The 72,089-nt window shown below is 41.7% G+C and overlaps 2 protein-coding genes across 2 annotated transcripts; both read left to right on the forward strand.

Moving 5' to 3' along the window:
• The first annotated feature begins 7,088 nt into the window (after positions 1-7,088).
• On the forward strand, positions 7,089-10,100 carry stmn1b (stathmin 1b). The gene is made up of 5 exons (XM_077217493.1): positions 7,089-7,186; positions 8,909-8,954; positions 9,068-9,240; positions 9,324-9,515; positions 9,634-10,100. The coding sequence occupies exons 2-5, from the start codon at positions 8,939-8,941 to the stop codon at positions 9,697-9,699; spliced, it is 447 nt and encodes a 148-aa protein (XP_077073608.1). The 5' UTR covers positions 7,089-7,186; positions 8,909-8,938; the 3' UTR covers positions 9,700-10,100.
• Positions 10,101-11,769: 1,669 nt separating this feature from the next.
• paqr7b (progestin and adipoQ receptor family member VII, b) lies at positions 11,770-18,506 on the forward strand. The gene is made up of 2 exons (XM_077217507.1): positions 11,770-11,955; positions 13,357-18,506. The coding sequence occupies exon 2, from the start codon at positions 13,393-13,395 to the stop codon at positions 14,455-14,457; it is 1,065 nt and encodes a 354-aa protein (XP_077073622.1). The 5' UTR covers positions 11,770-11,955; positions 13,357-13,392; the 3' UTR covers positions 14,458-18,506.
• The last annotated feature ends 53,583 nt before the right edge of the window (positions 18,507-72,089 follow it).

Consider the following 72,089-nt stretch of genomic DNA (forward strand, 5'->3'; position numbering starts at 1 on the left):
AACCAGTCAGTAAATTCAAAGATTTTAAATCTCACGTTTAGTTGTAAATGTAGGGTAGGCCTATGTGTTTTATTCACGAAACAGAATCGACTCAATTAGGGTAATTCATTCGTGAATCAGACTGCCCCGATTGCTTTTTGTTTTTGATATTCTAAAAAGAACCGGCTTACAGGGGTCATACGTTTAAGAATTGGACACTGATTGGCCTGTAACTGTAATTAAAAAGGTAACTATAAGAACAAGTTAATTGCTGCCGTAAGTTCTGTTATACAGCACTTATTCCCTGGTCGGTTTACAATGCGTTTGGTGTCATTCATTGGGATAACAGACTAGGAAACAGATTCAACTGAATTTAACCCCTCCCACCTTGTGACCGACTAGGCGGCTATTCAGCTCACCCGCTTTCTGACCGTTATAATCTGATCTTTTGTTGAAATGTTGGCGGGCCGTTCTGGGCCGGAGAAAACTAGGCAGCTGATATCTGCCTCTCCATTGTGCATTTTGATCGAGGCGGCTACCAGCATTACAACTTTATACTGGAGCAACCGTCAGCACTCCCTCCCAGGAGACACTGGTATTTTTCCATTTGGACACCATTGGGAGAGACACCAAAGGAAATGTGCCAAGGAGAACAGTTTAGATTGTGTAGAGACTACAGTCTCATTGTTGGGTGTAATGTCATCTATTCCTGGAACAGTGTGCTCTATGAGAAAAATCATCTGTAATGATTATGCTTAGCAAGGGATGAATATTGTCAACAATAGGCTATAGTCAAACATCAGTTGATACATTTAGTTGAAAGGCTAGGCTACAGAGGAACTGCATGCAGTTATGAAAGCCAGTTTCGGCCACGGAATAAAACAATTAAAATGTTAATTGCAAATTTTTGTCTCACAATTTTGTTCCTCTCAGAATTCTGAGTTTATCTTAAAGGGTTAGATCACCCAAAATTACTCAATAATTCAGCAAATCAGTAGTTACTCACCCTCATGTTGTTCCAAGCCCGTAAGACTTTCATCTTCGGAACACAAAATAAGATATTTTTGATGAAATCTGCTGGCTTACTTCTTCATGGGCTGCAAGGTAATTGCATCTGCCGGCCCAGAAAAGTTAGTAAAGACATCGTTAAAATAGTCCAAGTGACTACAGTGGCTCAACCTTACGTTTATCAAGCAACGTGAATTATTTTTGTGCACAAAAAAACACAAAAATAATGACTTTATTCAACTATTAACAAGAGAACTGTTCACGAAAGCGCCACGACACATGCACGAGATCTGAGAAGATTACGCAGATGGGTCTCGATGTAGTGTTTAACATGGTTCTAAAGTGTGCATTTCCAGGATGTCCGAATCGTGAGAAACCAATGAGACTCACCCATAGACAGTAAAAGAAATGGACACAGCGACCCCCTTGATTTCAACAGATGAAGCTCATTAGAAGCACTCACCTCCTGATGGCTGAGCACACTGCGCAGGCTCAAACTGAGCTTGACGACGTAGATGTGACATGAGCAACCGGTCTGACAGTTGTAAATCTTCTAGTAGCTGTGCCACAAACCAAATTATTTCGAATTCCTCAAAAACGTTGTTGAAATATTTTGTCCCGTTGATTTTATGGACTCTATCGATGGGCTTCTCCCTTGACTTTATGCCTCCATGTCCCCCCGATTGTCTCATAGACAGTAAAAAATTGCTGCGAGCTTCTCCTCCTGTCTATACGGTAATTTCTCTACTGTGTGACAGAGAGTCTCGTGGTTATGATGCAATCGTTAGCCTATTTTTACAAAAACGGCTTCTACGGGACCATAACGTAAGATACAGAGTAATGGAGCCTTTTATACAGTGTCGTGTTTCTTTAGAAATAAATAATGGACAAATGAAGTCTTTGGATGCCTCCGATGTAAAGTTATTCGCTGTCAAAGTGACGCCAAAATGAATGGGAGTCAATGGAATTCTAACAGCAGGTGATCGTCTGCTACAATGGCGGCCCCGAGGGAGGCTTCAGTTTCCAGTTTTCCTGGCCTCACCAATGCCCCAAAATGAATGGCTTACCTTTCACACTTCCTCATCAAATGATCGTGAGCGTCATCTTCTCAACTTCTCACGAAAAGCGCATGCGTTGTGGCGCTCTCGTGAACTTACATCAGAGGCCAACGTAAGAAAATGAATAGTTGAATAAAGTCGTTATTTTTGTTTGTTTTTTGCTTTCAAACATTATTCTCGTTGCTTGAACTTAAAGCTTAAACGTAAGGTAGTCACTAGGACTATTTTAACGATGTCTTTACTAACTGTTCTAAGCCGGCAGATGCAATTACCTAGCAGCCTAGGTGTGAGGCTGCTTTAAGATTTCATCAAAAATATCTTAATTTGTATTCCGAAGATGAACCAGAGTCTTACTGGCTTGAAACAACATGAGGTGGTGAGTAATTACTGACAGAATTAAAATTTTGGGTGAACTAACCCTTCAAAGTCGTCATGAAATGGAAGTCTTTTCGTTCCTATTGTAACGTATATCTGAGTAAAAAAGGCTTCTCGAACAAGAACTTGATTTTACCCATCGGAAATTGATTGGATCTTTGTCGTTTGCTATAGCTACAATTTCATATGAGCGACGTTGTCCTGCCGAAAAATACATCATCAGAGAACTAAGAGAAGATGGCTGCATTTCCATTTTTTTTCCATTTTCCAAAAGTCCGTTTTTTATATATTTCCCTGGCCAACTTCCCTCTGTGTCGTTCACTCAGATGTACGCCATTGTTTACGTTGCACGAGTGCCCACTACTGGCTGAACCCTTGCAATGGGTTTAAATGGAACGCCCTTGATCTTGGAATCCGCTATGGAGCTGATTTATCATTTACCTTTTTTGTTCCTTATGAATTTGTTTTATGCACCATTCTATAGGCCTGTATGTATGTTTGGGCTGCTGGAAAAATATTTTTAAAAATACACAAATGGATATGTACAGTTATAACAGTCAGCTTAAGGTAAAAAGTATGCGGTTAAAAACAATATAACTCCAATATCATACTGTACACTAGAGTTGTGTGGGGTGGGGGTAAGCGTGACCTGCTGTGACATCACAATTGTGTTGCATTGTGGTCTATAGATCTGCCTGAAGTGTACAAGTTTGTGTACAAGTGTACAAGTGTAAAATTCCTGGGGGTTCACGTGGCTGACAACCTTTCCTGGGACCTACACACCTCCTCCCTCATCAAAAAGGCACACCAGCATCTGGGACTCACATAGCACTTTCTACAGGGGCACCCTTGAAAGTGTTCTGACCAGCAACATTTCTCTCTGGTTTGAGAACTGTAAAGCTACAGAGAGAAAGGCGCTGAGCAGAGTGGTGAGGATAGCTGAGCGGACTATTGGGACATCAAGGACCCCACTCACCCTGGCCAAACTGTTTTCCCACCTCCCCTCTGGCAGGAGGTAGAACAAGGACTGAGAACAAGGACTGCTAGGTTCAAAAACAGCTTCTTCCCGACTGCTGTCTGACTATTGAACACAAATATCCACTAAAACATACCAATCAATGTGAATTCTACATTTACATAATTATCGGTTCTGACTGTACCTTATTCTCAACTGCACTATTTTAAATATGGATATTTATACTCCCAACTGTAAATATGTAGATACTTATATTTTACCGTTTTTTAGACGTTGTATATTTATATTATCACTCTACATGCTCTGCACTCCCATATAAGCATTTAATGTATTTTTATTCATGTAGTTAATATCTCGTTTTTCTACGGTGTTTTTAATTGTTTCTGTGCTATATTTTTAAGCTGTGAACTTTGCACGTAATTTCGTACAACAGTGTACTGTGAAATGACAATAAAGAAATCTTGAATCTGGAACATATTGGCTGCATCCGAAAACATAGGCAGCTGACTTGTTGCCTCACTGCCTTATCAGGCAATGACTTTGCAGGCAGCGTTCGCGCACGAAGGTACCTCACGAAATTGATTTCGGACAGACTTCTGAGGCAGTGTTACGATTTAATGACAACAATAGTAATTTATTGCTTGAAATGACATGAAGTGGAAAACATTGATCAAAAATGTACATACAAACTGATGACCAGCCGCAAATTTCAGAAGCCATATTTATTTTTCTAGCTCAACTGTCACAGAACGGAAAGAACAGGATTGTGGGATAACAAAGGCAGCAAAAGATTAATCTTTGCTGCCTTCAAAAATCGATCAGATGAAAGTATCTCAGGAGATGTGCCTTGATGCCTTCTGACCTTGGAAAGTGTCCTCCGAAGGCAGCATTTATCAGTTTTTGGATGCTGCCATTGAGTAGACTCGCTCCCTCTGTCAAAAATGAGGCGTCGAGGGTATGTCCAAGTAAATTTAAGCAGTTGAATGCACTTCAAAATGGTGGCAGGGATTCCCCCCAAGGGGAAGTGCTTAGAGAAGTTTCCCAGTGTATGGCTGTATCCGAAAACTTATGCAGCTGACTTGTTGCCTCGCTGCCTTATCAGGCAATGACTTTGCAGGCAGGGTTTGAAGGTACCTCACAAAACTTGAATCTGATTTCGGACTTCCGAGGCAGCATAACGGTTTAATGATCTAGAGCAAAATAGAACGAGCTTTGATGATACTTGGAGGTGGGGGGTATACTGTTGGGCCATCATGCATGTATGATTACCTTTTACATAAGCATCAACATGTACAATGTCAGGTTCTCTTAGGTCACAGGGGCAAAATAATAAAATAATAATAAAATAAATTCTGGAATGGGGCTGGCTGGACATCCCAACACAGACATGAGTGCTTCATTAATCTGTAATTCATCACCAGCTTATTCACCCCCTAATGGAGGCAGCACAGAACACATGTTAAACTTGGATCCTATGATGTAATGGCAAACAAATGCTCTATTAACTGCTTAATATATTAGTGATGAATTACCATGATAAAGCCAGTCAATGACAGGCCCTCACATACTAATTTTTAAATACTGTATATATTTTCTATTTGTTTAAATTCTCTGAGGGGCTTTAGGAGACAGAGCAGAACGACACTGGGAGGGGATGTGTTTGTGTGAAAAAAGCATGTGCAACCAGTATGTTATTGTGGTTTGGGTATGGGAGGGGCATCACTCTTATTGAATCTAACATCCCCCACTCTGTCCAAAGAGGAGGAACATTACATAACCCCATGGCATTACGTTTCATGACATCATCCAAATATCCAACTAAAAAATTGATGACTTCAGCCTAGGCACTGGAGAAAAAAAAACTCTGTCTCAAAAAAGCAAACATTGCATATTAGAAGCAGACCAGCATTCAAGTAGAAGTGTTTTTTTGTTCTGTTTTTTGCTGTACCTATTTAGGCTAGTGTGTATTCAGTGGTCCATTAGAGAGAGAGAGAGAGAGAGAGAGAGAGAGTCTCTCTGTCGCTCAGTGGTTCTGCAAACTGGGTCACTGTCAGCGGTGGGAAATTAAACGCACATTATCTATCTGTCTGTCTGCCTGCAGACATAGTGATCCTCAATCCTGCCAATAGATGTTCCAATGCAGTTATCAGAATGTATTTTGGCATTAATCTATGGACACGTCAGTCAAAGTGCATATCCGGCTGTGGATAGACTGGCTTTTAAAAACATTTTAACTGATCAAGTACCAGTTTTTAGGTTTACAGCCCAATTATAATAAGTTTGACACATAACGAGGGAAGATTAATAGGACGTGGTGTTTTTCATCGTGATCAATTTGTATTGACAATTTTATTCTGTATACTAAAAGACTTAAACCTTAAAACCATCGTTGGACTGTTTTGGTGTCTGAATGTTTTTTTTATATATATATATATATATATATATATATTAGATTGGATAGGTAGTTTTGATAAATACTTACATGATGCATTCAAACACTAGCGTTCCTTTAAAATGCCAATCAGCAACATGTGTGATAAGCAACACTTGTAGCAAGTGTGTCTCTGAAAGGCCTGCTGATGAATTGAATTTAAAATGCTAAAATAGCTTTTATGATAGCCTTTGACCCCAGTAATACCAGCCCAAAAGTTTCCATGGCAGGTTTTTTTTTTTCAGCTTTCTTTGTGTCTTTGTGTAAGACACCAGAGACCCAGACAGGGCGAGGCATCTAAGCACCATCTGCTCCCCCTTTTCCCTGGGCAGCTTACTAAATGTATCCCCCCTTATACAGGATGAATGAGATCCAGGGTGGGGCAGGAGGAGACTGGCAGAGCATGATACAAGCACTTTTGGACAGAGATAAGGCCTACAAGGAAAATATTAGAGAGATATTTAACTGAGGAGAAAAAAAATGTAGAAAAGTGTTGTATTTTTCCTTTGGATAAGAGCATCTGCTATTAAGTTATTATTTGCAATGTAATATTTATGCATATAGAATAGTCATAACAAGTAACTGACTCCAAACATGTGCCTTTCTCAGGCAGAGACCAAGACCAGTCAGTGACACAGAAACAAACACCAGCCACAAGACAGTAAAAACAAGTCAGCTTGAAACGCAGTGCTGAGACTATCAGCTCTGCCATTTAGCTAAAGTTCATGCAATGACAGAGGATTCACTGAGGCATCGGAAGGAACAGAAGCAAAACAATCACTAATGCCAAGTGAACTGTTAATTGCCAGATTGCTTTGCTTTAAAAACAATTTGTAAAGTAGGTCACATGCTGCTGCTTTGTTCTATAAATGTATTGGGCTGTATATCTCTGCATGACTAAGACTATGGGTGAGGTCAGTTATAATAGCCTAAAGCCTCGTCTCATATTGCCTTGAAGTTACTTTTTAAGGAAAATAAATTTGCTAATCTCAAGTTGTCATCTTCTATTCCTCTAAATTAAGCTACAGTAGGCCTATAGGCTACCAGTGCTCTGTAATTACCATTTATAATTTATGACTACATTTCTTTTAATAAATAAGCATGATACTGTAAATGTGAAGGCGGCAGTCATATATGCCGATCATTTAAAAGTAAATTACGACTACGATTTTATTACGCAGTTGAAATTATAGCGTAGGTCTACTACATATCCCAGAATTCTCTACTCGACAGTCATTGGTCACATCGAAATATGACGTAACACATTTTGGTCCTCTTTTGCGCGAACGGTTGATGCTGAGGCAGAGAGGAATCTGCGCGCGCGGTCAACGCTGGCTCTGATTTCCACTTCATCTAAAGGTGTGTGCTTTTTGTTTTCAAATATTCATATTTTTGCAATGTATCCCATCCGTTCCTCACGTGACAGGCAATGTAAGTATCAAAACTGTAAACATTACAGGCTTACAATTTTTTTTAAGTAACACCATTATTTACATCACTCTTTGGGGAGGGGAGGTAGATACTAGACAAGGGCATCGAGAATATTGTGAATGATTAGATATTTACCGTAACAAAGAAAGTCCACGAATTTAAAAATAACGTTAGCCATCGCAGCTGCTCTTCGTCGCGTGACCATTAAGATTTTGTGTTTAACGTTACCATCGTTTAATATGGAGGAGTTGTGCAAATGCTCGAGGTGCAGCTCAACATTAGCCCATATGGCTATTATTAGTTTATTTTGGAATGTTTATTTTGCCGTTTTGCTGTTGCTGACACAGACTTGAACTGTTTTTTATTTTACCTCAAATTTAAACAACAAGCCCGCCATATAACGTTAGTCTAAAATACGTGACAAATGATCTTAGGGTCTCGACGTCTTTTGTCTTCGTTGTTTGTTCATTCACCAACTAATCCGGACAAATTATTTTATTTATCTTAGCATGCATCAATAACATCGATAAATGAACATATAGCAATATGCATTTTGCATGTCAGCACTGAGATTATTCTTTTCAGTGGGCAGTGCAGTAACATTAGTGTCTGGTGTGAAATGGGAGAGATTTGGGTGTGATCTTGTTTGGTGGAAACGGGTCATAAATTCATACCATTATTTGTAAAGGTTGCATTTAATATTAGCATGTTCCTTGAACATTATTAGGCCATCATCATTGTTATTTAATATGGTATAGTATGTAATATTATGGATTTTTGCATGATGTTAAAAATGGGGGTTCAGGGTGTATCTCGGCCATCTATTGTCTCCAGATGAGATCCTGCATCCCATCGGACAAGCACTAGTGCTGGATGTTTATTTTCAGCCATCGAGTCATGATTTGTTGTCAGGTCATATTTAAGATGTCAAGTGTGTCTAGTACTTAATATGCGACGAATTTGTACGAATACGAACGAACTAGCTCGAGGATCACTGCCCTGTTTGTCTTTGTTCGTATCTTACACACTATCCCCTTTGTTCCTCTCAATGACCAGTTCGATCACATCACATTACAAAAAGACATGGTTTGTTTTCTCTACATTTCACCCGAGTGGACACCCTGTATTGCAGATTATAATTAAACTTTGATGACAGCACGTCTGAATAGATGGATCCGGTGGTTATTGTGCTGGCAGCGACTCGTCCTTTTCTTGGCTTTCAGCAAAAAGAAGGATATATTTCCACTTAATGGGCAGGACATTTTTCAATTTTAACTAGAGTTTTGTCTTGCTTGTCCTTCCTATAATATCATTCACTTAGTAAATTATGCATGACTATTGTGGCGACGCCACTCCCTAAAGTAGTGTGCTATTTATAGTTATTTATATATGTTTTTTTCTTGTATATCGCAGCAAATACTGTTTCCACTCAAATGGATTTTTCATGAATAGCTTACCTTGACCATGATAGAAAGGCTGTTGTATAGCTCAGGCTTGTTTACAATATATGTATGTTATTACTTGTTTACAATATGTGACAGTATACAGATGATTAAGAGAAAAGATTGTGTAAGCATAAGTTGCATCAATGTTAGTAGCAAAATATTTATGTTATATCGGATATTATTATTATATGCTTTCATTTGGCAGGTGTGCGAAACCTTCGAGGTTAGAAGTGCAATGGCGTCCTCTGGAGGTAAGATGGGATTTCTAAATCAATATGCTTCACTATAACCATAATCTAAATTAAGTCATTCTGCAAAGAAAATGGAGCGTGGATTATTAAATGCAATGCTGTATCATTCATAGACTTTCAGGTTAAGGAACTGGACAAGCGTGCCTCAGGACAGGCTTTTGAAGTCATCCTGAGTCCCACGGCTCCAGATGCCAAGGGAGAATTCCCACTTTCTACCCCCAAGAAGAAGGAGGTATCTCTGGATGAGATCCAGAAAAAGCTGGATGCAGCAGAGGAGAGGCGCAAGGTAAGTGGTTGTTTAGAAATGAATTGCATACTGATCCTGCATTCTGTTCCTCATTTTTTTTCTTCATTTGTTCCTAATGTTAGAACCATGAGGCAGAGGTCCTGAAGCATTTGGCTGAGAAACGAGAGCATGAGAAGGAGGTCCTTCAGAAAGCAATGGAGGAGAACAACAACTTCAGCAAGATGGCAGAGGAGAAGCTTAACCAGAAAATGGAAGCCAACAAAGAAAACCGCACAGCACGCATGGCAGCTATGAACGAGAAATTCAAAGAGAAGGTGTGTGTGTGTGTTTTTATAGATGAATACATACAGTATGCATTGTGTATTTCTCCATAAAACTTTAGTTTTATTGAATAATACATTATTTTAATGGACATTTGTTTCTTTATTTTAGGACAAGAAGCTTGAAGAGGTACGAAAGAACAAAGAAACAAAAGAGGGGGGCGAGGATGAAAACTAAGTTTCCTCTCTCATTTTCCTTTTCATTTAGGGTATAGTGTTGGGTTTTTTTAATGTATCCAAATATTTATTTTTTGTTCCATTAAATGGCCTGTTTTCCATGTTTGGATCCATGTACTTGCCACTTTTTTATTAAGGGGTTTTGGGGGAAAGCTGGTGCACAACATTTCATCACTGTGTGTATTCAGTTGTGTCTTTCATCATCCCCTCTAACCTGTAGATTTGTCTAGTTGCAGCTCTATAGCATTTAAAATGAGCAGTGTTTTACTGATAGGGATGCATGCCTGTGTTATGCATAGGTCTAATATATACTTGTTATATTGCATTGTGCACCTGTTCCTTTGTATGTCAGTACTGCCATCCTTTGAGCTTAATAAAGTTGCACAGTTGTTTATTATGGTACCAGTTTTGCCACTGCCTCTTTGTTGATCTGCAGTCAGTGTAATGTGGAGTAAAATAACTTGTTCAAATTTGTACATTATGGAGATGAATGGCAGTTTCTGTAATTCTATATAGAAAAAAAGATTTGCCAAAATGATAATTTAATCTTTGGGGACACTTTTTGATGTACTCTCTAATCTGCATGAGATTTTTCGTGTTAATACTAAACATTATCCACAAGCATTTCCTTTTCTAGATCATACTTTTAGTAAATCATACCTAATATTCGCTAATGAAAAATAATAATAAATGCAAGTACTTGGGGGAAAAAATCACTTTACAATAAGGTTTCATTAGTTATAATGAACTTATAATGAATGGCACTTCTACAGCATTTATTAACCTACTTATACATTATTAAAACCAAAAGTTGTATTTGTTAACATTAGTTAATGCACTGTACATTAACATGAACAAACAATGAAGCAGTTAACAAAGATGAACAAATACAGTAAATAATGTATTGCTCTTGTTATTTCATGGTCCGTCTAATGTTAACAAATGAAACCTTATTGTAGTGTTACCAGAAAATCGACTAAAATACATCGCTTGAGACTGTATTTGAACTATACTGGCATCTAGTGGTTTAAGTTTGTCAAACAGGTATTGGAAAAAGTTTTAGTGAAAAATCTCAAAATGATTTCAGAGGGGGGGGGGGGGGGGGGGGGGGGGGGCATTGACATAATCAACTATTATGGATTGATCCTTTTTTGCCAAAATAGAATTACATGCATGAAAATGTATTGCTTTGCAGTGATGAATGGCTTGTCCACATGCTGACACGTTATTATGTGTTAGGAAGTAGTGCAACAATCTTTTCTAAAATTAATTATACCTTATTTCCAAATTCTGAACTCCCTTAGTAGACCAATCAAAAAAAAGAAAGAATAAAGATCATGCCCAGTTATGTTGTTTGATTAAATGTTTTTTTTTTTTAAATTGAATAAAATAAAAATTAAATCATGTGCTTGTCTCTGTGTAGGTTTATGAAGGTCTAGGAAGGTTTATGAAGGTCAAATGTCCAAATTTCTTCCAGTCATCCACATGCTGTTATGACCCAGCCTGAATTATTCAGTCACTGAATAATTCTAAATTCACAATGTGGATCTTTGTTTCCACTGTGAAAGGACACATTGTCAGCCAGAGTGCCTGTGTGGGTGATGAGATAAGCCTTCACAAGAAGAGAAAACAGTACATTCACAATGCGTACAATTAGACATATTAGACAATGTGTACAATTAAAATAACCTTTAAATTTTAATTAATTGCAATTACAGGACAATAAAAATGTGGTGTTTAAATATGTATACATGTGGCTTTGCCAAATCTGTGCTGTTAACTCTGACTGTAGGGGAATTTGCTTCTTTACACATACAGTAGCACAAATATATGGGCACATATATGAGAAATGTTTGTCGGTGTGATACCTCAGTGGCTCTCACATCGCCTTCTATTAAAGAGGGCATGTAGGCGGTATTAATAAAAAGAGGGTAGTTGCACATTTCACAGCCCATACATCTGACAGGGTGTTGCCACCTCAAAGGGTGTTTCCCATTGGCGAGTTACTCTAGAGACGAAGGCGGGGACAATGCTCTTCGGTCTTTCTCATTGGACAGTTTACATGCCCATCAGAAATCTTTAGATTTCGTCCATCTGACAGCAGTACTGCAGGGAGCTGACAGGAGCCTCTCCCGCTCAACAAATTTTTACGTAATTTTTAATAATGAAATTTTCTTTGTTTTATTTCGCTTCCTCAAGACGCATATGAAGGCGCGGTTAAATGCAGTTCTCTGACTGGGGATTATCCTCTTAAAAGGTAAACCAGTTAATTTACCGATCATTTGTTTAAGGCTAAATGAAAGGTGAAAATTATATCCACCCTATGCACTATATATTATTTTAGATAAAGTAATAATAAACTTATATAGCCTTTGTGTCGAACCGTTAAGGTGTACAAACGGGGAGAATGAATTATCATTGCTCAAAATAGATTATCGTCATTTGTTAAAACATGTACAGTAGCCTACATGAGGTAAGGAATGAAGAAAACATTTTGGGTTGTGGCTTGCACCTGTAGGCGTTGAATTTCATCGAGAAATTTCATTGTTGCGCTTCCGGCGTCTCACGTTTCTTTTTCGAGATTTTACGAGACAGCTTGAGGGTGTGGGAAGGGTTGTCTGCCTTTTGGGATGCCATCACTAAAATTGTCCACAGCTCTATTACGTCTTGTTAACACATTCGAAAATTAAAAATCATTATTTTCCCAGACCTTTTGTTTTCCAGACATTATGATCAGTTTCGTCCTTATTAATTAATGTGCACGAGGAGCTTTACGCAGCGAGCTGATGTTACGTAAGCGGTGAGAAGAAACGCCGTTTTACATCACGAAAGAAACACTTTGTGCAACCCATTCAGAAACGTTTTTGATCAAATAAAATTTGAATGATCCTGATATGTAATTTTAACAGTATCAATTTGCATGCATCGTTTAGATTGTGGTTTGCATTCAACTAGAATGGAAATAACTTAACCAATAAAAAGTATAGTCCACGATCTTAAAAACATACCAATTTAAAACTTTTAAAAAACGCAAACCTTTAAAAATATAAGGGTTCTGCAACTTCAGTTACTTTTTTATGTCCTAGTGGTTGATTTTATATTAAAACTAAAAGGTTTCATCTTATTTATTTTTGTTGAAATTCACATTAAAATGTGTTGGGAACTTTTTACTATGTTTTCATGATTTATTTTTCAAATTTGTATTTAAAAAAAATAATTAAAAAAGAATAATTTTACCCAGCTCAGACTTTTAATCTTAACTATGTCTACAACTTTCAGAACCTAAACGGAGAGTCATTTTTAGTTATTGTGAGCCAAAGTTGTATATTGTGAGTCATTTACAAACAATCTTTAATTTTGTAAAAAAAAAAAGAAAAAAGAATTTAAATATAAAATAAAATGTTTGCTATGTATTTGTCCTCAGCATGACAAATAATTTCCATGACCATCATTTCCTCCACAGAATGTTATACAATACATTATCTGAGCTGTAGTGTAAATTTGTATGACTCATATGGGATGCATATATTCAAACTGTTGGTAGACAAATTAAAGTGGTTAGAGTGTAAAAAAAAACATTGTATATAGATTTTCCCCTTGTGAACATACCAAAGAATGCAAGGGTAATATTTAACTGTTTAATACTTTCCCCAAACAGATTTAACGCTAAACGGCCGCTTAATTTTTCCTCACTATGGCGACGGTTGTGATGGAGCAGATTGGGCGGCTGTTCATCAATGCACAGCAACTTCGCCAGATCCCACGTTTCCTGGAGTCAGCCTTCCCTAAACTGCCTTGTACTGTGATGGTGAGCGATGTGCCGTGGGTTTTCCGCGAGTCACACATATTCACGGGCTACCGGCCGCCTGACCAGAACTGGCGCTACTACTTCCTCACTCTGTTTCAGAGGCATAATGAGTCTGTAAATGTGTGGACACACCTGCTGGCCTCCCTCATTATCTTAGTCAAGTTTCAGGAGCTTTCTGAAACTGTGGATTTCCTGCGAGACCCGCACGCCCAGCCGATGTTCATCTTGCTCCTAGCTGCGTTCACCTACCTGGGCTGCAGTGCGCTGGCCCACCTACTCTCAGCCAAGTCTGAGCTCTCCCATTACACCTTTTATTTTTTGGACTATGTGGGCGTAGCCGTTTACCAGTATGGCAGCGCCCTGGCCCACTTCTATTACGTTGTCGAAGAAGAATGGCACGCTCAAGTGCGAAGCTTTTTCTTGCCAGCTGCAGCCTTCCTAGCCTGGCTGTCCTGTACGGGCTGCTGCTACGGCAAGTACGCTAGCCCAAGTTTGCCCAAGTTCGTTCACAAGCTATTCCAGGTGGTGCCCTCGGGCCTGGCCTACTGTTTAGACATCAGTCCGGTGTTCCATCGCATCTATAAATGCTACAGCTCCGAACAAGGCTGTGCTGACCAGGTGGTGGTCTACCACTGCTATCAGGTCCTCTTCTTTCTGATCAGCGCCTACTTCTTCTCGTATCCCCATCCTGAACGCTGGCTCCCAGGATGTTGCGACTTCATTGGACAGGGCCATCAGATCTTCCACGTGTTCCTTGTGCTCTGCACTCTAGTGCAGATCGAAGCTGTGCGAATGGATTTCAGCGAGAGGAGACCTCTCTACGAACGTCTTCATGGTGACTTGGCTCACGATGCAGTGGCTCTTTTTATCTTCACAGCGTGTTGCAGCGCTCTCACTGCGTTCTATGTGCGCAAACGGGTGAAGGCGTATCTAGAAGAGAAGCAAGAGTAGATGTCATGGCATGGACCTTGCATGCACATGTAGGAGGGATTGCACTGGTCTACAACAACTGAAGCAACTAACAATGAAGGACCTTCTTATTATTTTTCAGTTTATTCCATCATTTGTACATCCCATATATTTGCTGTTAATGGTTTTATTATGTGGCCTGCCAGTGCATTTTAAACCAACTACCTTCTGTTTACCAAACTGGTGACATGCTTTAAAACCGCATTACTCATTGAGAATGGCTCTAAAACAATGGATTGCTTGCTGGAAGGTGCTCAGTTCCTAAGCGGATCTGTTTGATGAGTGCCATTCCAACCTAATAAACCCAGTTTGCGTGAGATCTGTGAGGGAATGCCAGCATTTTGCTGACAGGTTAATTTGCATACTGGATAGTTCATGTAGACCATCACTGGATATGTTCATACTTGCATTGTGCCTCTAAATCCAACCTCATTTTGGTGTAGTGTGCTGCTCTTAATTATTTGTTACTCACATGTCATTTACACATTTCCCAGACATATTATATTGCATTCAAAGTACACTTTCCCCCCCTGCATTCCCTGTAAATCAAACCCATAACATTGGCTTTGCTAGTGCCACATGCTACTGTTACAAGAATACAAATGGGAAATTAAAATATGAGAAAATAAAGTTCCCATGCCATTAGACCAGTGCAATTATCGAAATGTTGAGCTCAGATGAACCTCATTTGGATGTCAGTTAAATGCACAGGTCTTAAACCATGACAGAGATGTTACAAACTCCATAAGGAATACCTTACTGGAAGATGACTGATTTTTAACCAGTTTCTCTTTAATTATTCAGCTCAAATTCCCCTCTTTACAGTGCTTTTTAGATTAAACAACAATTCTCGGTTTTGGCTTCACTTATTTCGACAGAGCAATGCAAATCAGTGTCAAATTGACTTCTGACTTGCCTTACAGTGTGTCTAATACATCTAGTGCCATGTTGTGGTTAGTTTAGAAATACCTGCGAATTGCAATCGATTGGTTTTGCACTGCCAGTGCACACTTCCCTGCCTTTTAGATGTATGGCCAGTGAAGAGGGCTAAAATAGCAGATGCTATGAAAAAGACAGTAGGCAGGATGTGATGTCACTGGATTGAAGTATAGGGGTTGTAGCTCAGTGGTAGAGTGCAAGCAGTGTTGGACTAGGGCAGTCGTGGCCTAATGGTTAGAGAGTCAGAAGGTAACCCGAAGGTTCTGGGTTTGATTCTCAATCCCAGCAGGAAATGACTGTGTGTTTGTCCACTACTCACTGCTCCTAATGTGGCTTCACTAACTTGGATGGGTTAAATGCAGAGGACATATTCCAAGTATGGATTACCATACTTGGGCTTTACTTCATCACTTGTATGAAGTCACTCACTTGTATAGTCAAATTGAAGGATTTCAATGCAACCCTGGCTGATTATTAATTTGACACAAAAATTAAAAACTGTGTGTACTTTATGATTATCAAACTTATTAGAAAGTTGCTCAATAACACTTTTTTTTTGCATAATGTTACTATAGACAGTTCACCCAAAATGCAAATCCATCATTTACTCACCCTCATGTTGTTCCAAACCTTTATTAAATTTTCTCCAACTGTATTTTGTTCAAACAATGGAGGTTCAGGTTCATGGGCTCCAAAATAACATTGGATTGCATTGACTTTCATTGTAAATGATGGCAGAATGTTCATTTTTGGATGAACTTTCACAGCCAAAGAGGCTTTTGAGAAACAATGACTTATGTCCTTGAATTCTATGATGTCCTTTTGTCATGAAGATGCTCCTTTTGTACACAAGGGCTTTAACTATGGCCTTTACCTTTACTCATACCCTGATATGAATGCCTTTGTGTGTTCTGTGCATACATTGATTTTTTATTAGAAGTTCCGCACTTTACTTACAAGAACAGTCTGAGCATCAGAACTAATATGTGTTAAATGTATATTCTAATGTGCCTGACTACATGCATGCCTCCTTGTGTGAGTATGCATACAGGTGCTTGTGGTGTGTGTGTGCGTTTTTGAATGTATGTATACCTATGTGAGATGGCTACTGATGAGAAAGGATATGAAGGCTCCGTCTTAGTCTGAACCTGTCTGGCCTTTTAATGACCGTGAAATACATCTCGTGTATCTTCCCTTGTTTCAGACCTTGTCCATAACACAGATCCATCAGATAGAAAGTAGAAGAATAATCTACTTTCCCATTTAAGTGATCTATATTCACCTGAGATGAATATTGTGTCACTAGACTGTTGCTGCATTTCTGGTCCCAGAAAAACAAATTGTTGCTATGGTATGAGCCGTTTGAGATATACTGAAGTAAAAATTCAAAGTCAGGATAAACGGTGACACATTTTCAACCTGGAACATATATGGCAGAAAAAGGGGCCATTCACACAGACCATGTTTTTGAGAGATGCTTGATAATGTGATAAAAAAGCAAGGTCTAGGGATGCGCTTTAAAAAAAGTTAAACTTATTATAGCTCTACTTTTTAGAATGCCGTGTCATGCACGAGGCACTGCAAAGGACTAGTGCAAAGGTCAAATGTGTCCATCTAGCGCATATTTACATAGAACAACAATGGAAAAGTAGCAAAGTGAAAAGCAAACGTAAGTTAGAGGGTAGTGGAATGAAAAATTGCACGGTCTAGAGACTCGTTTTTTTTTTTTAAGTTGAACTTCTTTTAACTTGAACGTTGCGCTTTTAAAATGCTATGTTGAGAGCTATGCTGGAAAAGACGAGAGACGCAAGCAGAACGGACAAAGACATCAGTATATCGCTTGTTTACCAAAAAAAATTTTTTTGTGTTTAAAGTGCGAGACGCAGGGCAGTGGAATGAAAAAAACGCATTATTTTAACTTGACAGCATTCTAAAAACAGCGCTCATGCGTCAGCACTGTTTTTGTATCAGTTCAGCGCTCAAGCTCATATGCGTTTAGATGCTGTAAAAGATACAAGTGCAACGTCTACTGCATTTACATGCAAAAAGTGCAATGAAATGCAAAAATGTGTTCTATGTGCAGCAGTCCTTAAGGGTTGAAGTTGAACTTAATTTAACTTGAGCCCCACGCTTTTAGAATACCAGGCTGTGTCATGCGCGAGACACTGCAAAAGACCCGAGCGCACCAGTCAAAAACGTCCGAAAATGGAAAAGTAGCGCAGTGGAATGGAAAAACTTATACTGTGTGAACGGCCCCTTAGCCATTTTAACAGCACCAGCAGACAACAATGTCACAGATTGATGATGTTGTCGAAGTCTGGAACTGATGAAGTGACTAACGTTGTCAGTTGGCTCAAAATGGTGATTTACAAGGCAAATATCTCAGAAAATTATCACATGGTGGGTGCTTTATTTATTGAAAACCATAATGATATAAATAAGAAATTATTTTAGAATATTAATTTTTACAGAAGATATTAAACAGAAACAGAATATGTTGTTTTTACTGTTGCACCAGCTTGTTTAAGAAATAAATGACCCTCTGAAATCACATAGAGCGAACAGGGAGGCTGCCAAGAGCTGATGTCACTGAGAAAGACAACAGATGAGGTCATATCCTGGCACCGGGATTTGACCTAAAGCCTCAATTCCTGTAATGCTCAAGTGGAATTTTGAGGAACTCTGTAAATGATTTCTGCTAAACTGTGAAATGTCTCTATCTTAAATTCTACTAATCTACTCACCTCGAAGACACTTAAAGAATCTGAATAGACTTTTCTATTTTAAACATGACCATGTTTAGAGTTGGTTTTAGTGATTGTGTTTCTTTTGTATTGCACATAAGTGAAGAGGAAGGACCACTCAGAAAGTTACTTTAGAACCTCTTGATTTCGTTCAGCACTTGAATTCAGTTTTTGACTGTACTCAACCACGAGCCCATGCACAGAGCTGAACTAACACTCATGTTCTGCTGCAGTGCAGAACTGGAAAATAAAGACTTTGTTAACCTAAACTATACCATTGTGTGTGGAAATGACTGTGTTGATGTACTATGGTATTTAAGTGAATAAACAACTGTGTCCTACCTTCCACTACGTGTCATTGTGTTTTCTGTATGCTCACACTAACAAGTGAGTAACAATCTGTTATCGTGAACAAAAAAGCTATGGCAAAAGTGAGCTGTTTGCAATCTAGTAAACTATTCCAGCTGTGTCTAGAAGCTTATTCCAATAAATATATGGATGCAATAAATCATGTGTATGGCATGTATGCCAATTATGATATTTTATTCAGCCAATTCATTTGTTTAATCATAATTCTGTAAAAAATAAAACTTAAAAACTAGCATAGTCATCCGTGAAACTTTTTGCACTGTATTACATCTTTTTACAGTAAAACTGTGCTGGAAATAATTTACTGCTTTTATAGCAAAATAAAAACCTTAAAATAAATATAAAAATATTTAGAAAAATTAAATAAATATATGAATTAGTAAAATTATGCAATATGATTATATATATATATATATATATATATATGAGTGTATATGATGTGTGTGTGTGTATATATATATATATATATATATGAGTGTATATGATGTGTGTGTGTGTGTGTGTATATATATATATATATATATATATATATATATATATATATATATATATTATATATGTGTGAATTAAAGGTGATTGGGACATAAGGTCGAATGGGACAGTATGTGTTTATTTTCTCACCTAATGGGTGAAAATAAAAACTTTTTTTGCTGAGCCCTAGCTGTGAGACCACATAATCAAAATTGGATGCCCTTATTGGTGTGACATCCTGTAGGTGGGCGGGGCAGACATCAAACAGGAAGTTGACCCTGAAATACATGAACTGAGGAAAATTACATTAGCTTTTGCTGATTTCATAATATGGTCCTAAAATTGTCGTAGCTACTATATTGTACAAACTTTTGATGGAAACACAAATATGATACACTACTGATACAAAATCAGTAAAAAAAATGTTAATATCATGTTTCTATTTTCAGAATAGGTTGTTTTTATTTTGTCCCATCCACCCAAACACAATTTGGGTGGATGGGACAGCATGATTTTGGGTGATTGGGACAGTGCTTAAAGGCTTTGCTAATTAAGAAAATGATTAACCTTGCAATAGAGAACCATTGTTTATGCTCTGCTTTATGATCTAAATCAGTGGTTCCCAACCTCTTTATTTGAGTAAGCCCTAATCAATCACAAAAATATTCATGAACTAAAATAAAACTACCTAATTCTGAAAATAGAAAAATTATTATTGTTAAATTTTTTTTACTGATTGTGTTGCAGTAATAAACCATATGCATGTTTCCATAAAAGGTTTGTGCAGGTTAAATGCGTTTGTCAAACAGTTAAGTCATGGAGGCACCCAACATCTCATCCAACTAACTGCAATACAGTAAATAGGCTTACACTGCCCTAAATCAATGAAAAGATGGTTGTCACAATCACCCAAACGTTGTGCCCCAATCACCCAAATACAGGTCCTTCTCAAAAAATTAGCATATTGTGATAAAGTTAATTATTTTCCATAATGTAATGATAAAAAATAAACTTTCATATATTTTAGATTCATTGCACACCAACTGAAATATTTCAGGTCTTTTATTGTTTTAATACTGATGATTTTGGCATACAGCTCATGAAAACCCAAAATTCCTCTCTCAAAAAATTAGCATATCATGAAAAGGGTCTCTAAACAAGCTATTAACCTAATCATCTGAATCAACTAATTAACTCTAAACACCTGCAAAAGATTCCTGAGGATTTTAAAAACTCCCAGCCTGTTTCATTACTCAAAACCGCAATCATGGGTATATGCGCCGATACCGTGGGTGCTCCGGGGCTCGAGCACCCACGGAAAATATCGAGCACCCACGTGTGCCAGACTACTAGTAGGCTACATTCATTTAAAATTAAACATTGCAGTTGGTGCTATGTGAAGCGTCTGTCACACTGTGATTGGTTATGTCGCTGTCAGTCGCCTGCTCCAAATCCTATCCACCAATCACAGCGTTTCTCGGATGAAAACGCCTCTGATCGCAGTTAAACTTTTGATCTCCAATCCTGTCTGTATTTGTGAGAAGTGGCGCTGTCCTGAGCTATGGTCCTGAGTTGAAAGATACCCTACTTTACTATCAAGTAAATAGGTGTGTTCGTGCCAGCGGCTGTGCATTTCCTAAAAGGGGTCGCACACCGGACGAGAAGCGCAGCGCCGCGTCGCGCAGTGCCATGTCTTTTAAAATTCGAACACATTATTCTCTATGAGTGTAACTTACACACACCGGCGGCGCCCAGCTACGGCTTTAGGACCTTGTTCAAAATCCTGCCGTGCCACAGAGCGCGATTTACATAGTTTTATATTAAATTACATGTATTTGTCTCAAATCGTCGTTAATGTATATACTGGCTACAACCTGTGCTGCAATAGGCTATACATTTAGTTTTACATTAGTTTACCTAAATCAGCTGCTTGAATGAAAATTGCTGATGTTATCGGATTTTCAGGTGATATTATCAATTCATTCAGTTGGACGCTCTGAGGTAAAGTGTTCAGACTGCAGACTTTGCAACGGTTGTATTTAATTGTACAGTACAATCATTACATAGTACAGACATTATCTTAATTCCATAATGTCCTTAAACATAACATTACAATATTGCTGGCCATAAACTGACAAAGTGCGCGTCCGGTCTGCGATAGGCTTCCTCGAGTTGTCATAGACGTGGCGCTGCGCTTCTCGTTCGGTTCTGAAATGCAAACATTTTTTGACTTTTTTTTCTTTCTTTTTTTTTAAAGGGCGTGCGCCCTTGAGCACCCACGGAGGAAAACATAAATCGGCGCCTATGATCATGGGTAAGACTGCCGACCTGACTGCTGTCCAGAAGGTCATCATTGACACCCTCAAGCAAGAGGGTAAGACACAGAAAGAAATTTCTGAACAAATAGGCTGTTCCCAGAGTGCTGTATCAAGGCACCTCAGTGGGAAGTCTGTGGGAAGGAAAAAGTGTGGCAAAAAACTAGTGATCGACCGATATTGATTTTTTATAACCGATACCGATACAGATTATTTGCATGTGTATGTGCCCGATAACCGATATGCAGAGCCGATATTTATTTACTGTTATACTTCTGTTTTTGGCACAATTATTACAACACAAATGAACTGAACAAACCATTTTATTTATAACAATCACTCCCTCCTTGCATACAAAAAAAAACCTTGATATTTATACACAAATAAATAGAGGGGTCTGAGTCTAAAAAATAAAGTGCACTGTTACTAAGTGTCTTTGTTTAAAAATAAAAGCTTTGATGAGGTAAAAAATAAAGCACAAAAACTATTCTAACATATTTGGATATGTTTATTTGTTTTCATAAATGGTAAACTAATCAAATTACAATAAAAACATTTATATTATTACATTATATAATTTATATCTAAATTATACATATCATTTATAAGCATCAGCAGCAACAATGTTAACAATAGGCAAAATAAATGTTAAAAGTCTAATGTTTTCATATGGAAAAAATAATTGACAGGGGAGTCATATCACCTTTGCAGAAATGTAATTCATTTTAAACAGTTTTAGAAGGTTTATGTGCCGTTTAATAGGTTTAAACTATGAGTGAGGAATAATTCACTGGGTAATATTAATTCACTGCATAATAATAGCTAGAATAGCCTATAACATCAGGAAAGTAACAAACAAAACAGCATATACATCATTGCATTTTCCAACTAGTATGTTATTAATTATTATTAATATTTTTGTCGGTCTAGATCTTGAAATGCTTTATGACAAAGTGCTGTTTATCTATGCATTTACACATAACTATAACATTAGGCTATACGTTACTCAACTGCGATCGCGCGTGCAGATAATAAATAATTAATTTCCACAAAGCGGTATATTTAGATGTGTATTAGCGAAATAATTGCTATGTAGTAAATGATAATATAATCTAGGGTGTTTAAACAAGATAATCTTGTCAAAAGTTTCATTCACTGGCCGTGCTTGAGCATTCCTGATCATCAACCCAGTGAGTGCTCAGCAATATGAACGAACTTTTTTTTCGAGACTAATGGTGAGCAAATACAACAGATAGAGCATTAAATTCAGCGCTTTTATTTTCAACATGCACTCATTCATGTCTGTTTTATTTAATTAGTGTAAAGTTACGTCTTTATTGGGGAAGGACGTGACGGATTACGCTACGTGGCTCAATGAGTTAGTCTCAATTTTTTAGAACCAAGCTGCATAAATAAACTATATCAGGCATTTATGTCTCAAATCTCATTTCTGCATGTCTGTTATGTTAAAAAAAGTTGAATAATTAAAGCAAAGCAAGTAGAACATATACTTTACCTGTGCACAGAGTTGTTATTGACTGATCTCCTCAGACGCGGGCTGCAATGGCAGAATTCTCAAAACGGCCACAAGATGGCGTCGTTTATCGGAAAATCCGATATTACAAAACCGATTCCCGATTATGGGAAAATGCTTAAATATCGGGAAAAATATCGGTAAACCGATACATCGGTCGATCACTACAAAAAACGCTGCACAACGAGAAGAGGTGACCGGACCCTGAGGACGATTGTGGAGAAGGACCGATTCCAGACCTTGGGGGACCTGGGGAAGGAGTGGACTGAGTCTGGAGTAGAAACATCCAGAGCCACCGTGCACAGGCGTGTGCAGGAAATGGGCTACGGGTGCCGCATTCCCCAGGTCAAGCCACTTTTGAACCAGAAACAGCGGCAGAAGCACCTGACCTGGGCTACAGAGAAGCAGCACTGGACTGTTGCTCAGTGGTCCAAAGTACTTTTTTCGGATGAAAGCAAATTTTGCATGTCATTCGGAAATCAAGGTGCCAGAGTCTGGAGGAAGACTGGGGAGAAGGAAATGCCAAAATGCCTGAAGTCCAGTGCTGCTTCTCTGTAGCCCAGGTCAGGCCCTATTGCCGCTGTTTCTGGGGAATGCGGCACCTGTAGCCCATTTCCTGCACACGTCTGTGCACGGTGGCTCTGGATGTTTCTACTCCAGACTCAGTCCACTGCTTCCGCAGGTCCCCCGAGGTCTGGAATCGGTCCTTCTCCACAATCTTCCTCAGGGTCCGGTCACCTCTTCTCGTTGTGCAGCGTTTTTTGCACACTTTTTCCTTCCCACAGACTTCCCACTGAGGTGCCTTGATACAGCACTCTGGGAACAGCCTATTTGCTCAGAAATTTCTTTATGTGTCTTACCCTCTTGCTTGAGGGTGTCAATGATGGCCTTCTGGACAGCAGTCAGGTCGGCAGTCTTACCCATGATTGCGGTTTTGAGTAATGAAACAGGCTGGGAGTTTTTAAAAGCCTCAGGAATCTTTTGCAGGTGTTTAGAGTTAATTAGTTGATTCAGATAATTAGGTTAATAGCTCATTTAGAGACCCTTTTCATGATATGTTAATTTTTTGAGATAGGAATGTAAGGAACTCAGCTTTTTGGAAACATTAATAATCAATAATATCTTTTTATTATTAATTATAAATATTTGGGTCAGTTATTTGGATTAACTTGATGTGGCTGAATTAATATTACAATCAATTAATCAGTTCGTCCAAAGAACTCTTTTGATTATTAATTTATTCTAAGAAAAGGGTATCTTCCATGGCCACAGAAGAATAATTATTTCTTCGCCTGTACAGCACTTTGAGCCAGTAGCAAAAACCGTGATCGTAAAGTGACTTGTATTGCAAACAAAACAGAACCAAATACATATTATGTACAAGTTTTATTAACTAAATATAGATATTTATATGAATATAAATAAACTAAACAACATACACACATGAATACATAAATAGGTTAGTGATAGGATGAAATTGGAAACCGGAAGAGGGTCTATGAGGAGAACCATCAGAATTTCATTTTCACATTTCATTGAATTGAATACTTGCATTTGTAATGGGAACAATTCTTGAAGTTGTTGAAAATTGAAGTCGTTGATGGTTCCGGCAGCGTCAAGTGGAAGTTGGTTGAGCGTTCTCTTTCTCCAGGAACGCATGATTGGTTTGGTCAAGGCCTGGGACTCTGTTGAGGCCACGCCGAGCACCCAGGAGAAGTGAGGAAGTCAAAAGGATGGGTGATTGGAGTCGTTGTTGGTTGGAGTCTTTGTTCCAAAACTCCTGAGATTGTCCTTGGTTCTTTGTGAGAGAGTCTTCTCTCTCCTGCCTGAGCCCACCTCTGGTTGGAATCGAGGCCTGCTGGGCCCTTGGGCCCCCGTGGAGGGGGAGGGTTTTCCCCAGTATCCCCAGAACAGTGTTGCGGCTGGATGAAAGAACTAAGAGAGGGCGGTCACTGTTGCCTGCCTCTGATATACCCTGAGAAAGAACCAACCCCTAAGGTTTGAATGGACCTATGAGTAAAGTGACATGTCCGAGAGGGGAAGAGGCTCTTAGTTGATTTATGGTCTTTGTCCCCAGCATGCTTAGACTGTTCATTCAAGCTCAAATAGACATAACAAATTCACATTGCATTCTAAGAGAAGGTGATGCACATCAAAGTGTGTGTCATTAAATGAGGATTAATTTGGTAGGAAGCATGATACAGGTGAGGTTATATTGACCGTTGGGTGGTTGTTCAACCACATACACCCCAATCAAACATACCATGTTGTTATACCTAATAGTACACGAGACAGTAAATCATCACAGTTTCTGTGAGGCATGTTCCTTCATAGATCAGAGTAACACCGCAAAGTTTATTTAATTAAAGATGGTCTCTCTCTCTTAGGCATGTGGCGCATGTGGCCACATTCCTTTGAGGTCGTAAAGTCTGTTATCAGTCTTAAAGTGTTCTGTAACCGGACACCCGGCTGACAAAGTAACTTCATTTGTGAGGTTAGTTTTGGGGGAGAGTTTCATAGACCTTTATATTCATTAAATATAGTGAATATGAATAATTAGTGTGTGTCTGATTGGTCCAGACCCTACATCCCCCCCTTTCAACCGTTGTTGTCCCCCTCAAGGACAACCATGATCGAAGTTGAAAGTGCCGACAGATCAGACACACCTTTGTCATAGAAGGCTGGAAGGCCATGGTGGCCTCTGGTTGCTCGCGTCTTCTGGAGTGGTGGTCGTTCCACGGCGGTTGATGTGGACAATAGCCCAGTACAGGTCTCTGCAGCAGGTGTTGGGGCAGAAGGTGCCTTGACTGGGTATCACCTGTCATTCTGGAGTTAGGGTGAAATTGTGGTTCTTGAAGAAGGATGAGGTTTCCAGCTTTGATTCAGGTTTGGCCTCAGCAGGGCAGCGTGTGTCTTGGATCAGAGACTGCAGACCAGCTGAGTTTGAGTAAAGTCATTCTTGAAGACAGTAAACAGCTGTTTCATGGAGTTCACTGTCTGGTTCAGCCGAACGCTGTGGGTGTTGAGAATTACCACAGTTCCCTTCGATGTCTTGCCGATGGACGGCAGGGAGGCACTCTGTGTTGTGAGTTGCCCTTTTAGCTGTGGGATTTCAGTTTGAATTTCAGCCACACGTTGTCTCACGGTGGCTAGGTTCAGTGCGTTGACACTGGACATGCCAATGTTAACAGAGTTCCGACGGCAGTGGCGGTTGTGTCCATCTGGCTCTGCTTGTGTGACAGTTTTTTTTTTCAAGTTGGTTGAGCATGTGTTCGACATTGGCCTCAGCGTGGGCGAGGGAGTGGAGTCGAACATACACTCTCTGGGTGTGGGTCCTGCAGTTGGTGATAAGGAGTCCCGGTTGTTCCTTCGGGACGCTGCCTGATACCGGACCTGGTGAGATGACCGACTGCGGCTGTCCTCTGGTTGGCTGGAGGCACAGGAAGACTAACCACAGCAGCATCCTGGAACAGACAAAGGGGAGAGGGAGAGAGAAAGGGGGGAAAGATCTCAGCGACTGTCGTCCTTTGTTGACTAGGACAGTCTTTTCGCTTCGAGGACGCCGGTATGCCACTTGCTTCGGTGTTCTGGTGCTGCGGTGGGCAGCACATGCTGCGTCATGGGCATACACTGGCATGAACCCCCCTTTTGCACTGTGGCACCACAAGCTTTGGCGCAGCGATGTCATCAGGTGCATAACACAGAGTGTTGTCCTGTGCACGCAGCGTGTGCTTGTTGATTTCAGTTGTCTGGGGCACCGGTTGTCGGTGGGTGCAGACGGCGTTCGTGGGTGGTTGGAGGGGTTAGAGGTGGTTTCTCATAGTGTCCATTGGTTTGTCATAGTCTTTGGTAAGCTGGAAGGTTGGGGTCAGGTTAAGCAGAGGCTCTGTGACATTTTGGCACACTTGTGGTGAGAGACTAATTCATGACCCTAAAAGTTCAAAACCACTGTTTAATGGGTTCGCTAGATATGTAGCATAAAGTTAGGTGTTTCATGTGTATCTAGCTAGTGATGTGTCTCTTGTATCTTTATCATCTTAGCTGTGGATGTAAGGAGGCTAAGACTTGTGTGGTTCCTAGAGTATTTCCTGGAAAGGGCATAGCCGAGATGAAATAAATGACTTAAGATGGTTCTTATGACTAAATTATTTCTCTGGACTTAAATGGTGGTTCACTGCGGCTTGACGAAGTGAAGGATAGGAGGAAAAGGGACAGCTTTCCTATTCAAATTATGCTTATTATCAATCTTCAGGACTATAGTTATGCCCTAATAATTGTTGAAATTACTTGTGTCGCAGGGTCACAAAAATGAGTGCACTTGTTGAAAATAAACACAATCACAAATAAAGGTGTCTCTGTTTCCTTTCTGGGCCCAATGGGAAATAGAACCACATTCGAACAAGAGAGGAAATGGAATTAAATCATATAGATGCCCGAATAGACAAGGGAATAGCTGACTGCTATTATTATCAAAGTGGAAATAAAAAAATTAAATTAAAAAAATAAAGTAAGTAATCAAAACAGCGGTAATGATCTGAAATTGAGAATAATCAATAGCACTAGTGACTAACCTTTAGATTTGCCTGGGCCAACACTCCCTAGTGGGTCACAGCTGTTGCGTGTTTAAGACCACACCGTGTGTCCCTCCAAAGGTTTAGTCAATATGCTGATGAAAATTCTCATAACTATAATAATTCTTCTCTAGCTACACAGCTTACATGTAATTAAACTTGGGTTTAATTGCCAGGGCATCTGCAAATTTAGCCTACAGCGCTCAGCAAGGACTATGCCTAAACTGGTGAAGGTGAAATTCAGCTGAGAAGAATTGAAAGTAAGGAAAGAGAAAAATTAAAAACCCTAAATGGGGTTAAAGAAAGTATTTTAGAATACTTTGCGCTGTATACATAAAAGCTGCAATTAAGGCTTCAAGTAAATGATGCTAACCGCTAACTGTAGAAGTTATTATGTAGCTTAGCCTAAGCTGGATGGATGCTAGGTTAGCTTAGCTTAGCCTAAGCTGGATGGACGCTAGGTTAAGTTAGCTTAGCCACCTAGGCTGGTTTGATTACAAAATGACGTCACGAGTTAGCACTTCCTGTGACAAGTCGTTGTCATGGGAACCAGTGCATGTCAGAACAATTCAACAGTACCTGAAGAATGTCTACACATTTTACTGAGTTATGCATGTTTAAACGGGTTAAAAGGGGGCGCCTATACTTTAAGTCTTTCAAGAACTTGATGTTACATTCAGTAAAATGCTAATGTGTTTTGGCATTTGCTAATTTTACTCATGGAACTCTTCTCTTTACTTTACACAACTTATTCTATTTGTTTACAAAGTAAGGAAATAGATTTGCTGTAAGTCAAAGCTTGTCTAAGCCTATATAGTTACGTCCCTCTCATGCATAAATGCTGACTTTTCAGCGAGGGAACAGTTTTGATCGCTAGGTAGCTCTCTGCTTGTGGATACAGCTAAAAATTTAGGTGAATTACATCAATCTAACAATAATTTGTAAGGCCTTTACATTGTAGAAAGGGGAGCATCACCCAGGTCTACGTATATATAACACTGTCCTGAGCTTTCTTTTTCAGAAACAGGTTTAGCAATACTGCAATTTGGATTTCTTTAACCAAAGCAGGATAGATATCGGTACAGTTTACAAGCTGCTGAGATGAGATTCCTTTGTCAAACAGACTTACGCTTTAATGCTGAACTTACTGATACCAGTTGGAAATCTAAGACTCTTTCACTTACAGTAGAGATGTCAATTCCCGCTATCGTTTTATCTGCATTTAGACAAGCCAGCAACCAGTGGTCAAAATGCGTATCGCATGTTGTGTTCCAGTTGGACCGCAATGGTCAAATGCACGCCTGTAGGTTAACAGTAGTTTAAAACTCAGGTGGTTTTCCTACACTATGGCGTCAAGGTATGCCCTATTTGGAGCTAGTGTTTCCTGTAACCCTTCATTGTCATGGAAACTAATGTAGCAGTGCCAATTCAACCAGCATGTAGCAAATGTTTGTTTCAAAAGAGTTGTGCATAGTCTGTTGGCAGGTGAGGCTTACACGTCCATTCAAGATTTTCTTTATATCAGTAAAATTCTATTTTTACTAATGCAGAGTCTTGCTGCTCTTTGAGCACCCATTTTCATCTACTTTAAAAGTTTTATGTCCTATGCTGACCAGGGACTTTTTAGCAGAGTCTTGCATTGTGTTCATGCTGTGTGGCTTCTGGTTTTGCAGTTCAGGATCAATGGGGTCTTAGGAACCCTTTCTGGGGAGGCCTTCTGTGTTAGAGGCCTTCCGCATCAGGTCACACATCGTTGAGTGGGCATTGCGTGGGGGCAGGTGAAAATATGGTGACTAACTGGTTTTGGAGGAAAAGTTTCTTGAAGCTGGTGTCCTCCTCCGTCACAGGTTCGTTGTAAGTTCCACTGACAACTCGTTCGGAGTTGGTGGTGGTAGCACAGGGCCTTCTAGGTCTGTCCTGCTTGGTGTCTGGGCAGGGCCCAGCTGGGCTGGATGTGTCCAGATCAGATGGAGTCTGTCTCGGTGTGCCATACCGGTTGGAGACTGCAGGTGAAAATCAATGTCTCGTAGATTGGCAGGGATGTTTCTGACCTTTCACTTGAGATTGTTGAGTGTCACTTCATGTGCCATTTCAGGGTTTGTCTGATTTACCTTTTCCTCCTGCAGCTGCAGGGGCTCTCAGGGCACTGTCTGGTGAAGTGTTAAGCCGAGGGCTTTGGCTCCTCCCCCCTTTGTGCAGGGCTGGGGAAGCTTACGCTGCTAATGTGAAGGTCAGCAGGGTCCATCTTTCTTGTGTGGTCCATTTGCAGTGGGTTGGACTGTTGCAGCTCTCTTTGGACCACATGGAGTGCATCAATAATGTTAAAGCATCGCTAAGTCAGTGTTCGGACTTCCGCTGCACATTGATGGCTTTAGCTCTCTTTGAGTTCAACCATTTCTTTAAGTTCTTTGAGTGAAACAGTTCTTTACCCGTCGGTTTGCAGGTGCTCAGAGCTGTCGTCCGCCTGAAAACTGATGATCTCTTTCAGTTGCTCAGCTCTGTCAGGGTCCTTGGATCTGTCCTGTGCCTTCTCCCGTTGAGCAGGGTTCGTTCTCTGTGGAGTCCTGTGGCTGGCAGCGTTAGTTCATTTACCTCCTGTTTGAGGCCTGCGGGAGCATGGCCAAGGAGAAGATAATGCTGGTCAGCTCTTGGTGGCTCAGGCTGGGTGTCGGACATCTGCTTTCGTTGTTGCCTAACTGTTCCTTCCTCTGCCGTGGCAGGTCGTTGCCTGCCTCAGGCTGAAGGATGTCCATGACACTGCTCTGCCGGGTCTTCAGGTGGTCCTGGTGGCAGGGCTGGGTGTCTGAGGCCTACTGGCACACTTGTGGGAACAGGAGAGAGAAATGGCAAAGGCAAATGCAAGTTTCTACAGAGGTGGTGAGCTATCTGTGTGGGAGAATGGCTATGTGGAGCAGCTAAAATTTAGTGTTGGTGAGCACACACAACAAAAAAAAAAAAGTTTTGAGTATCTTAGTTGACGTGCTTTAAGCAGCATCGACTGATGACTGGGCTCTTACATGTCATAACCTATTACTCAAAAATGCTGATGGTTCTTCTCACATGTTGTGCTACGAGAGTAACAGATAGAGCAAAACCAAAATAAAACAATAGGATGAAACCAGAAAAGAAGAGGAAGAAAGGAGTGTTTTACCTATTTAGGTTTATCTAGGAGACATAGGTAAACATGAGTCACTTATGGGTTATGCTGCTGTTAGACTAAGCTACCAGGGACACATCAGACATCTCAAGGTCCAAAAGAAGAAGAAGAAACAATGGGAAGTGTTTCCAGTTCTGTCTGGGGCCTACTGTGTGTTTGTGTTTAGCCGTACTTCATGTACTTAGCTTGGTGCTAAGGAGTGAGGATGGGTAAAACACAGACAGGAAGTAGGATATTAATGACCTGTGTAACTCTCTATGGAAACAACAGTCGCTAGATATTGTAATCCTATAGAGAGAGAGAAGATGAGGATAGTGACTAGTGATCTAAAATAAGGTAAAGGTAAAGTTAGAACGTCCTTATAGCTCTAAGAAAACTAAAAGGAAAGGGAAGCGTATCAAGTCATTTAATTAAATTTCAAATTTAGTTAAGCCCTTTTTTTTTCTTTAGCTGAATATAAGAATTCAGGCTGAAACAAAAGTAAATAACTAAATTGAAATAAAATCAAAAAAAATAATTACGTAAACATTGTGTGTTCTCATAGCTCTGGTAACTAGAGGGGAACTTGACTAAGCAAATTGATTTAATTAAATTCCCAATTTAATTAAATTCAATTTAACTGAATAGGACTATTCAGGCTCAACAGGTGTAAATACACAAAATAAAATAGGGGTAGATTTAAGTAAAAATAAAAGAAACACAAATAAAAACCCAAAGTATCTGGGTTTCAATCTGAAAGTGAAACCAAGAGGAAGGGGTCGAGAGAGAGAAAGAGAGAGAGAAGAGGGTGGTTTAACCCTCTTATGAGACGTGCTTCGAGAAGCTCTGACACCAGGGTGAATCATTCGTCTCAAGTCATTCGGAGTGTATCACTGCTAAGGTCACGTGATTTTATTAAACTGGGCTTCGTTACGCGTCATAGCTGTTTCGAAATTGTTTTAAATTTCAACGGTTCGTGAACCATTGTGTATCTGGTCTCTATGTGATCTCGTATCACTTTATAGATTCGTACACATTTAATGACGCATTTGATAAAGGGTCTGATTGACTTTCAAGTCAAGCTTTCAAAAAACGAGCCCTACGGTTTACTAAGATATTGTGCCTTGAAAGACACCTCATATTAAACGATATTAGGTAGCTCGCGGATTGCCATTACCTGATTACATTTTTTTGATAAAACCTTTGCGATTGGTTTGTAAAAGGTGTTCCGTTGATTTGAGTTTCCGCTACACTTCCACTGTTTTGACCAGCAGGGGTCGCCAGCGAGGGCGTTTCAAACAAAGAATCATTTGTGACGCAGTTGACTCCTTTTGATTCAAAGCCTCGAAGAGCTTTGACTCTCATTACTCGTGTTCAAATCACTCAGTTCAAATCACGCAAAATCTATAGTCTTTGGTTTAAGGTTACACTTTACGCTCTAACGTGTCTAAGTTTTAGGCGGTGCTAGAACTATCACTCGAGGTAGAGGGTTTTACTTGTAAGTTATGCGTGCAAGTTAGGATTGAGGGAGCTATTGGCTACAACCGTCGCTTGTTTACACGAGGGTCTGTGAGATTGGTGCTGTTGTCAGAAAAACTAGATAGGAACGCCTGCTCGCGTTCCGGACGCAATGCCAACCAACAACACAGATCGGCCGGAGCAGCGGACGAGCTGTGCTGACAGTTTGCACTGAGTCTCTCACTTAGACACGACGTTGCGTGTGAGTGACTCTTTTTTAACAAATCAAAACAGCACCGTTCTTTCACAGACAATGGCAAATTACTAGTTAGCTTAGGCTAGAATTTATACCACTAATCCGACGCGATTGTTTCATATGAGCGCTTCAGCGGTTTAAAATGAATACAATGACGTAACGAACAACAAGGCCTTGATTGGTGACTGAGGAGCATCGCTCAGATCACCTTCAAAATGCTGAGAATGGAGTTTTCTTCGTCCATAATCAGATTAATTTGTTCTGGTACCATTTATACGCGCGGTTAATCTGAGATTTCTTCGTCAGAGAAGGCTTAACGTACCCTCGACTTCTATCTGAAATTAGGATTTCTTCGCTAATATCAGGAGTTTCTTATCGTACGATTTAAATATGCATTATAGCATTTGAGAAACTTTCTGCCCTTCGTAGGAAGACATATTCAGGCTATAGTTTTGCTGATTTCAGATACTTGTGCGTGCATGTATGAGATGTTAATAAAAACGTATGGGACAACATATGATTGATTACTGTCTGCTTGCATACAATGTTTAATACGATGCCTTAAAATTCTCCACCATTATGTAAGGAACTCAGCTTTTTGGAAACATTAATAATCAATAATATCTTTTTATTATTAATTATAAATATTTGGGTCAGTTAATTGGATTAACTTGATGTGGCTGAATTAATATTACAATCAATTAATCAGTTCGTCCAAAGAACTATTTTGATTATTAATTTATTCTAAGAAAAGGGTATCTTCCATGGCCACAGAAGAATAATTATTTCTTCGCCTGTACAGCACTTTGAGCCAGTAGCAAAAACCGTGATCGTAAAGTGACTTGTATTGCAAACAAAACAGAACCAAATACATTTTATGTACAAGTTTTATTAACTAAATATAGATATTTATATGAATATAAATAAACTAAACAACATACACACATGAATACATAAATAGGTTAGTGATAGGATGAAATTGGAAACCGGAAGAGGGTCTATGAGGAGAACCATCAGAATTTCATTTTCACATTTCATTGAATTGAATACTTGCATTTGTAATGGGAACAATTCTTGAAGTTGTTGAAAATTGAAGTCGTTGATGGTTCCGGCAGCGTCAAGTGGAAGTTGGTTGAGCGTTCTCTTTCTCCAGGAACGCATGATTGGTTTGGTCAAGGCCTGGGACTCTGTTGAGGCCACGCCGAGCACCCAGGAGAAGTGAGGAAGTCAAAAGGATGGGTGATTGGAGTCGTTGTTGGTTGGAGTCTTTGTTCCAAAACTCCTGAGATTGTCCTTGGTTCTTTGTGAGAGAGTCTTCTCTCTCCTGCCTGAGCCCACCTCTGGTTGGAATCGAGGCCTGCTGGGCCCTTGGGCCCCCGTGGAGGGGGAGGGGTTTCCCCAGTATCCCCAGAACAGTGTTGCGGCTGGATGAAAGAACTAAGAGAGGGCGGTCACTGTTGCCTGCCTCTGATATACCCTGAGAAAGAACCAACCCCTAAGGTTTGAATGGACCTATGAGTAAAGTGACATGTCCGAGAGGGGAAGAGGCTCTTAGTTGATTTATGGTCTTTGTCCCCAGCATGCTTAGACTGTTCATTCAAGCTCAAATAGACATAACAAATTCACATTGCATTCTAAGAGAAGGTGATGTACATCAAAGTGTGTGTCATTAAATGAGGATTAATTTGGTAGGAAGCATGATACAGGTGAGGTTATATTGACCGTTGGGTGGTTGTTCAACCACATACACCCAAATCAAACATACCATGTTGTTATACCTAATAGTACACGAGACAGTAAATCATCACAGTTTCTGTGAGGCATGTTCCTTCATAGATCAGAGTAACACCGCAAAGTTTATTTAATTAAAGATGGTCTCTCTCTCTTAAGCATGTGGCGCATGTGGCCACATTCCTTTGAGGTCGTAAAGTCTGTTATCAGTCTTAAAGTGTTCTGTAACCGGACACCCGGCTGACAAAGTAACTTCATTTGTGAGGTTAGTTTTGGGGGAGAGTTTCATAGACCTTTATATTCATTAAATATAGTGAATATGAATAATTAGTGTGTGTCTGATTGGTCCAGACCCTACAGGAATTTTGGATTTTCATGAGCTGTATGCCAAAATCATCAGTATTAAAACAATAAAAGACCTGAAATATTTCAGTTGGTGTGCAATGAATCTAAAATATATGAAAGTTTAATTTTTATCATTACATTATGGAAAATAATTAACTTTATCACAATATGCACATTTTTTTGAGAAGGACCTGTATTACCAAAAAAAAGTTTTTTTGGCTCAGTTTACATAAAAGTGTATGTAACACATCCTTTCATTAAAATATAAACTTTTGTTCCTGTTCAAATGGATAGGTAACATCTTCAGTATTACATAAATGTATCATGTGTTGGGCTGATGTTTTTAATTTATGGCAAGAAACCTTGCACAATGCTTGCACAAAAACTGTCCCAATGACCCTTAATTCACCCTGTATATATATGCCTAAAGAAGATAACTTTAAAATAATTTTAAAAAACTCACTTGTGCACATCATATAAGCAATTTATCATTCTTTTGAACAAGTTGCAAATACGTTGGTACATTCATGCAATTGATTATGTACAGTTGGTGACGCAGGAAACGTGGGATCTGGCGAAGTTGCTGTGGATTGATGAACAGCCGCCCAATCTGCTCCATCACAACCGTCGCCATAGTGAGGAAAATGAAGCGGCCATCTTGCGTGAAATCTGTTTGGGGAAAGTATTAAACAGTTAAATACAGGTTGAAAGTACAGCCAAATTATGGGAGGAAAACGGTTTCCTCAATCATTCAAGCATTTCGTAGACAGAACAGGTAGCCTATTTCAACAACGCGCACTGTAGCCTACTCTAATAATGTATAGCCTACTTGGCATTTTTATACTTAGGCTACAGAAGCATATTACACTTGCATTTTACAGTGTATAGTAAATACACTTTATATACTATATCACACATATTATGCATATATATATATAGCTCTGTTTTGGACTATCTTGTGTGTAAACAATGACACAAGGACTTGTCATTCTGAAGGCACTGATATTTTTATTGACATAAATACTATATAAACTAAGGATTTTGTTACAGGCTTTTGCTGGTAATCCATTGTGTAGTGCTGTTTGTAGGCCTACTAATTGTTTTGAGAAATGCACAGACTGGTTTGCAAATCTTAAGGATGATTCAAGAAATGCACTAACGCGACTGAGACAAACTTTAATGAGAAAATATCTCTGTAAAAGCACATGCACCCACCACAAGATGGCAGTGTTGTCCAAGACAACATTGAACAATAATGTTTTTGCAAAGTGAATGTCACACAATCCTTTTCAGCTTTAACATCACAACACTTATGTAAAACAGCCTCTGTATTTTACTTTAAAACATTCATTGTGTCACCTACAAACCAAGGATCTCACCTGCTCATCTTATTTTTTAACATGCACTATTTTTAGTCGTGGTGTGTTATTCTCTTTCTTGTGGCTATGAGTCACATCTTCCCATCAGACCTCTTTAGAAAAGTGAGATTCTCACTGTGAGAAGAGTGCAAGGCTCGACACAACATTCAAGCTCTGATCACACTCATTGGCTCCAAGTTCCATTCCAACAAGGCCAAGAGGGCTGTTGACAGTCTTGAGCATGTCACATGATATGAGGGCTCCATCTCACACTTCATATCTTTCTTAGATTTAATATGCTCTATAAAGAACTCTACTCGGTTTCTGTTGTTTTCTCGCCCCCTCTTTCTTTCAACCTTTACTGAAGACAAAGGCCTGCTTGTCAGGCCCAGTGCTTAATATTCTGAAATGCTGATTCTTAGCTGTCACTTTGCTTTAAGTGCTGCAAAAACATAATAAAATAATAATAATAATAATAAAAATGCTATAAAATAAAATAGCTCTACAAAGATAATCTGGAAATAGAATTGTGTCATTTCATTTTAACGTGTCATTCTTGCTTCAGAATTGTGGTGGACAGAAAAAGGCTTTCATCTTCAGGGCTCAAAAAATATCTTTCTTAACCATGACCAGTTCAGAATACTATAGACTGATTCCATGTTCCTTATTCCTATTATACATCCCTGATTAACTTCCCGATTGGATACACAGGGATCCGAGCAATGTGAGGCAGAAAAGCTGGGATGACAGAGGACGTGTGGGAGTGATGTTCAGAGGTCAGCCAGGCTGAATCACGTTGACGAGGAGTTGGCTTTTCTGCCCTTTAAAAAATAAATAAATAAATAAATACAGTGCAACCCGCTAAAAGAGAAAACTTATGTTTATTTTTTAAGTGGTGTCAAAGCTTCACCTGCACTGATGAGTATAGTATACTATTTAGACTATTATAGTTATTATATACTACTATTATAGCTCACCCAAATATGAAAAATCTGTCATCATTTACTCACCCTCAAGTTGTTCTAAACCTGTATGAGTTTCTTTCTTCTGTGGAAAACAATAAAAAGTATTTTGAAGAATATCAGAAACAGTTGCTGGTCCCCATTGACTTTCGTAGTATTTTTTTTTCATACTATGGAAAACTCTGGGGCCCATCAACTATTTGGTTATCCAAATTCTTTAAAATATCTTCTTTTGTGTTCAGAAGAAGAAAGAAATTCATACAGGTTTGAAACAAATTGAGGGTGAGTGATGACAGAATAAAAAAAAATTGTGAACTATCCCTTTAAATTCAAAGAAGGAAATAAAACTTATGAAGAAAAAAAACTAACCCTACAGTAACTCATCCCTAACCCTAACTCATAAATTCTAACAGAATAGCAAATATTGTAGGTTACTTATTAAGTAGGCAAAAAATACCTGGATGACCTACAACTTCCAGCGAGATTCTAAAGTGTGCATATGATGGACACTTTACTATCTCATGAGGCCACGGCCCATGGAAGAAGATTTGTGAATAGCCGTGAACCAACGTAAATGATGCTGGTAGGTCACATGATAATGACAGCATGGCGAGTGTAGTAGCCTACGTCTGGATTACATTCATACTACATAGAACATTTTTAGCAGTAATTACTTATTCAAAACAACTACCTTCCGTGTTTAGCATATTTGATGCACACTTTTGTAATGAACCGAAAGTAATTTGTTTGCCGATTATTTTTAATAACCTTATCTTCACTATTTTTTTCTTTTGGTTATTCTGCTTATTTTATATACATAAAATACAAGTTTATAATAGTTGTCCCATATTTATAATTGTGACCACACTGTTTTTATAGGCCTATAAATATAATTACTGTAGTAATTGTTATATTGTATATTGTAGTAATTGTAGGCTGTTTGGTTTAACGATTATGCTGTTTGTTTATTATGAGCCACCGTACTGTCATCATATCTAATCAGAATGCCCTGTGGCCTAGTTCACTTTATCTCTGGTCTGTATCGGCTGGCAGTTATCTAATGTTCGGTTTAAATGCAGTCATTTACATTTACAGTGTGATCATTGATCAGTGCGACCAACATATACAAACGTTCTACATGGTGTCAGAAGCGAATACGGACTTCTCGCCAGTGTGTTTTTTTTTTTTTCTTCTGTCGTCGTTGAACAACCTGTTGCATTGGACTATGCTAGCATAGCTATTGCCAGTTGACAATGTTGTTTTCCTCTACCCAACGTAATGGCGGATGGATTTCGCAGACCCGACTCTCTCGTTTTTGATGAAAATATTGCAGAGAATTGGCGTATGTATGAGCGTGAGTACGATATTTTTATTGCTGCCACACATTTGGACAAGTCAGCAAAGACCCAAGCTTATATCCTCTCAACATTGCTGGCCCAGACGCCATTGAACGAGAGTGTTCTTTTGCCTACGCTGCTGAAGTGCGCGCCAGGGGATGGTGGAAGGATCATTACCCCTGCTGAATCTCGAGAGGACCCCGAATGTTTGAAGAAAAAGTTTTGTGAAATCTGCAGTCCTCAAAAAAAACAGGACTATGGAAAGACAAATCATACCGGAGCTCAGAAACAAGGTGAGAGCATTGAATCATTCGTTTGGGTTTTAAGGATTAAGGCTAAATGCTGCGACTTCGGAGACCAAACTGAGGAGCTAATATGTGACCGCATCGTGTGTGGCGTTACCAGTGACACTGGTACAATGACACTTTCATTGTGGACAGAGCAGTGCACCACTGCTAGGATCTCGTGCATTTATGGACATGGGGGTTGTGAAAATGAGTCCAGAAGTCCACCAGATCAGTGTGGAGAGCAGCACGGACTTCAGCTCACAGACATTTACACAGTACAAAGACCTGTTCAGCGACGAGTTAGGAGAACTTCCGGTTAAATACTCATGATTTTGGATACCAGCAAACAGCCTGTAGTCCGCCCAGCTCACCGCTATCCCCGTTGCAATGCAAGAAAGATTTAAAGCTGAACTTGAACGCATGCAAAGAATAGGTGTCATAACACCAATCACAGAACCAACCGACCGGGTGTCGTCGAGAAATCAGACTATGTTTCAACCCCAAAGACCTCAACATCGCACTGAAAAGACCCCATCACCCAATGCGCAGCGTCGGAGAGGTGGCAGCGCAAATGTCCGGGGCAACAGTGTTTTCTGTCCTGGATGCAAAGAATTCGTTCTGGCAGATACCTCTTGACAAGAAATCATCACTGCTGACCACATTCAGCACTCCATTTGGGCGCTACAGATTTCTAAGGATGCCCTTCAGCATAAATTCAGCAAGTGAAGTATTTCAGCACTCCATGGAACAACTGTTTGCGGGTTACTCCTGCTCAGTCATTGTCGATGACATCATCATAGGAGGCCGTGGAGTGGCTGAACATGACGGCAACTTGAGAAAGGTGCTCGAAAGGGCACGGGAAGTCAATCTCAGGTTAAACCCGAACAAGTGTAAATTTCGCCTGGACCAGGTAGCGTACGTAGGGCACAACTTCATGAGCGAAGGTCTAAAAGCAGACCCGTCTATAACTGCAGCGATCAATGACATGCCAGTCCCCACAGATGTGACAGCACTACAACGCTTCATGGGCATGGTCAATTACCTTAGCAAGTACATCCCAAATCTCAGCGACATTGCAGCGCCCCTTAGGAAACTCACCCGCAAACAGAAAGCTTGATGCTGGTTTCAACAGCATTAAGAGGCTTTCGAGCACCTCAAATCATGCCTGTCCAGCCCACAAGTACTGGCATACTACATGGTCAAAGACCCAGTTACACTGACTTGTGACGCGTCATGTTATGGACAAGGAGCAGCATGCTTACAGAACAGTAGACCACTAGCCTTTGCGTCGAGTGCCCTCACAGACGTGATATGCTCGAATAGAAAAAAAGGAGCTTCTGGCTGTTGTGTTTGCCTGCACAAAATTCAAAGTATGTCTACGGAAAGCCCACAATCGTAGAAACCAACCACCAGCCTTTAGTGACCATCATGAAAAAGCCCATCCATGCCGCTCCTGCCCTTCTCCAGAGAATGTGGCTTCGCCTGCAAAGCTACGACATCAGCCTGGTCGACAAAAAGGGCAAGTACATGTACCTAGCAGACTCCCTCACAAGAGCTTCCAGCACACAAGCACCACAGAACCCTGTGGAAAACGGTGACTACGAAGTCATGAGCTTGAGTTACATCTCCTCAGCACGCCTGGAGGAACTGAGGATGAGGTGCTACAAACTATTACCACTATCATTCGACGCAGATGGCTCACCAGAGAAAGCCAGCTCCAGTCTGCCATTAGCCATTTTTTTCCATACAGGGATGAGCTGACAGTGGAGGATGGTATCATCATGAAAGGCCATAAAGCCACCATTCCCCGATCCCTGCACAAGGAGTACATCAACATTGTACACAAAGGCCACCCAGGTATTGAGGCAACCTGCATCGAGCTATGGTGTAATCTTTTGGCCTACAATGTCAAAGAACATCACAGAAGAGTTGCTCTCATGTGCATTATGCAATAGCACCAAGTCGCATCAGCGGAAAGAGCCCCTCCAGCTCCACCATGTTCCAGATCTGCCATGGTCCACAGTGGCCGCAGACATGCTTGATTGGCATGGCAAACATTATCAAGTTCTCGTGGATTCGTATTCCGGCTGGTTCGAAGTCGACATCCTTCGAGACTTGACCTCATCAGCTGTCATGTCCAAATTAAAAATACACTTTTCGGTACATGGTACACCTCACATACTCATCATTGACAATGCTAGACAATACACCAGCCAGTACTTCAAGGATTTTGCTGAGCAATGGGATTTTACTCATACCACAAGCAGCCCAGAGCTTCCCCAGTCAAACGGACTCGTGGAAAGAGCAGTTCGCAGTGCCAAGGAACTCATGGAGAAATCGTACAGGGATGGGTCTGTGTTTCTCAATATCCTGAACCTCAGAAACATTCCCCTTGACCCAACATTATGCTCTCCTGCTGAGCGCCTTATGTCTTGCCAAACTCGTGCAGCCATTCCGGTAAGCACTAAACTGCTGGAGCCTACCACAAGGAATGCCAAGCAAGTCACCGCCCAACTCCTCAACAAAAGGCTCACACTGAAGCGCTGCTATGACAAGTCGAGTCACCCCCTACAGCCGCTGGCAGAGGGATAAGTGGTCCGCATGCAGACAGCGAAAGGCTACGACGAACTTGGAACGGTGGAGGAGATTAGTAGGGAACCACGGTCCTACATAGTTCAAGCAGATGGGAAGACTTATAGGAGAAATCGCCACCACTTACTTCCTGTGGCTGAGCCGCGATCACCGCAGCTTCTTGACGACCCAGACCCTCAGGACACCAGCCCCCTACGGTGGACAGTTTTCCTTGACCACAAATGCCGACACCAAACACAAACCACAACACCCATCCTCCCCCCAGATCAAATCCACATGATTATGCAGTTTGTTTATTACGAGCCACGGTACTGTGTCGTCATATCCAATCAGAATGACCGGTGGCCTAGTTCACTTTATCTCTGGTCTGTATCGGCTGGCAGTTATCTAATGTTCAGATTAAATGCAGTCATTTACATTTACAGTGTGATCAGTGACTCATACCAACATATACAAACGTTCTACAGTAATGATGCCTCTTTTTTACATTTGACCCCCTGAGAAACTCTCTGCACAGCCCTATATACTTGGGTTGATTTTAGTATTACTTAAAGTTTGCACCAAGCACTAGGAAAATACAAGTATCGGATCAGTACTTGGTATGGGCAGATATTTAATATAACTCAATAAATATTACTCAATATTCAATGGATCGGATCGGGGGCACAAACAATATAGTTCACTAGCTATATAATGAAGGTAGATTTTAACTCAAATGTGTCAATGCAAAAATTAACCTTCTAAAATAATGTTGCACTGAGAAATAATCACTGGAGTACAAGTTTAACAACTAGACACCTTTACAAATAAATAAATAAATAAATAAAACAGTTCAAATACCTATTCCAGTGAGGAATATATAAAAAGTTGATGAATAATAAGTTTAGACATTGATGTGTTGACAGCACTGCATTCAAAAACACAAGCACACACATTATAGTCATTATTTTTAATCACAGAAAAAGAGTATAAATGGCTACATAAATAGACTCTCTAGAGAGATAATGCAAGTGTAAAGATAAGAGCAATTACACCTTTGTCATGTTCTCCTACACAGATTAGCCAACTGGACCAGGGCTGCTGACAAAAATTAGACTTGTAGCCATGGTACCGGCATTGTGTATTTGTCTACGTGTCATCACTTCCTTTAACTCACAAATAAAGAATATGTACATAATGCTATATGAGGGCCATATAGAAGTTAGAGTGTGCTCACAGAATAAGCCACATTTTCCTGCAGATCCATTCGAGGAAATCAGTGAAACTTAAAGTATAAATTGGCTCCTGCCTTATATCAGTGCACTGATGAATTCTCTCTGTTGTATTATATGGTTAGAGGGCTCTAAATCAGACAGACGAGATGGGCATAATCACCTTGCCGCCTGCTTCCTGTCTTCTAACTATAAATTCCCTCTCTTGTCTCCATCAATTTTCATCTCGAAATGTCCTCTTAGCTTCCTACCTCTTCGTTCCTACCTCTTTCCAAGGAACCTTGGCTATCTCCACATTCAAAGCTCCTTTTCTAAACGTTCCATTTGGTCCATCAGACAATGATATGGATCAAGGTTGGCGAGGTAATATCAAGAGGCTTGCATCTCCTATCGTGTGTTGTAATTAAAGATCCCGCTAGCTCTTTGTTCAAAGTTATTAAATTGCATGGCCCTTCACCGCGACAGCCACCTCTCCTCTGGCTTTTCTGCCTCTCGCCTTAGATTAGGCCTCTTCCTTCCTTTGTTGTTGCTGAATTTCCATCGTGTCCCACCTTTTCATTATCTCTCTGAGAAAAGCACAAAAGCACAAATCAATAAATTCTTCAGAGCTAATCCCCCAAGCATAGAAGATATAAAAAACCTGAAGAGACTCGACATATGTTGAGAAATGCAGCTCACACATGTCTTTAGAGACCCTGTGGGTCAACATGATACAAAACTTGTGCTTTCTTTGGGCCCTTTCACACCTACCTTGTTTGGTCCGGATTTTAAATTTGATCCGAATCAAAATTACTGGTGTGAAACCTCCCCCGGACCACAGTCCGGACCAAACAGACGAAATTTGGTCAGACGAAAAGAGGTAGTCTCGGTCCGGATCAAACTGAACAAAGGTTTGGTTCATTTCTAGTGTGAAAGCGCTCAAATGCACTGAAAGAAGGACTTTCAGACCATTTACAGGAAGTTCCGGTGGTTCTCGCAGGATTGCTTGCAGTCTTCTCCTCCTTTCCTGCCGACGACGACAAAATGTTCGCACAACGAGGACGTTCATTTGGCGAATTTGAACTATAGCCTCGAGTATAGTTGGTGCTGCAGGTAGTAATGCCGTAATAATAACAGTATACTGGCAACGATATGCGTCTGTTCATTCATTCTTGTCAAAGTTACCCGCCGAATTGACAACACGCTGACGTCAGACGCACGTCCATTTACAAACTAATCAATGTCAAGATGAAGCCCACATAGATGATGATAGATGATGACGACAGGACGCAAGTATGTCATGTAAAGTTCTTTAGAGCGCTCGCATAATTGCAATGTGAAACCTAACCAAAACTTACCGAATGTATAAAATTGATTAAAAAATTGACTTGATGCGGACTTTTAGGTGTGAAAACGCCCTTAAATGTATCTGAGGCTGGTGCTTAATTCACAGGAGTCAGGACATACAGCTAAAATGATGATCTTTCAGATGTCTTCAATGTTTTAGAGATCATCAGACTTGAGGGATGATTGGACAAACTTACATTACTGAGGCATTGAAATACTTAATTGTATACATTCATTAACCATATGTAAAATCTGTGTACGAACATTTTCAAGCAGAAATCATGAATTATCAATACCATGATGCACTTACAATAACGATAAAGAAACAACTATAATATTTGGTGTCAATTATATATTTTTTTTGCAAGAATATTAATACTTTTTGGAGCAAGAACTCATTCAACTTATCAAAAGTGACAGCATGACATTTATAATGTAAAAAAATAAAAAAATAAAATTCAATTCTCACTAGTTGCATGCATAGGATATTGGCCGTTTACACTCATAAAGCACATATTAATGCCTTATTCTGCATGACCATATTCTACCCAATGCCTAAACTTAGCAACTACCCTACTAACTATTAATAAGCAGTAATTAGAAGTTTGAGGCAAAAGTCATATGATTGTTAATAGTGAGAATTGGAACCTAAGATAAAATGTGACCAAAAACTCAAGTTCAAATAAATGTCTGTACACTGTAAACTTCTAGTGTAATTTCTACACTGTAAAATCTGATAGATGGACTTACTTAAAAAAAAGCATGCAAACCGATTGCCTTAAAAAAAAAAACAAGTAAAGTGAAATAGGAATAGTATGTGGTACTGACAAATGCTTATGGTGCTTTTCCACTGCATGGTACGGCTCGGTACGGCTCAGTACGGTTCGGCGCGGCGCGGCACGCTTCGGCTCGCTTCGCTTTCCACTGCGTGGTACGACACGGCTCGGCGCGACACGGCTCAGTTCGCTTTAGCTCGGTTGCTTTTCCACTGCAGTTAGTACCGCTTCAAAGTGGGTGGGATTATGACTGATCGTTATAGTTTATCCGCTCCTCGGCAACCAACAAGTGGAACGTCTGCGCTTCTCGTCCACTGACCACGATTCAGCCATTTCTTTTTTGGAAGTTTTTTTTCTTAAAGCAAGTAGTTTTTAGTAGGTGCTACAGCGGTGGCTGTTACTGGCTATTTAAATCTAGCGGGTTTGATGTCTCGCAAATACAGTGACGCTGGTAGTGACGATTCTGTCTGTCTGACCAATAGCGATCTACAGTGCTTCCACGTCACATTTTAGTATCGGTACGGTACGCTTGGAACCTCAACAGAGGTGGTACCATTTAAAGCGAGCCGAAGCGAGCCGTACCGTACCGTACCATGCAGTGGAAAAGCGCCACAAGTGAGCCGTGCTGAGCCGAGCCGTACCGTACCATGCAGTGGAAAAGCGCTAAAGCGTGCCGTACCGAACCGAACCGTACCGTACCATGCAGTGGAAAAGCGCCATTAGTTAGTATAGTTCACTTACACAAGAGTTCTAGTAACTAAAAAAAACTGTAGAGAGTACTTGATAATTTACTTTGAAAAAAATATAATTGTTAAAATTGTTGAGTTTTGCATGCTGAATGTTGAAGTGTGTGTGACTTAAGTATGATCAATTGCAAGGTTGTCACAAATATAGAGGGATTATATAAACCCAATTAAAAGTTTTCACAAGGTGTTTAGGACATACAGTGATGTGAATAAGTTAGGACACCCATGCTACAGTTGCCTAAAAAGAGGAATAAAAAATGATCTTTTGGAAATTGATCTTAATGCCTTAATTAAAAAAATGAGGAAAAATCCAACCTTTAAGGACACAATTTCTTTGTGAATGAATAATGTATCATAAATAAATAAATGTTCTTCCTTAAAATATAGGGTGCATAAGTCAGGAAACCCCTATGTTAAATTCCCATAGAGTCAGGCAGATTTTAATTTTTAAAGGCCAGTTATTTCATGGATCCAGAATAATATGCATCCTCATAAAGTTCCCTTGGCCTTTGGAATTAAAATATCCCCACATCATCACACACCCATCACCATACCTAGAGATTGGCATGGTTTTATTTCAGTTAGCCTAATAGCTGGTTTGATTTGCATTGAAAGATGATCTTATGGAAAGTACACCATGCCAATCTCTAGGTATGGTGAAGGGACTGTGATGATGTGGGTCTATTTTTAATTCCAAAAGGAAAAATAACTGCAGAAGTGGAGAAAATGAGTGAAAAGTCAATTAAGATTTTTCCCGCTTCAAAAACACTCAAACTAATCAATTAATCTTAACTTGGGTTCCCTTTCGTCCTGGGAACTCCGACGTGTCGTCGGGGGAGTTCCCTGACGAATTGGGATCACGCTAGGGAGCCAATTGCCTTCGAGAGAATTAAAAACGAGCCAATGGACATTGGCATGCAAGGTTTGCATTCCGCGACCCGTCTACCAGCGCGGGTATAAAAGGCGGAAGTAAACATTGCGCAATGCTTTTTGCTTCGGAGCCATCCAGTGTGTCTCTGTGTGAGCTGCTGTGTTTGCCGAAGACAAATACATTTGAAGTACGAGTCCTCTTTAGAAGAAAGATCATCCTCTTGTGCTGGTGTGACGGCGCTTCAGCGACAATTGCTTCCTACTGCTGGCCTTTTCCTCTTTAAAAAAAAAAGAGGCGTTTTCACGGCTGGTATTGTTACAGAGCGGGCTTCCGCACCGCCTCCTCTTCACCACCAGAGGGAGCCTTCACCTGAATACTAGTTTACTCTGGAACTCAAATCCCCATAATGCTTCATACCTGGGACTGATTACGCACACACCTGCACCTCATTCAGACTCTCCATATAAGCCACACACAAACAGAAGTTCAGTGCGAAGTATTGCATTGCCCCGGCCTGTAATCACTGAGCGTTTTTCCCTATCTTGCTGATCTATTTGCTGACCTCGGATTGTTATCTCACTACTGCCTGTTTGCTGCCTGTCTTGACTCGGATTGCCCTGGATTATTGTTTACTGCTGCCTGCCCTGATCTTCTGCCTGTTACCTGACTACTCTCTGTGCCTGCTCTCTGTATTCCCCGTTTTGCTGTTCCCTGACCCCTGCCTGTTTGACGTTTCTTCAATAAAGCTGCAAATGGATTCTACTCAGTCTCCAGACTCGTTACAGAATACTTCGCCGACAACGGATCCAGCAGCTGTTCGGCAGATATCCACCGAACTCACCTCTCAAGCATCTCGTCTGGATCTACATCACCAACAACTTAGTCATTTGACTTCACTCACCGCAAAACTGGTTCAAGGTCTACAAGACCTACAAACTGCAATCACTAATCCTCCCGTTGCACCTGCCAGTCCTCTCTCAGGAAGTCCTCCATCGGCCGCCACTTCCTCAGTAAACCCACGGCTGGCTTTCCCCGAGAAATTTGATGGAAACCCCACGAAATGCAAAGGATTTCTGCTTCAATGTACTCTCTTTGTGGAACAGCAACCGTCATTATACACCACCAACGCAAGCCGGATTGCGTTCGTTTGTTCACTGCTCACGGGGCGAGCGCTAGAATGGGCTACGGCTGTCTGGAGAACTGATGGGTCTTCCTTCGCTACATTTAATGAATTTATGCAACAATTCCGTCATGTTTTTGATCATCCTACTGAGAGAGGAGACGCCGGGGAACAACTATTATCTCTCAAACAAGGGAGTAAAACTGCAGCCGAATATGCTCTAACTTTCCGCACGCTTGCAGCACAAACGGACTGGGTTGAAAGCACTTTGAAAACTCTCTTTCGCAAAGGTCTCACTATGGAACTCCAGTCTGAATTAGCCTGCCGTGATGAAGGGAGAACTATGACAGAATACATCGATCTAGCCATTCAAGTGGATAATCTAATCCGCTCACGACGATCAGTTCGACCCCTGCAGCTATATCACCATGAAACACCCACTGAACATGAACCCATGCAGATTGGTTTTTCTCACATCACACCAGAGGAAAGAGAGCGCCGTAGACAACAAAGATTGTGCATGTATTGTGGTCAAGCAGAACACATGAAATTTGCATGCCCAACCCGTCCATCTGCCAGTCCCCGTTCGGTGAGTCCACGCATTAAAATTCCCATAAATCCATCTAGTTTCAAATTGTCAATAATTATCACGATAAGAGGAAAGAAGTTCAGAACCACAGCTCTCATTGACTCCGGAGCCGCTGGGAACTTTATATCCCGTACATTTGCTTAACAATGCAGACTCAATCTAACACCTTGTCTTTCCTCCTTGGCAGTGGAGGCGTTAGACGGCCGACCCCTCGGAGAGGGAAGGATTCAGGACACCACCGAAGAGATTAAACTTCACGTTGGCCCATTGCACACAGAGATCATCAGTTTTTATGTCATTCAATCACCCCATCATCCCATTATATTGGGGCATCCCTGGTTATACACTCATAATCCACATATTTCCTGGAAGGAGGGTCAAATCATACATTGGGATTCTTTATGCCAGAACCGTTGCCTGACTCCTGTGACTCGCATCCCGCTTCAAGAGAGGAAAAGTGAGCCCTCGAATCCAATCAGTTCTAGTCACCAATTACATAGGGTGAATCACATTCCTTTGCAAGGTACAGAGCCTGAATCCTCCTCTCATGAAGAGACTAACTTACCCACTGTATACACAGACCTCCTCGAAGCCTTTAGCAGGAAGAGGGGATCCCAGCTACCCGAACATCGCCCTACTGACTGTGCCATAGACCTCCTTCCGGATACTTCTCCGTCTCATGGACGGATATTTCCTCTATCTCAACCTGAAACCGAAGCCATGAAAAACTACATCCAGGAGGAACTATCCAAAGGTTTCATCAGACCCTCAACTTCCCCTGCTGCCGCTGGATTTTTTTTTGTCAAGAAAAAGGACGGTGGTCTACGACCCTGCATTGACTACCGAGCATTAAATGATATCACAGTCAAGTTCCGCTACCCTCTACCACTCGTGCCTGCGGCACTCGAACAACTCCGCAAGGCCAAGTATTTCACTAAGCTGGACTTACGCAACGCCTATAATCTGATCCGTATTCGTGAGGGGGACGAGTGGAAGACGGCGTTTTCCACCACTAGTGGGCACTACGAATATTTGGTCATGCCTTTCGGTTTATCCAACAGTCCATCCGTGTTTCAATCCTTTATGAATGACATTTTCCGAGACATGCTGGACAAATGGGTGATTGTCTACATTGACGACATTCTCATTTATTCCAATTCCATGGAGGAACAAATTCAGCAGGTCAGGCTGGTCCTTGAGCGACTCATACAACATCAACTCTACGCCAAAGTTGAGAAATGCGAATTCCACCAGACAGGTACATCCTTCTTGGGTTACATTATCGGTCACGAAGGGGTCGCTATGGACGAAAGGAAGGTAAAGGGAGTTCTGGACTGGCCGCTACCTCAAACCCTCAAAGAATTACAACGTTTCCTGGGGTTCGCCAACTTCTACAGAAGATTCATTAGAAATTTCAGCATCATCGCAGCTCCATTAACCACGATGACCAAACGTCATTCGACTAGGTTAAAGTGGACAGAGGAAGCAGAACAGGCTTTCAAGGAACTCAAGTCCCGATTCACGTCCGCACCCATCCTCCATCACCCAGACCCTGAAAGCCAATTCATTGTGGAGGTAGACGCTTCTAACACAGGAGTCGGGGCAGTACTATCACAACGACAAGGTAATCCGGGGAAAATGTACCCGTGCGCCTTCTTCTCTCGCAAACTTACGCCAGCGGAACAAAATTACGACGTGGGAAACAGAGAACTGCTCGCAATGAAATTAGCACTGGAAGAATGGCGACACTGGCTGGAAGGAGCAAGCCAACCTTTTGTCGTACTCACCGATCATAAGAACCTGGAATATCTACGGTCAGCTAAACGTCTAAATCCACGACAGGCCAGATGGGCATTATTCTTTACTAGATTTCAATTCACCGTCACCTATCGACCAGGAACCAAGAATATCAAAGCAGATGCTCTATCACGTCAAACAGAAAGCACAATTCAGAATCACACTCCCGAGAGCATAATTCAGACAAACCTACTGGTAGCTCCAGTACAGTGGGATATGGTCACGGAAATTCAACAGGCTAACAGTCAGGTGAGACCCCCTTCTGAATGTCCGGATAACTTATTGTTTGTTCCAGAACTGCTCCGCCCCCGGCTCCTTGATCATGTGCACTCCAGTCCCAGTTCAGGGCATCCAGGAATCACGGCTACCATTCACCTCTTGCAGAATCGCTTCTGGTGGCCGACGCTACGGATCGACACCACTATACATGTAAGGAACTGTGTCAGCTGTAATACGTCCAAATCACCCAGACAATTACCTGCTGGACTGTTAACACCACTTCCTACACCACGCCGCCCCTGGTCCCATATTGCAATTGACTTCATCACAGACCTACCTAAATCGCAAGGACACACTACCATACTCACCATCATTGACCGATTCTCCAAAGCCTGCCGTCTCATACCATTACCCAAACTCCCCACTGCGCTAGAAACAGCCGAGATTCTGTGCAACCAAGTGTTCCGCTTGTATGGGGTTACCTGAGGACATTGTTTCCGACCGGGGTCCCCAATTCACATCTAGAGTTTGGACTGCATTCTTCAAAAATCTGAATATCAACATCAGTTTGACTTCAGGGTACCATCCACAATCTAACGGACAAACAGAACGTCTGAACCAGGATATCACACGTTTCCTAAGATCCTACTGCCAGAAGGAACAAACCGAATGGAGTCGGTATCTATTCTGGGCCGAATACGCACAAAACTCACTGATCAAACCTGCCACAGGTATTACGCCTTTCAAATGCATCTTGGGCTTTCAACCTCCATTGTTCCCTTGGTCAGGGGAACCAACGGAACTACCATCTGTCACAGAGTGGCTACGCAAGAGCGAGGTGATCTGGGATCAGGCTCATATTCATCTCCTTCATGCAGTCAGACGACAAGAACAACAGGCCAATCGTCATCGGCGCCCTGCTCCGAAATACAACGCTGGTCAGTGGGTGTGGCTCTCCACAAGAGATCTAAGACTTCGACTTCCCTGCCGCAAACTCAGCCCCAGGTATGTTGGACCATTTCAGATATTAAAACAAGTTTCCCCTGTATCTTTTCGTTTGGATTTGCCTGCTGACTACCGCATCTCTCCCACATTCCACGTATCTCTGTTGAAACCTGCCGGTGGGCCGAGAGGAGCGTCGGAAGTGGAAGCTACAGCTCCAGACCCCTCACCCATCCTGATTGACGGCGAGGAGGCGTATCGGGTGCACGAAGTGCTGGACTCCAGACGCCGGGGTAACGTCCTCCAATACCTGGTGGACTGGGAGGGGTACGGTCCGGAGGAACAATCTTGGGTCAATGCCGGAGATATCCTGGACCCGTCACTCACTGAAGAGTTTCATCAAACATACCCGGAAAAACCGGCCCCTAGACCCCGTGGAAGACCCCGGCGTCGCCTGCCTTCTCGCCTCAGGAGCTGCTCGCAGGAGGGGGGCTCTGTTACAGAGCGGGCTTCCGCACCGCCTCCTCTTCACCACCGGAGGGAGCCTTCAACTGAATACTAGTTTACTCTGGAACTCAAATCCCCATAATGCTTCATACCTGGGACTGATTACGCACACACCTGCACCTCATTCAGACTCTCCATATAAGCCACACACAAACAGAAGTTCAGTGCGAAGTATTGCATTGCCCCGGCCTGTAATCACTGAGCGTTTTTCCCTATCTTGCTGATCTATTTGCTGACCTCGGATTGTTATCTCACTACTGCCTGTTTGCTGCCTGTCTTGACTCGGATTGCCCTGGATTATTGTTTACTGCTGCCTGCCCTGATCTTCTGCCTGTTACCTGACTACTCTCTGTGCCTGCTCTCTGTATTCCCCGTTTTGCTGTTCCCTGACCCCTGCCTGTTTGACGTTTCTTCAATAAAGCTGCAAATGGATTCTACTCAGTCTCCAGACTCGTTACAGATATTGGGTGAGTGCAGCACACGGGCTTGCAGTTTCCCCGTTGTGTCTGCCGCGGTGGTCCCTCTGTGCCTCGGCACGTGAAAGAGCTTTTTCTTTTTTCTAAAAGAGCAACACGGGAGTTTCGAGTACTTTTCAGGATGTCGTTTCACCCGTGCGTTTCTGGATGCAGTCAACTTCTCCCTCAGGAAGATGATCATAGACACTGCCTCTCGTGTTTGGGCTTAAAGCACGCTGAGGCAGCGTTTGTGAATGAGTCATGTTCTCATTGCGGGAATATGACTCTGGCGATGCTGCGTTCGAGACTGAGATCCCTGAAACATGGGGGAGTCCCTTCAGAGAATCCCCGATCTAGTTCATCTGCTGGTTCAGTTCGGCAGACGGCTACTTCGGTGATTCCTGTTGGTGAGCGGATGAGGGTTACCGTGCAGAACGTCCCGTCTGCTGAGAGATCCTTACGGGCTTCTCACGCCTCTTGTAGCTCCTTGCCATTGGTTGTCCCGGGGGAGCTTCCGGGACCGCCTCGTGCGGTTTCGTTTGTCTCCTTTGGGGCACCGCCTGAGGATCAGATGTCGATCGCGGCATCAGAGGAAGAGCAGTCATCTTCTGGTGATGACTCAGCGGGTCTACCCCCTTCGGGTGTGGTGGCTGCGGCTGAGCCAGATCCGGAAATGGCCGCTATGCTTGAAAGGGCAGCTGCGAATTTCGGGCTCGTCTGGAACCCTCAAATCAAATCAATCAAATCAAATCAAATCAAATCAAATCCTTTTATTGTCACACAACCATATACACAAGTGCAACAGTGGGTGAAATTCTTAGGTGCAGTTCCGAGCAACATAGCAGTATGACACGATGTGATGAAAACAATTACAGCAAACATCAGATTTACATAGATTACACATCTAATGTGCGCACAATTACTCACAGTACCATATACACTAACAGAACAATAAATAATATACAATGTACAATATACAACAGTTTACAATATACAACAATATACAATATACAACAATTTACAATATACAACAGTATACAAAAATACAAAAAGAGGTAATTATACATAGAATAGATACTCGTAAGGTGCATATATATATATATATATATATATATATATTATGTAAATGCAGTAGGTTATGTTGTGCTGTGTTGACAGTTAGAATGTTTATGGTTATTGATCATGAGGGATCAAGAGTTTAAAAATCGAATTGCTTGTGGGAAGAAGCTGTCATGGAGTCGGCTGGTGTGTGTCCTGATGCTGCGGTACCGCCGGCCTGAGGGTAGCAGTGAGAGCAGCCCATGGCTCGGGTGGCTAGAGTCTCTGATGATCCTCCGAGCTTTCTTCACACACCGCCTGGCATAAATATCCTGGAGGGAGGGAAGCTCACCTCCGATGATACGGCTGGCAGTGCGCACCACCCTTCGCAAGGCTTTGCGGTTACGGCTGGTAGTATTGCCATACCAGGCAGTGATGCAGCCAGTCAGGATGCTCTCGACGGTGCTGGTGTAGAACTGTGTGAGGATGTGGCGGTTCATTCCAAACTTCCTCAGCCGTCTCAGGAAGAAGAGGCGCTGATGAGCCTTCTTCACGACGGCCTCAGTGTGGACGGACCATGTGAGTTCCTCTGTGATGTGGACACCGAGGAACTTGAAGCTGCTGACTCTCTCCACCGGTGCTCCATTGATGGTGATGGGGCTGTGTTCTCTGTCGTTCTTCCTGAAGTCGACCACTAGCTCCTTGGTTTTGCTGATGTTGAGGGAGAGGTTGTTCCTCTGACACCAGTGCGTCAGAGTGAGCACCTCCTCTCTGTAGGCCGTTTCATCGTTGTCGGTGATCAGACCTACGACCGTAGTATCATCAGCAAACTTGATGATGGAATTAGAGCTGTGAGTTGCCACGCAGTCATATGTGTACAAGGAGTACAAGAGTGGGCTGAGAACACAGCCCTGTGGGGCTCCAGTGTTGAGGGTCAGTGATGAGGAGATGTTGCTGCCTATTCTAACCACCTGGCGTCTGTTTGACAGGAAGTCCAGGATCCAGCTGCACAGCAAGCTGTTTAAGCCCAGAGCCCGGAGTTTCACATCAAGCAAGGAGGGCACTATGGTATTGAATGCTGAGCTGTAGTCTACAAATAGCATTCTCACATATGTGTTCCTCTTTTCCAGGTGGGAGAGAGCAGTGTGTATTGTAGATGCAATAGCATCATCAGTGGAGCGGTTATTGCGGTATGCAAACTGCAGTGGGTCCAGTGAGGGAGGTAGAACAGAGCAGATGTAATCTCTGACTAGTCTCTCAAAGCATTTACTGATGATGGGGGTCAGAGCAACAGGGCGCCAGTCATTTAAGCAGGTGATGTTGGTTTGCTTCGGTACAGGTACGATGATGGACGTTTTGAAGCATGTGGGGACTACAGACAAGGAGAGGGACCAATTGAAAATGTCCGTAAAAACACCAGCTAGTTGGTTCGCGCACTTTCTGATGACGCGGCCCGGAATACCGTCTGGACCCGCGGCTTTACGGATGTTCACCCGACGGAAAGATCGGGTTACATCCGCTACAGAGACGGAGAGTGTACTAACCTCTGTAGCTTCAGCCGCGAGAACTCTCTTCGCGAGGGGGATGTTAGTTCCCTCAAATCGAGCTCATTCAAAAAGTGTTCAGCTCATCTGGGAGAGAGGCAGTGTTGTTCACTGTGGAGTTTATGTTTCCTTTATAGTCCGTAATGCTATTAATTCCCTTCCACATGCTTCTAGAGTCGGTGGTGTTGAACTGTCCTTCAATCTTGTCCCTGAATTGGCGTTTTGCTGCTCTGATAGTTTTTCGGAGGGCATAACTTGCTTGTTTTTGCTCCTCCGCACTCCCGGAGTTAAAAGCGGAGGTCCGCGCGTTGAGTGCTGCACGAACATCGCCATTAATCCATGGTTTCTGGTTCGGGTAAATCCGTATTGTTTTGCTCGGAACAACGTCTTCTACGCACTTCCTGATGAAACAGGTTACGCTATCAGCATAAGCCTCGATGTCGTCATCAGAGGCCGACCGGAACATCTCCCAGTCCGCGTGATCAAAACAGTCCTGAAGCATAGAGTCTGATTGGTCCGACCAGCACTGGATCGTTTTGAGGGCGGGTGTTTCCTGTTTCAGTTTCTGCCTGTAAGCGGGCAGAAGGAGAACGGAAGAGTGTTCCCTCAAATCGTTCGGGACCCTCCACCGGGTCCCGAACCTTCGCGGCGGGATGATTGGTGTCTGGGAGCAGGCCGTGCTGTTGCCCCGCGGCCTGCTCCAGTACCATTCTTCCCTGAAGTGCATGAGGAGCTGAGCAAGTCTTGGCTGGCCCCCCTCGCGACCAGGCGTAGGCAACCTTGCTCCTCCTTCCTCACCACTCTTGACGGCAGAGCGGCACACGGGTACGAGGGAATCCCCCCAGTGGAGCGGTCGGTTGCAATGCAATTGTGTCCTAAGACCGCTTCCTCCTGGCGGGGTGCCCCTTCACTCCCCTCCCGTGCCTGTAGGTTTTCCTCTGGTCTGACCAGGGATGCCTACATGGCGTGTGGAGACGCTGCTTCCGCCCTGCATGCCATGGCGCTGCTGCAGGTCCACCAGGCCAAGGCACTCCATGACATGCAGGAGGGTGGTTTCGACCCGGAATTGCTGCAGGAGCTGCGTGCGGCGACGGACCTCGCCCTTTGGGCGACGAAAGTCACCGCACGTTCCCTGGGTCGAGCGATGTCCACCTTGGTGGTCCAGGAGCGCCACCTGTGGCTCACCCTTGCGGATATATGCTGGAAGCGGAGAAGAACAAACTTCTCAAGTTCCCCATATCCCAAGGAGGCCTCTCCGGCGACGCGGTGGAGAGCAGTTCTCTGCTTTCTCTGCCATCTGCCCCTCGGTGGAAGCAGGTTGGTGTCAAGCACACCCAGACCCCGCCCTCGGTCGCTACAATGCCACCATAGCCGGGTCCTTGTCTTCCACCTCGCTGCCCCTCTGCGGGTACGCCGGTGGTCCGGGTGGGTTTCGTTGGGACGGTATCTGGAAGCCTGGCTAGCGCTTCCAGGTCCGTCCCGATGGTTCATCCGCACAATTCGGTTCGGCTATGCAATTCAGTTTGCATGCCGGCCTCCCAAGTTCAGGGGCGTCCACTTTGGTGGATGCCCCTGTCTTGCGGAAAGAGATTGATGTCCTGCTGGTGAAGGACGCAATCGAGCCGGTCCCTCCTGCCGAGATGAGGTCTGGGTTTTACAGCCCCTACTTCATTGTACCCAAGAAAGGCGGTGGGTTACGGCCAATCCTGGACCTGCGAGTTTTGAATCGGTCCCTGCACAAACTCCCGTTCAAAATGCTCACGCAGAAGCGCATTTTCGAATGCATCCATCCCCAGGATTGGTTTGCAGCGAGCGACCTGAAGGACGTGTACTTTCACGTCTCGATTCTACCTCGACACAGACCGTTTCTACGGTTTGCTTTCAAGGGTCGAGCCTATCCGTACATAGTCCTACCCTGTCGCCTAGTGTCTTCACGAAAGTCGCGGAGGCGGCCATTGTTCCCATGAGAGAACAAGGCGTTCACATTCTGAACTATCTCGACGACTGGCTCATTCTAGCTCATTTGCAAGATGTGTTGTGCGATCACAGGGACATGGTGCTTCGGCACCTCAGCCGGTTGGGGCTTCAGGTCAACTGGGACAAGAGCAAACTTTGCCCCGTGCAGAGGATCTCGAATCTCGGTATGGAGCTGGACTCGGTCGCCCAGACTGCGCGCCTCACGGAGGAACGTGTCCAGTCAGTGCTCACCTGCCTCAGGTCTTTTCGAGGCAGGACAGCGGTTCCACTGAAACAGGAGTTCCTCCTTCACCCCTCTGTGCTGGGCGTGGCGGACCGCCCGGCACCAGGTCTGCTACCTCTAGTAAGGAGTTGCTAGTAGACTGGGTGCTTCCAGTGATCTCTATTGTGACCCATGATGCCACGTGCAGTTCAGCCGCGTCTTCCCCTTGATGGACTCGTTCGTCGTCCCTGTTGAGTACGCTCCCACTTCCCCTGGATTGGGACTACCTCAGGGACTGCCATATGTTTCACTATCCCTCTGGGCTAGTACATATGTGTATTCCTGGCCTTCCTCAGTCAGGCTGGGGCTCCCGCAGCGTTTCCCCCTCTCTTGAGCGAACGCTTTCCCAGTGTTATCCTATATCCACTGTGCGGGTCTTGCAGAAGAGCAGTGTGATTGCCGTGCTAGCTCCCGCAACTTATTTCAAGAAACTGCTGCAGGGTAGCTTAGCCGGGCGCTGGAAGGGGCCAGCACCATGGCATTTTATTAGGAGTCCCAATTCGTCAGGGAACTCCCTCGACGACACGTCGGAGTTCCAAGAACGAAAGGGAACGTCTCGGTTACGTATGTAACCCTGAGTACAGGGAACGAAGACGTGTCGTCCCTTCGCCATGATACTGTACCTTCGCGGAGGACTGGACACTGTTCGGCTCCTAAGCGAAAAGCATTGCGCAATGTTTACTTCCGCCTTTTATACCTGCGCTGGTAGGCAGGTCGCGGAATGCAAACCTTGCATGCCAATGTCCATTGGCTCGAAGGCAATTGGCTCCCTAGCGTGATCCCAATTCGTCAGAGAACTCCCCCGACGACACGTCTACGTTCACTGTACTCCGGGAACGAGGGTTATATACGCAACCAAGACGTTTTCTGAGTAAACAAAGCATAGTATGTGAATAGTACAGATTACTAGATTTTTTCAATTAAGTTAAGACATTAAGTAAAGTTAACTAAAAAGTGTTAGTTAGAATCACTGTTGGATTTTACAATAATCCTGAAAACCATACATCATAGGTTCCACGAAAATATTAAGTTATCAATGTTGATAATAATAGGAAATGTTTCTGGGGCAGAAAATGATTTGTGAAGGATCATGTGACACTGAAGACTGGATAAATGGTTACTGAAAATTCAGCTTGTCCATCACAGCAATGAATGTCTAATAATATTTCACAATATTACGGTTTTTACTGTATTTTTGATTAAATAAATGCATCCTTGGTGGGCGGGGCCGGATATAGGCATGGGCAAGGAGGGGCAATGCCCCCCCAAATGCCGTGACTGCCCCCCCAAACGTGATGGCATGCAAAGATCCCAAATTTAAAAAAGATTTCAAGAAAAATGGTCAGAGTGAGCGCTCTCTGCTCTCTATCCCTCATTCAAAGTAGCTACTGATTGGTAGATGCATAGGGAGGGCATGGCCGCTTCTCCGGCTTGTGGTGAACCTGCTGAGCTTCACGTCTCAGTCAGTCACTGCAGAGCGGAGCACGCAGACACACTGTGACAGTGACAAACTTTCCAATGAGATTCTTGTTGCAAAAATTATGTTGGAAAAATAATTCAAAAAGACTAATGATGATGAGAACGTAGAGTTTGTAGACCTCTCCACCATTTGCACATATCTACACGGGTATAAGAATGCCTTTCCTCAGCTCCATCGCATGTATGTGACCTCGCTTGTGATTGGAATATCATCTGCATCATGCGAGAGCTCTTTCTCCACTTTGTCTCGTGTTCTTACCCCCTTCCGCCGCACTATGCTACATGAGAGAAAAAGAAATTTAGTTATTCTGGCTCACGAGAAGGCCATAACAACAGGTCTAGATATGGATGCATTAGTTAGGACTTTTGCACAGAAAAGCAGACGACTGATGCTATAATGACTGATATAAGCCATGCGGTGTACAGAGCTAAAGAAATGAAAAAAATATATATATATATTTTTTGAAATAAAAAACGAAAGGACAGACAAGACAGACAGACAGATAACAATAAAAAAAAGATTTAAAAAAAATATATAAATGCAGCCTCAACAGGGCACAAGCCAGTGTCCTATTTGTGCCGGTCCCAAGCCCGGGTAAATGCAGAGGGTAGTGTCAGGAAGGGCATCCAACATAAAACCTATAAGACAAATAAAATGCTGATAGCTGATAGCTTTGAGCTGATAGATTAGAGCTGGGCGATATAGGATTTTTTCATTTCACAATATATTTTTTCATTTCTGGCCATATCGATATATATCACAATATAAATCAAATCACTATATTTATCAAATTTAAATGTTCCGTTAAATGACTTGCCCCCCCTGATATTCTACCTGCACCCCCTAGTGGGGCTTGCTGAATCCGGCCCTGTTGGTGGGCATAAGAGCACTTCTTTCAAAAACATGAAAAAATCTCAACCAAATCTCATGAGAATACAAAACTCTTTCACAAGGTAGCGATTTCATTTGAATTCATATGAAGTGATACATATATGGAATTTTTTTTAGAAAAACTATAACAAAAACAGGTCCACTCCTAAAGTCTGATTTTAAAAATTCACCGCCAATGGAACAAATTATCTTTTATAAATATTCTTTTTTACCAACGGTATATGCAGCCTGCGCCCCGAAGGAAGGGCCTCAAAGCAGGAGTGGAGGGGATGGGTCTGGTGTGAATATAGTGTACTGCTAATGCCTTTTTCTCCATAAAATGTGGAAACAGCTCTTGCAATGTACTCTGTTTTTGGCCGTTGATCTTATTTGCTTCGTTAACTACTCGTATTAATTAATTTTGCCACAAATTAATTGCCATGCCACAAAATTATATATTTTAAAATACTTTCAATCATCGATCTGTAAACAATAGTTAAGATCCTATCAATAACCTATTAAAACTAAAAACTTCCTGAGTAGACCTAAACACTGTCTTGTTTTCTTATGTATATGGTCCACATTTTCTTGGAAAGAGAGTGTCATAAATACGTATTTAATTATTAAATATTATTGTCATCAATACTAAATATTTGAAATTTGATTCTTATAATAACTTGTTCATATAGGAGGCCAGCCGTACCTGTCCTATTTTGATTCCTACAGCAGAATTCCTTTGTCTTCTCAATGTTCAATTGTAGATGATGTTATCAAACCATTGTACAAGACTTTTAATATACTCTAAATAAGTTGAACAATTTATGTCTGGTTGGCAAGAAATTAAAACCAAGTCATCAGCGTATTTGATCAAAGTGAGATCGTCCCTGTTACATTGAAGTTCGTTTGTATAAACAGAGAAAAGCAGAGGTGATACTTATCCCTGTAGTAACCATGCATTTAAGACTATAAGATAAGATCCCGTTAACACAGACTCGTTGGGGCCTATTACTTGCCCCTAAAAAATCTCTCAATCCATAAGATTAACCAGCTACTTACACCTAACTACGACATATGCTCACATACAACATTTATTTAGAATAATTCAGACATGAGAACGAGAATGCGCGAGAACCTATTTTGCAGCCATTTCTATGTCATTTGTAAGCAATTATTTGTGAATGAGACCTAACAAATGTAGACCACATGGAAGTGCTAGCATTTTCCAGTCGTATAAAATTAATCACTAAAAAAAAGAGAAAATAAAATGTGTTAACGCTAAAGACTTGGGGGAATCGTGTAATGCACTTTTCACCCTTTTAACAGTTGGAGATTTAGGATCCATGGCAGAATCAATGCAGAGAGGATGAAGTGATTTCGTTGTCCACACAGCCTGAAGATCAGTGTAAACATTATGGGCATTTAGTCGTCTAATGATTGTGCGAGGGGTTGTATTTTAGTTTGCTGCTGAGAGCTGCTTTGTCTTGCGTGACTTAAATGACATGGATGGCCTCATTAAGACGGAGTAATGGCTTCATGGCAGAGGGCATGTGCTAAGATGTTATTCGTTCCAATTATCGCTTTCAGTAATATATTATTTTAAAATGAACATGTCTGAAAAAAAGACCAGTTTAGAGCCAGCAGTTCCCTCACAGTTTCTTTTCTGGAGGTAATCAAAAGGCAGACTGGCTTTGTGTAGCGGCAAGCGGATATGATCAATACCAGAATATGAGGTCACTTTCCAGTGGACTTAATGATGCATTCAGCACCTACTCGATCCTCTTCTGCGGTGCCAAATAAGTGCCAACTAGCCTCTCCCTATGGAGGATCCCTATACCACTCTACAGATAAAGCGTTGTGGATTTTTTTGGTTTGCGTACCTACCCGAAGAGATAAGAATAAATAAAAGTCTGCATAAAAATTTATAGACAAGACAAGTAGTTTGTTTAGGCATGGTTTGTAAGGAAATACAAACCTGCGCACATATATTCAAACGCACCTAACTATAGAATCAATTCTTAATGCGCATGTGAACGCCATCAGCGTCTATCACAGGTTCGCGTTTAAAGTCTGTTTAGAGAGAACGGTGTTGTCTTAGCGGCCCCTAATTTAATAACAAACTATCATTTAGACTGAAGTGAATCAATCAAAACTAACTTTAGCTGGAAAAAACATTTTTCAAGAACCACTATAAAACTAAACCAATCTCTGTTACCTTAAATTATGTTTATCTCTGTAAAGCTGCTTTGAAACAATCTAAATTGTTAAAAGCGCTATATAAATGAGGATGACTTGACTTGACTTGAAAAATATTCTAGAGCTCAAGAGAGCCATGTGGAGGATTCAAAGGAAATATAGATTCAAACCCCATTTCTGCCCACCCCAAAGCTGTCACAAACACAGGAGGAGACAGACAGGTTTAGGTGCACACAGTGTTTATTAAAAGCAGAGTGGTGGTGGAAAAACGGGAACCAGATGATGGTGAGAGGATGGTGACTTTGCTGGCGAAGAATGAAGTAGATTCTCTTTGGAGACTGGAGACCGGAGACTATTTCAGGTGAGTAGATTGGTAAGAAGTCTAACATAAAGCAATGTATACTGCAACGAGACCAGACAAGGAGTGAAAGGTGAACGTGCATATAAAGGGTTTGTTTAATATGGGGCTGCAGGTACAGCGAGTCAGTACTCTGGTGATTGTGAACGAGTGGGCCGGTCCTGTTGATTGAGTGATGATTGGGGCTGTGACGTTGTGGCTGACTCTGTGACAAAAGCAACGTGAGTGGATGTGGTCTCGCCTTAACTCAAGATTAATTAAAGCACTTAGAAAGTAGGACACTGGCCCACTGAAGATATATTTGCCAATTTTGAGAGCAACATTGGAATATATTTTAGGGTAAGCTTAAATTAAACCAATAGATTGGGAAGGAGGATTGCAGTAGAGAATTACCATACTAAACAGAACCTCGGGCAGCTTTTGCTCTTAGGTCACTTTTATTTATACATGGCATTGTGTAATCACCCATTTCTGAGGTAAGCTCATGGGAGAAGCGCTCTGAGGTAAGCTAACAGGAAATTATATCTGTCTTTAGGCCTATGGCACGTTGCAGGCTGTTTCATCTGTTTTACATGGCACACATTTCAACAAGATCCCATTCATTTTGACGAGATGTAAAGATTGCAAAAAGCCACTTGAAACCACTCAAAATTATGCTTACATAAAACACAAATAAGCACTGGGAAAAATGAAAGTAAACAGACCCATGAAAGGACCTGTTCACAGCACAGACTAATACACTTATATAATGTTTGGTTTGAGATCTTCAGCACCTTTGCCTATTTGGATATCCCACCAACTCAGCTAACCATCCACTCAGCCTCCTGATTAGGCCAATTCATCATGGGAAAGATGAGAGCCGGCTTAGAAAAGATTGCCAAGGAGATGAGAAACGCACAATTCTATCTGAAGGTCACAGACCTGCCAGCTAACAGCTAACAGAAAAGGGAAAATTAATTATGTCTTACTGCCACAAAACCTTTTCTTGTGAAAATAATCAAATGTATATTTAAAACAACAGCCACAAGTAGTTTTGGTTTTCTCAATCCACTTCAGACTACTCTTTGATAATATCTTTTATATAAAACATTTATTGTTGTTGCTAGCTCCTATAATTTGATTGGCTGAGCGGCATTACTAGTGCTGATTATTAATATCCAAAACAAAAGCTAATATTCTAGTACAAGTCAAGTAAAGTCACCTTTATATAGCGCTCTATACAATACAAATTGTTTCAAAGGAGCTTTACAGTGATAAACAGGAACATACTGATTCAATGATGCAAACAGAATTCAATTCAGCTGTAAAGCAGCTCTAAAAGTATAATAGTAAACAGTTATTATTCAGTTAAAAATCAGTTCAGTGTTAATTCATTTTGGTTCTATAACTGTGTAAAGTACATAGATTATGAAATGAGTTCAATTCAGCTATAAAACAGCTCTGCAGAAAACAGTGATGTCAATGCAGTGTTGACAGAACAGGGCTAATATGGTCATATTTCTTGGTTAGTAAGAACTCTAGCTGCTGCATTGTGAACCAGCTGGAGTTTGTGCAGGGCAACCACCCAGTAGAGCATTACAATAATCAAGCCTTGAGGTCATAAGCGCATAAACTAACTTTTCCGCATTTGTCATTGACAGCATATGTCGTAATTTAGGCTATATGTTTAGATAGAAAATGTGATTTTATAGATGCTAGAAATGTGGCTTTCAAACAGCACTTATGCTCATGTAATATTTTTAATATAACCGCAAAGGGTTGTCCTTACGATTCTTGAATGTCCAATTTTGTTGAATTATTTTAAATGGAGTTTTGTTTAGCTAGTAATCAAAAACACATTAAAATGTCAGGCAGAGTTCAGTTGTTTGGATTTCTTGTGGTTCAAAGACTTTTTACACTCACCCAAGAGGCTTCACCAACTGTCAGGAAACAAAGCACATACTGTAAGTGTGAATTCAGTAAACCCTTGTGCCATTTTTGCACACAGTATATCAGTGCATCTGTCACGGCTGTATACTTTGTATTGTGGTTTTTGCCGTGTCTGGGGGTGTTTTGTTCCTCCTACAGGTGCGCTGCGGAGCTGAGGGGGTAATCAGGTGGATTGGGTGCACCGGTGCACAGGTGTGCCTGTCAATAAAAGCTTCCTGTTTGGCGTCCTCAGGGGTGCGTTCCATTCTGTCACATCGATCCCTGGCCAGGACCAAGATGTTGATCGGCGTTGCGGCGTATTGCGAAAGCTTGAGAGAACTTGAGAGACAGTTTTTGTCTATGTTTGTTTTGTCTATATTTACGCTATGTTACTTCAATGCGTTTTAACAGGTAAAGCCCAACAAGCCTATTCTACGTTATCTGATGCTGACAGCCAGAATTATGAAGCCATTAAAGCGGTGGTGTTAAAAATTAATGGCGTGTGCCAGAGAGTTATTGGCAAAAGTTCCGTACGTTACAGCGAAAGGTGAAATGTTGAGTTTGTAAGAGAGTTGACTGTGCAGTTTGATCTGTGGTGTACAGCGGCAGATAGTACAGCAGTTGATAAGTGGGATGACTGGGAACTTATTCATAAGCCCCGTGTTAATGAATTCAGTCAACATCAGGTTCATACACGGGGAAATTTTTCCGTTGTCCCTGTGGGTACAGCCAGGCGTTTTTTAAGAAAAAAAAATTTAAGTGACGTTGATAGCTCTAACTACTGTCTGGGTAAAGGACATTGGAAGTCAAATTGTCCAGTGCTTAAGTCAAAATTTGTCAGACACGCCTATTCCGCGAAGCCTGCTGTCCTGGCTACTTCAGTTTCTGTATTAAATCAGGCCGGTACTTTGGAAGGAATACCAGTGGTAGCACCCAAGAATGTAGAGAATCACCAGCAGTTATTTTAACCATTTATTTCTAATGGCTTTGTGTCGTTTCCAGGTGGTGTTGAGAAAGTAGCAGTAAAAATTCTCTGGGGTCATCCGAGTCGTTTATTTTGGAGTCGGTGTTGCCCTTTTCAACTGAGTCACACACTGGTAGCTCGCTTTTGATTCGTGGCATTGGGCTTAATACATTTTTCGTACCCCTGCATAAAGTTGATTTAACCTGTGAAATAGTGCATGGGGTAGTGGCTCTAGGTATACGCCCTATTCTACCTCTTGATGGCGTTTCACTGATTCTCGGAAATAACTTAGTTTGGGCGTTTGGGTTAATCAATCGCCCTCTCTGGTTGTGACTGAGGCACCGTCCTGTACTGGTTGTCCGGATAACAGTGCGCGACAGTATCCGGAAGTGTTCGTCGCGTGTGCAGTGACTCGTTCTTGTGCTCAACCAAGGGTTGAAGGTAAAATCAGTGACGCTGAAGCCTCTTTCGTTTTGTGTGATTATCCTATTGTGGTTTCTCGGGAAGAGTTGTCTACAGAACAGCAGAATGATGAGACATTAAAATCTCAATTTGAACAGGTTGTTGACAGTACTGAAATTCGAGGGCAAGGCTATTTTTTTTAACAGAATGTTCTACTGAGGAAGGGGTCCCCGCATGCTATTGATGTTATGGGAGATTCTGTCATTCAAGTCGTAATACCGGTAAATTTTCGTTCGTTAATGTTGAAAATGGCTCACGATCAGCTCGCCGGTCATACGGGTGTACAGAAAACGTATGACAGAATTCTGCGTTACTTTTACCAGCCTCGTGTTAAAAAGGACGTTGCCAGTTTTATTAAGACCTGTCATACGTGCCAACTTACCGGCAAACGGAACCAGTCGTTAAAACCGGCTCCTCTGTGTCCAATTCCAGTTGTATGTCAACCGTTTGAACACCTTATTATTGATTGCGTTGGTCCTCTTCCTCGTTCGAAAGCTGGAAGTGAGTATCTGTTGACCGTGATGTGTCAAGTTACGCGTTATCCAGCTGCGTACCCATTGCGCTCGATAAATACAAAATCTATTGTGAAGGCGCTCACTCAGTTCGTGTCTATTTTTAGGTTACCGAAAATGATTCAATCGGATCAAGGAAGTAATTTTACTTCGAAATTGTTTGCGGAGGTGTTGTTCGAGCTGGGAATTAAACACAATTTGTCAACAGCGTATCACGCCCAGAGTCAAGGGGCACTCGAACGTTTTCATTCCACGTTGAAATCACTATTGTGAGCCTACTGTCTGGAAATGCAGCGGGACTGGGAAGGGGGTCTTCCGTGGTTGATGTTAGCAGCCAGGGAAGTCACCCAGCAGAGCATTGGGTTTAGCCCTAACGAGCTGGTTTTGGCACATAAAGTACGTGGACTATTAGCTGTTTTACGTGATCAATGGATTGAGTCAGAACCACCGATACATTTTTCGGAGTACCTGCTGGGTTTTCGTCGTCGGCTTTCATTAGCTGGGGATGAAGGGGATCACTTTTAGTCCATCTTTCTCAAGCAAATCTTACACTGAATCATGCTAAGTGCGAATTTGCAGGAGCGACCGTTATCGATCTCGGTAAGGTAGTGGGACAGGTGCATCCCGTGAGGGAGATGGTGAGCGCAATAGATGAATATCCTGTTCCGAACACTAAAAAGGAGTTAATGAGCTTTCTAGGTCTGGTGGGGTTCTACCACTGTTTTTGTAGGAATTTTTCTACGGTTGTTGCTCCTTTAACGGACCTATTGAAAGACAAAGCTTTGTTTGTTTGGTCTGAGTCTTGTCAGAATGCCTTTGAGGCAGTACAATCGTTGTTAACTACGACACCTGTCCTAATGGCACCTCAGCTGGAGAAAACTTAAAATTCAGGTTGATGCCAGTAAAGAGGGAGCAGGGGCCGTATTGATTCAAGAGGATGATGCGGGTATTGAGTGGCCGGTTTGTTTTTTCTCGCGGAAGTTCAATAGTCATCAAAGGAACTACTCCACAATTGAAAAGGAGGCACTTGCTTTAATTTTAGCCAGGGGGGGAGGTTGATGTTGTTGTTATTGGGTATGTACAGGCCTATACTCCGGTTGTGAATGATTATTGTTGGCGGAAACTTACTAGTTTCCTTTTCTTAAGGGGAGAAGTGTCACGGCTGTATACTTTGTATTGTGGTTTTTGCCGTGTCTGGGTGTGTTTTGTTCCTCCTACAGGTGCGCTGCGGAGCTGAGGGGGTAATCAGGTGGATTGGGTCAATAAAAGCTTCCTGTTTGGCGTCCTCAGGGGAGCGTTCCATTCTGTCACATCGATCCCTAGCCAGGACCGAGATGTTGATCGGCGTTGCGGCGTATTGCGAAAGCTTGAGAGAACTTGAGAGACAGTTTTTGTCACGAAGAATGTGTAAATAAAGAGAGTATTGTAACCGCCGTAAACGTTTCTTCCTCCTTCATTGTTGCTCCCAAGTTAGGGCGTAACAGCATCTAATTCACCAAACACTCACAGTGTGAAGTGAAAAAAAGTTGAAACATAAACATGTATACTTTCTGTGTGAAATAAGCTCAGTATATTAGGGCGCAACAATTAATCGAATTTCTAATTGCGATTACGATTACGGATGCCACGATTACGTAATCGTTCAAAGCCGCGATTACAAAAGAAAATCCACTCTGCGTGTTTGTGTTTAGATCAGGGGTACCCAACCCTACTCCTGCCGATCGACTGTCCTGCACAGTTTATCTCCAACCCTAATTAAACACACCTGCCTTTAATTTTCAAGTGATCCTGAAGACCTTAATTGGTTGCTTCAGGTGTGTTTGATTAGGGTTGGAGATGAACTGTGCAGGACAGTCGATCGGCAAGAGCAGGGTTGGGCACACCTGGTTTAGATCATAATTATGTTATGAGAAGCGAATCACGACTAGTTCAGAATACCCAGCACAATATGATATACCAGGCAGTGACGTAAGTGTACGCTGAAATAAAAAGTCTTTCACCTCAGAAAAACGGACTTTACTGTCCTGTCAGTTGTTATACTGTGCTCGTAGCGCGCACTCTTCAATTGCACGCGCAAATGCGGCGGCGCGCGCTGTGTATCACTTCACTGTATAAAGTGCAAAAGAAACTACGAGCAACGTCGTTACAATGTAATTTATTAAGTCACGAAATAAAAGTAAAATACCAATAAATCATGTGTTAGCTGAGAAGGATTTGCATGCAGGTATGATTTTCATTCTATTCACCAGGAGCTGTTTCTTAACAGTTCTTGTTAGTATTGTGTATTTACCATGGTAACTGTCGTTTCCATAACCCAAAAATGCCACTTTATTTTCACTTTGTGTTATTTTTTATATTATTAAATGACTGTGGTGGCTCATATCAACATTGTATTAACAAATACTAGTTTGGGACTGCTATTTAAAGGTGCAGTGTGTGATTTTTAGCGACATCTAGCGGTTCGGCTGCAAGTTGCACTGAGGGCTTAGCCCACTGCTCACCCCTGCCTTTCGAAGAAGCTACGGTGCCTGAAACTGGACAAACATATCGTCGTCTGAGACAGCAGAGATTAGCCAGAGTAAGCCAAGAGTGTGTAACATTGTCACTGTTTCTGTACCACAGTCCATTATAAACCACATCATGGATAAAGTTTACAAAGCCATAGTCAGGTGAGGATCAAGAGTGTTAATATATAATATAATAATAGTAATCAGCTGATTGTCTCACAAACGTAACCAGCACATTTCCCCCCACATAGCAAACCCATAATACAGCGAGGGAGAAGAACCACATGAAACTATGCAACTATATATTGTTTCTAACAGGAAAGTAAAAGTTTAGCTGGCTCAATATGAGCTGTTAATGTGGCTGAGCTGGTTAAAGCGTAAAGCCTTGTTTAAACTCGATGCGTCCGCATGAGCCCAAAGGTGCGTGCGGCAAAAATAACGTGATTGTAACAGCGCGCGCGCCTCCGCATCACCTAGACACCATTTACTACACACAATAGGCTTTTTTTCTCTGATTTTGAAAACTCTTCGCGATCGACTTAAAATGCTTCCAAGATCGACGGGTTGGTGATTCCTGTAACATTACTGTTTTACGGTCAATGACAAGAGCACTAATCAGCTGTCTCACGAACGTGCAGCACATTTATCCCCACATAGCAAAGCCATAACACAGCGAGGGAGAAGAACTAAGTTACATGAAACAATCCAACTACATATTTTACACCACTGACAAGGGAAAAGTCACTACTCACGGTGTTTATGGCTAGCTTCTAGCTTTCTGCTGCTTCACTTTGAAGGTTGTGACGAAACGCGCTCTGTAGCGCTGTTTGTTCGCTGTCGGCTACGGTAGAAACATGATGTCACAATATGGCGACCTTCATAGAAGGGGATTCCTGCGGTTATGTAGATATAAATGTCTCATTCTCAGTGTAGCAGGGTGGACTAACTCCACCTAGTGAGAGATCGTGCACATGCGAGTAGTTGATTGGGCGCCGTGGGATGGCGTATAAAGGAAGGGGATTTGGGCGACCGGATGTGTGCCTTGGCGGCGTCGGATGTCACTTTCATCCGTGGCCGCCTAAGGGTTAACCGCGGTCTGGTCTCTCTGTCTGCTGGGCGCGTGCAGCCGATTCGTCTCTGGTAACGTTAGTTTGTTTACGTGCGAGTTATGCCTTGCTGTTCTCAGCGAGATATTTATAGCCTGTCATTTACAGCGGCATGTTTCCGACTGAGCGTCTGTATCCCCGCATGGCGCGTGGCCATGAATGGTCCGATTACATCTGCCGGTATGTATAATTATATCTGTCGACCTTAGTTGTATTACTTTCATTAACATATTGTTATGCTCGGCAGGGTTATCGGCATATCTGTGGGCTCCCCTGGTGTATATAATGGGATCGAGCGACAAATCTAACTTGGGGAACGGTTGAGTGGGACTACGTTGCTGTTTTGCTTCTATGGTGTATCTCCTGGTAACTGCACACGCCGTGATGATCCGGTTTGCTGGTCGGTCGGCTTTTACTCGCGGCCATCTGTTTAACTCTGATGTTTAACTCTGATGTATGTTTTGCTTCTACGATTAATCTCCGGATGACTATGCACGCCGTAAAGATACTGTGTGCTGGTTGGTCTGCCTTTACCCGCGGCCACCGTTTCAACTGTGATGCTATAGTTGTGAAGGGAGTTGATGTTTAGGATTGTTTGTTATTCGTTATAGTTTGCCTTGCATTCTGTGCATTGTATTAATCACTGTTGATTGAGTGAACTGTGTGCTTTTAATATGTTTTTTTTCTCTCTTGGAGGGGGGGTTGGCTAGCTGCCATTGTGTGTGGGGTGATTACACCTATGCCGTGTGTCTGTTTGTAGCTAATCTTCACGTGTGTTTGGGAGTGCGTGTATGGGGATAGGGGCTCATATTAAATTAGCGGCTAGCCTGTACCTCCAGGTATCACCACTCCGGTCGACTGGGTTAATTGTGAGTATGGTGTTGTGTTTGATACAGATGGTGCATGTTACTGTGAAGTTGATCCTGAGATCCTGGTGACCTTTTTAAGTATTTATTATGTAAATGCATATGAGAAATAAAATTACTTATTTTTGGACATGTGTTTCACCCACGTCTCTTTGCCCACATTGATAACGAATCTGTGCGCCCTTAGGGCGGATAGTCCTCAGTATTCTGGGGTGGCGTAGTCGACATTTAGCTCTATTCTTCAATTAGCACGAGCACATGCTGCCACATAAGGTAATAAAAACATTACGGTTTATTAAGTAAGTTCTTTATACACCACTGACAACATAGTTATGGATGTCATATTGCATTTCTGCAATATGACTTTTTGTCATAATCGTGCAATATGATTTTTGTCATAATCGTGCAGCTCTAGTAGGCTATATATATATATATATATGTTTCACATAGATGTTTATGTCAATATATATATTGAACTTTCTTAACAAAACTCAATTAACTGCTCGTTGCGTTTTCAATTAAACATAGCAGGGGTTACTGCATTCATCAAATGATGGGAAGGAGCGTTATAACCAGGCATCTAGACAATGAACGCAGATGCATATAATTTTATATGCAAATATGCAAATAAATAGAGCTATCAAGCGTGCACTGATTTTTAGTTAATTCCCCCATAATGTGCCCAATGTGTGTCACATATGTTAAGACACCATGGTTTGTCTTGACTGGGGAAAAAACTGTTGGCCGCACAGATTTTATAAAACTGCTGACATGAAAAATGACATGCCCTGTAATGTATCTCACTAACTCATGTACACATAATTCAGATGCATACTGTGGCATTATAACCAATGGCAACTGCGTATCAGGCCCTCAACAGACAAAATTTATAAAACAGCATAAAACATACATAAAACATTTTTAGGTTGTCTGAAGTTACCACTGTGTTGTGGGTGTATGGTTACCAGGAGGCAACTCTATATTTTCCTGGATAATTGCGCTGGTGTTAACTAATTGCATTTATGGTCTAGGCTACTCTCGTCTATGCTTGCTCAAACCTAATAATTAGGAAACTTGACTGCTGCTAAAATGGCGACAAACAGTAAAAATGTACAACAATAATTTAAAATCTATTTGGGAAAGCAGTGTATGTTACCAGAGTTTCCTGCACACAACAAACAAAACGTCCCGAACCTGCTTGTGAGTTAGTGATTTGAATCTGACTTAGTTAAGGTGGGCATACACGATGTGATTTTCATCTGATTTTGAGTCGAATTCTGACTCGTCAGACTCTTTTTCGGGTCGGGCCGATTTTTCGCTTTGTCGTGCAGTGTACAGGGGGAAACCATAGACAGTAAAAGAAATGGACACAGCGACCCCATTGATTTCAACGGAGAAGACTGAAGCCCGATTATTGCACTTCATGCTGATGGCTGAGCGACTGAGCTCAAACTGAGCTAGACGACAGTCTGACAGTTGTAAATCTTCTAGTAGCTGTGCCAAGACAAATCTGAATCACCTAATTCCTCAAAAACGTTGTTGAAATATTTTGTCCCGTTGTTTTTATGGACTCTCTATCTATGGGCTTCTCCCTTGACTTTATGCCTTTATCCATTTATCCAAATTGCAAAGAACCAACAGGAAAATAAATGTGTGCTTGAACTAGCAGCATGACCATACTTGTAGTAAATTAATAATATAACAACGACAGGTGTTCTGACGATTCATGCTACCCATTGAGATGTGCTACTTACTGGTTATGCACATGTGCAGACTCATTTTTCTTCTGCTTACCACGCCCATAAATCTATGCATCCTTGCTGTGGAGACTTGTAGGAAACTTTGACAGGTCAAAGATGAATATTTGATGATAATTTTTACTTTTCACACCCGATTTAAAAATAAAAACAGTACATTATACTGTACTCTTAACTTCGAATTTTATTATAATTTTATTTCATATAATAATATAATTTTTACTTGTTATATCAAATGTGATAATTGCTAGTTCATTTAAAATATCAAAATATGCCCCCCATACACTTACCCTGATTAAAATGAAATAACAATGTCATAATATTGTGAGATTTATACCATTATGGAAACAATAGAGAATGAATCAACATTATCTGTGATCGATTCGCGTTTGGGTGGCATTTTTCGACAAGGCAGCAGAAATCGTCTGAACACCGATACAGCCCAGAGCCATAGAGAGACACGGCTCTGGTACAGCCGAGTGTTTTTCCTCCTCTGGGTGGAAACGTGTCATATGGCTTCTCATATTTGTCGTGTTGCCGAAATATTTTAGTTTTATTCTACAAAGCTTACAACTAGTGTGGCTCTTGTCCAGCTCCTTTCCCCCTTCAACTTCATAGAAGCCAAAATATTTCCACACGCCGTCAGCTTTTAACGAGGAGGGTGTTTGGATTTCGCGCTCAGCCATCGCGTCTCTGTTATGTGTACACGCCACAGACAGACGGTCTTGGCACTGCACTTCCGCGCTTCAGAGTTCCGTCTTTTGCGTTCCGTCAATATTACGTCATTATAAATAGGCTACATATCAAAAAAAAAAAAAAATTTTTATTTGAAAATCGATTTTTGAC

Source organism: Siphateles boraxobius, unplaced genomic scaffold (genome assembly GCF_051911475.1).
Source record: "Siphateles boraxobius isolate OS27281-9 unplaced genomic scaffold, OSU_SipBor_1 12, whole genome shotgun sequence".
Classification (NCBI taxonomy): Eukaryota; Metazoa; Chordata; class Actinopteri; order Cypriniformes; family Leuciscidae; genus Siphateles; species Siphateles boraxobius.

Coding starts and splice junctions, on each gene's coding strand:
- stmn1b (XM_077217493.1), top strand. Junction 9,241..9,323: donor CAGCAGAGGAGAGGCGCAAG/GTAAGTGGTTGT, acceptor TCCTAATGTTAG/AACCATGAGGCAGAGGTCCT. Junction 9,516..9,633: donor ACGAGAAATTCAAAGAGAAG/GTGTGTGTGTGT, acceptor TCTTTATTTTAG/GACAAGAAGCTTGAAGAGGT.
- paqr7b (XM_077217507.1), top strand. CDS start 13,393: ATGGCGACGGTTGTGATGGAGCAGATTGGGCGGCTGTTCATCAATGCA.